The sequence below is a fragment of the Lissotriton helveticus genome, chromosome 1_1, assembly GCF_964261635.1.
Source record: "Lissotriton helveticus chromosome 1_1, aLisHel1.1, whole genome shotgun sequence".
In the NCBI taxonomy this organism is placed as follows: Eukaryota; Metazoa; Chordata; class Amphibia; order Caudata; family Salamandridae; genus Lissotriton; species Lissotriton helveticus.
The window spans coordinates 39,618,479-39,690,567 of record NC_136057.1 but is presented as its reverse complement, the minus strand read 5'-3'; the positions used below and the strand labels follow the sequence as shown (position 1 = coordinate 39,690,567).

The window sequence follows — 72,089 nt, the reverse complement described above, 5'->3', positions numbered from 1 at the left end:
GAGACTTTTGTCAGACTGACGATATGGTGAAGAGGAGCATGCAGTGGTAACCAGGTACCGGTGGACCCCAAAGTCAAGTAAGAGTATGTTATGACTTTTGTGTCAAAGTTGGACTACTGTTGAACCTGATGTTTTGTTTGAAGTGTTAGGAGGTTTATATGGTGATCATATTTGACATCTCCTGGTAAAGGAAGAATGTAGCATTGCTAAATCATGGGCCGCCCCATTATATTAGACTGAGCAGGGGGAAAATCTGTCACCCCCTGCTTATGTGAGAGAATGGAACAGTCTGGTGTGGGCCAGACTTGAAAGCAACAAAAAGCCCGGGGCTCCGGGCATAGTTTTCGGTTGAGACTACCACTGAACCGGTGATTCCGTGTCATTCGTTGAAAGCGTGTAGGGGCCCCAACCCCCGACACCACAAACTACAGCGGCAGGATCGTGATACCCCACACGTGTTTTGGCTGTGGTACAGGCCACCTGCCCGCCTCAAGGTATGTTGGGATGTTGTGGCGCCGTGAAATAACAATTCAGCTCGAAGCTTCTAACAGGGACACGGAAATGCGCTGATAGCCGAATCAGTCATAGGAGCGCCGGCAGCCCCCACTCATACAGCTGCCACATAAATGACTCGTATGGAGTCTCATAGGGTGGGGGCTGCAGGTGCCGGAAAAGAACAAATATGATGCCAGGCTAGGGTCAGAGTGGTGTGGCAATTGCCAGCATGGTCAGAGAGCAAGTGAGGAGAGAGTGCTCACAGCTGAGGGCTCAGCCCACCATCTTCCTTCCATCCCCCACCCTCAAAGCGGATTTTCTAGGGTTCTATATTACATAAGTTACACCTTTATCTTTTGTTCCTCAGGTTATTTCTCAATGTGTCCTGGTTGCATTTTTTATTATTTTAAGCTCAATCTGCCTTGGTTACTTGCAGTTCCACTTTGAACGAATATATGATGTTACAAAGGAAACAATTACAGAGCACGCTTTCACAACACGGTATTTACATCGCAACTACAATTACATTGCATGATTTTACAGCGCATGTCATTACAACGCATACCATTACAACACATAATACTTTTAGGGCAACAGTAGGGTAAGTGTTGGATAGTGTAGGGGTAAAAATTACTATTTCCAGCTACCCATACTCACCCTAAAACTAAAACATGTCTATTACTTACCTCATAATGTGTTGGAATTGTATGCCTTGTAATGGCATGCGTTGTAGTGACATGCGTTTTAATGGCATGTGTTATAATGGCATGCAATGTAAAGGCAGTCGCGTTGTAACAGCTGCGTTGTATTGACTGTATTGTAATGGATGCTTCCCCTTTGAGCAGTCCCAGTTTCCCTCGTGGATAGGCCTTGGTATCATTTAGAATTGAGGTTGGGTTTTTCTGAGTCACTCAAGATTCTTTATAAATGTATTCATTTTCCTTAATGTATACATTGGTGGCATGTACTACTGCAAAGCCCAGCTTTTCATGTGAGTTTGCTGCTCGAGTAATGGCTTATCACATTTTGGCCCCAAACCTGTGGCAGCTATATGGAAAGAACCCAGGATGTCACCTACTGTAGGTTCCTACTTTACACCCTGTCTGCTCATTGATAGAGCCACCCACATCCATGCTGCTCAGATCTCCATGGCTCATGGGTCTCCTGTCTACTGCTTTGGCTGAGAGTGAACGTTCCGTCAGTCATGATGTCCATCTGTCTATCCTGTGCTCCCACGCCCCTTAGGTTGTGTTCCCCTATATTCATCAGCTGATTTCCTTCTATAACTTCCTGCGCCATGTTTTCATAAAAACCCAGCTGCCTTACACTTCCAGGTCTTGTTAGGCAGTGTTCAAAGAGGTTCTCTGCCATGGTGCAACAGTGGTATAAAAGGAATCCATCATTTTCTCAACTTGATGCATCTCAACTTCATTAGATTCACACCATTCTCCTGTTTGGAACTTTCCAAGAGACATTGCAGTTGCATTTATTGGCAGCCCATAAAATATTTTCTTGATATCTGTTGCATTGTCTTTCTTCAATGAATCCAACTTCTTGTTTCTGTTCTCTCTGCTTTGTTGGGATTCTTTGCTTTAATTTATTTATAAGATCCCTGTTTAGCAGAAGGGAAAAAACAACATGTCTCTTTTTTGCATGGAAAGGGTCACTGCTCAGGTAGGCCATGTTCTCGACTAGTGTCTTAGGCAAGACTTGGCTTGATCAGGTCTTGGGACGCATAAGGATTGCTTCAGGTCTCCTCTAATTTTCCCAGAGCCTGTCTTGGACTGGATCCAGCATTTATGTTGATTATTTCAAGCTCCAGCTAGAAGAGAGTAGGGTTTCATTGTCGTTTGGTTCAAGTTTAATTTCAACTTTGGTTCCATTTTTAATCTCTATCATAACAGGGTTGATTAGACATTTTGTTCACCTAAACATACACATAAATAGAAATACCTTACTGCACTCTCATACAGTAAATGTCATGCCGCTGCAGTAATTCCTGATGCAGCTGCCCGCCATTTCACAGACAGTGTACCTTGGGTGGACAAGACACTTTTCTTTCTTTACATAGTATGTCGACGCATACCCCTTTACTATGTGCCTGGTGGCAGCTGACCCACAAGTACAGCCCTCCTTTGTAACATTTTTCTCTGTGGGGGCTTTCTTGCAGTCAACACATAATAGCCAAGGGACTGCCTGGCCTTCTTATCAGGGTTCCTTGGTGTGGTCATTAGGGAAGGTAATATCAGTCACAACCTGAGATGGACATTGCCTTGCAAGTTAAGGAAAGTTTTTCCCAAATTAATATGGAGTATATAGAACTTCCTATATCCTGATCTATAAAATGGGGTGACGCTTCAAGTTGTTGTTTATCGGGTTCCTGTTTCCTTGCTCCTGGGTTTCTTCCTTAACCTTGGCCTGCTTTCTTTTCCTATATTGCTCTGCACCCCAGTGATCTTCTACTCCAGACTTGCCTTTTTTGTATCATTGTTCAGGATGTACACTCCAGTTTTCATATGCTAGCGCTTAGATGCTTGAGAGAGAAGACTACGGCTGTAGTATACTAGTTTAGAAACCACTACCTTTATTATTATCCTATCTTGCTGCTCAGCCCTATCTGAGTGAATGGTAGAATGTTGAGTGAATGAGGTAATATAGAATGTGGTGTGTGGATGTATGACAGTTGGAAAAGAGGGCTGAGTGGCAAGAGAGCTACTCCTGGTGGGGCTTAGAAGAGGCTTAGAAGAAGCTTAGAAGAGACTTGAATGATATTTAAATGATTACATGATTTAACCTTGAAATCCATCAATAAACTATCATCTATCAATACTACTCGGCTACAGATCATCTTATTACATCTGGCGACGTTTGGACTTACCTACACGGCTTGCAACTTCAAGGATCATCAAGAAATCAAGATTTTAAACAACAAGTAAGGAAAAACAATTTATTTAAAACTATTTGAACTTTACTGGCACCCCTTAGTTAGCCCCACCAGTGACCTACCACCGGTCGCCCTCCAAATTGGATGTGCCAGTCCTTACAAGCATACAGCTTAAGTATGCCAGTCCCTGCCTATTTACAGTGCAGCGCTTCTTCATGCCGTTCCTTCTTGACATGGAGGACACCACCCGGTTTAAGCAGAAGAACGTCAAGGACTTTTACAGGTTTTACCCTGCCCTCTGTTTCTACTTTGCTGCCTTCCTACTACCCTCTGAGAATAGGAACGTGAGGAGGAAAACAAATACTGGGCAAGAATCAGTCATCACTGACTTGTTTAATAAGGTTTATACCACAGAAAAAGAAAACGCAATTTCATGGTCTATTACGAAGGAAATGCATGGTTTCTGCTGCTACCCCTTAGTTAACGATTTTATTATCAGAGAAGATATTTTTAAGTCTACCTTGAAGCTATTCTATCTTCCACCTACTTTAAAAAAAAAAAAAAAAACGGATCGAGGGGTGGACACGAAGGAGAAATTCCTAAATGTTAGCAGCAGAGTCGGATCAAAAGGAGCAAATATAACAGATCATTCGTCCACTTGCTGCCATCTACTGGTCATTATTTTATTAGCATCACAAAGTCATCACTACACGATCTTCATTTTCTACACGTCTCCGGTGTGGATATATTAATTGTAAAGTTTGCTATTACATAGTACAGGCAACGTTTGACAGCTGTGTGGAGGCGGTAAGATTAATCTAGATCAATCTGTTCATATGCGGTGAGTGTTTTTATTGTTTTACTTGGACACCTAAAGCTTTAATTAAGTTTTGAACGCCTTTTGACTATTTCCCTCATGACGGGAGTTGAACTGCCTCTTTCATTTTCAAACCTATGCACGAGCTGTTTGCTACACAATCACACCGACAGCACGATGCCTCACCTCCATTCCATTGTCATCGTCATTGGATCCTCGAGAGGATATGACGTCTTCTTGGATGGGGCTGTATGCGGTGCGACGTTGGAGTGTTTCTACGCCCCTTGAGCCACTCGGCATAACGTGGATAACGTGCAGTCATTTTAGTTTAGGGAGGTCCGGCATTCTACAGATCGGGTGCTCAGTAAGATTGGCATGTTTCAATTCAGCGATGCGCACGCTATTTGATTATCAAATACAGCGCGTTTTACTTCAGCGACGCGCACGCTAATCTATAATTAATTAAATGCTGCGCTCCTCATTTTAGTACCGAGCATGCTATTTAGATACTTATTACAACCAGGCACGTCAGAAATCAAATGTGCACACTATTATTTATGAACTGCTCGAGACTGATTACTTCGAATTTCTCTTCATCTAGTATATGGTGAGCAGCAACTTCAAGTAAGTTTTTCCACAGTTTATGAAAGAAATAAGTCTACCTATTTATGGTCTGTTCTTCATCAGACAACGGTGTCCACTTCATTTATTTTAGTTTGTTGTTTTATGAAAGACTGTATTTAGACTTTACCATCTATAGTTCAACATTTTAAGAGTCTACATAATTATATACTTACAATTCAAGTGTGGCATCTGAAAAGCAATTAGCATTCTAAAGTTAATTTGCTAATTTTGAAGGTTATTTTCACAAGTGTTAAATAGCATTCTAAAGGTAATTTGCTATTCTAGAACATTATTACGTGAATTTTAAAATATAGCATACTAAAGTTAATTTGCTATACTAGAAAGTTTATAAATATAGCATACTAAAGTTAATTTGCTATACTAGAAAGTTATAAATATAGCATACTAAAGTTAATTTACTATTCTAGAACATTATTACGTGAATTTTAAAAATAGCATACTGAAGTTAATTTGCTGTTTTGTATAGTAAGTTAAATACTATACACATGTATAATATTAATAGTTAAATGACACACCTTAACATATATGGTCATAACTGTCACAAAATTGACCATACAAATTTACATTAATTCTATTCTATACACGTGACTGTCATCTATTTAAATTATAGTTAAATGCTACGCATTAGCATATATAGAAATGACTGTCACAAATTTGTTCATACAAGTTTGTAATTATTTCTATCCTATGCACGTAACTACTATCTAATTATTTTATAGAAATTACATACATTGCATATGACTTTAATGTTTAAAACCTACATATTCCTATTTAGTGTACGTTGTGCACACGTCACTTTATAGAAATATAATTTAATTAAGCACTTTTTGGTGATTTACTCGTTCGCATATATTAATTGTTGATTTTCCGTTTCTTTCACTTTGCTGGTCTGGCCAACTGGCATGTTGTGTGGGTTACGAAAAATTAATTTCACTTACATCTTGTGAAATTCAATGCGAAAATATATATTATCAATCTATTCCTGTTTTATGTGTAAAGGGGAAGGGGTGGTCGTTATAGAAAATGTTATGTATTTATTCATAATTCCTATTCTACAATGTAAGATCCAATTTTAGAATGACCATTCTTATACTTTACGCTATTCTTTTGTTTATTCATTTATAAGAAGGAAGGTGATGTAGTATACTAGTTTAGAAACCACTACCTTTATTATTATCCTATCTTGCTGCTCAGCCCTATCTGAGTGAATGGTAGAATGTTGAGTGAATGAGGTAATATAGAATGTGGTGTGTGGATGTATGACAGTTGGAAAAGAGGGCTGAGTGGCAAGAGAGCTACTCCTGGTGGGGCTTAGAAGAGGCTTAGAAGAAGCTTAGAAGAGACTTGAATGATACTTAAATGATTACATGATTTAACCTTGAAATCCATCAATAAACTATCATCTATCAATACTACTCGGCTACAGATCATCTTATTACAACGGCACACTGACTAGAGGGGTGGGTCACGGGGAGGGACCGGTTTGGGGGAATGTTCTATATAAAAGGCGTCTTGTCGGAACTGTAGTGTTATCCTGACATGTCGGCTAATACCACATTGTTTTCTCCTTTGTACTGTACTAATCTCGAACTTGACTGCCAATAAAAATTGTTTTTACAAAAAAAAACAAAAAAACAGTACACTCCAGTTTTCATCTGTCTAGCCTATCTCCTGCTCACCACTAGGCGTCTTCTGGAGGCAAGTCACCTCAGCCTACCAGAACCTTTATGGATCGATTTGGAGGTTTTTACCTATAGTGCTTTTTTCTAGGAGTGGGCGAAATATTGCATTCCACAAGCAGAATTGGTAGAATTTTGGTGCCTCATTCCGCTAATCGCTGCATGACAGAATTTTTTGTTGTACGTGGTAAGTTGGTGAACTTGAGCAAGTTCTGGCGTCCCCTAGCGCGATTTCCATTTGCACTGATTTTTCAGCGCAAAATACGCTCCCAGCACTAAATCACAGTGCAAGGATTGAGGTGCCTTTTTTCACCTGTTAACAGAACTCTACAAAATCTCGCAGAGTTTTTATGTTACTCTGTGGAATTCTGCAGAGTCAATTTCCACGAGTTCCACTCATCCTTACTTTTGTCCTCCTTTGCGGCTCTTTTGGAAGGCACTCTCTGCTAAGTGCTTTTCTGTATCAGTGGCATTATGGCTACTGGGAAGGGTCACCCTAATCTCCGGCAGACTAAGTCTGTAAAGACTAGGTCGTTCAGGCTTGAGAAGTAGCGTAAGAAACAAAATCAGGCAACAAGACCGTGACAGTAAGAGTTTTACAATCATTGATAAGTCTACTATTGATTTTGAAAATGTAAACGCCACGATGAATGCAGAATAATATTCTAACCCTAATAAGAAATTAAAGCTTTTTTGCACTATACTGATAGCAGATGATCATAAAATGAGCAATAAAAATAATTTGCTTGGCTCAAACCAAGGGTTGCAAGTCAGTAACAAATGCTACAAAGTATCCTTTGCAGACATCCTACAATTATTGAGACCACTATGTACCAATTGATTGCCCAACTTCTTTGTTGATTCTTGTATTTGCAGTTTGATTCATATTTAATTCTTGTGAAGCAAGTGTTGGAGGTAATAGAACTATCCCAAGCACATTGCATCCTAGTGGAGGTACAACCAGCATATAGCAGAAGGGAAACTTACTGGAAAGACAGCATTGTGAGGAGATAAGCAGCTGGTGGGAGGCTACCTCCTTACAGAATTACCTTGAGGTGGAACAAAGGAAACAATAATGGTAGCCTCAACATCTTAGTTAACAGTAACCAATCTCTCGTAAGGAGAACCTACAGAAACTGAAAGGCAGATTTTAAGGCTGGGTCTTTTCTTTTGTCCAGACAGTCCCCTTGATTATGCGCAAGTATGCATTTATTTATTTATTTGTGTCTTTTATAAAGCGCGCAGCTACCCCAACGGGGTGTCCCGGCGCTAATGATCAGATAGCTGTGGATACAGAAGGCAGAATGCTAACAGAAAAGAAAAGTTTTGAGGGATCTGTATATATTTGCACATAAACTCAAATTTTATAACGTGAATGCCTTAAAAAAACAGATGTGGCTACCTCAGGTATCACTGGCAAAATTCGGGAGAAATCTAATCTCTCTGTTGAGGATATTGAAACACCACGCATGTTATATAACATAAATGGTTTGAGCGATGCTTCCACACCCAGGGAGACTTCTGATCCCTATTTGTAACAGACTTACCATGTTATTTTAGTAAAGATACAGGAGCTAGTAGTGAGACGGCTTTCAGACACGCATCGAAGCATATCCCACAGACACCAAAAGACCATATGGATGTTTTCTGCGAAGTAGTTGCTAGTGGTATACTCGAGCTCACAGATGGGGCCCCAGGGAGACATAACATAACTAGAGAACAGTGGAAGGCAGTTTTAGCCCTACAGTCAGACCAGAATCTGATAATTAAACCCTCCGACAAAGAAAGAAATCTAGTACTAATGGATAGAGTAAATTATGTCACAGGCAATTGAATAACACTGCATGCCATACCAGAGTTGATAAGGGATACTTGAAGGATTTGAAGCTCATATATTTTGACCTTAAATAGGGATGTTATGATAACCAACCTTTGAACGACAGTTCCTTAGAAATGAAACACCCATGAATCCAACAACTTACTTGCTCCCGAAGGTACATAAGAGTCTAATAGACCCTTCAGAACGTCCCATTGTTTCATCAAAAACCAGTCTTTTTGAAAATACATCTATCTATGTTGACAATTTTGTATTCGTCTTTGTGAGCAATTTGAATTCCTATTGTAGGGATACAAAAGATTGTGTACAAAAAGTACAGAATCTTTTTGGGGGGAAGGAGTGTTGGATGGTATGCTTAGATGTAGAGAGTCTCTATATGAGTAGCAGACAAACAGATAGTCTCAAAGCCTCCTAACATTTTTTGAGGGCAAGAAGCATTAACATGCTGGAACATACACATATGATTCTAAGAATGATAGAAATTTGCCTTTCTGAGAACATTTTCATGTTTGAGAAGGAATGGTTCAAACAAAAACAGGGGACTTCAATGGGCACCTCTTTCGCCCCCAGCTACGCCAATTTGGAGGAGGGCTGGTGGGAGGGGCAGGTGCTCTGGAGCAGTGATCTAACATACTAGATAGGAAAAGTAAGGATATGGCTAAGATATATTGATAAGGTGTTCTTTGTGTGGGACTGTTTTGAATGCTTTTGTAACAAGATTGAATAGAAATTATGTCAATCGAAAATGTAGCATGCAGTATAGGAAATGTACCATTGACTTCTTGGATTTTAGACTTACAATCATTGATGGGGTGCTGAATACTGACTTATTCAGAAAACAAACAGCAGTGAATTAAATTCTTCATGCAGCAAGCTGTCACCCTCCAAGCTACAGATGGAGCATCCCCAAGTGTGAGTACCTTCGGGCCAAAAGGAATTGTAGCTCTGAATAAGGGTATAAGAAAACTAAGGTTGAAAGGAGCAAGAGATTACGAGCTAGGAATTTTCCACATAGAGCTTTAAAACAAGCAAGTATCAAAGCAGATAATGAGAAGAGAGAGGATGCTTTCTTTCGAACACCTAGTTCTGAAAAGAAAAATGAAGTAGGGAAGGAACCAATATGGTTCATAACTAAGTACAGCAGCCAACAGGCAAATTAAGAGAAATCCTAAAAAATAGATGGGACATCCTCACACAAGATTGTGTTCTAAGAGAAAGAATAGGGAGAACCCCCACTGTGACGTGGAACTTATCATTAAAGGATATGCTAGTGCATAGTTACGCCTTCCCTGGTTAGAACAAGGGAAGGGTTTCCACCATTGTGGCCAGTTTAAAGCTTGTAAGCACAGTCACAATGTTAGAGAAGTTACTTTACAGAGACTAAACAAGACATGGCGTATCCCGAAGGAGATGAATTGTGGAACTGACTTTGTAGTATACATCACAGTTTGCCCATGTGGGAAGTGGTACATAGGCGTTACAACCTTCCTTGAAAAGAAGTGTATGCTAAAACATTGGAGGGCTATAAAGTTACAGCACAGTCAAACATCGCCAAAAGGCACACAATGGAGATTAGACATTAGTCAGGTACTTTGGCATAGATTCAGTTCTGAAACACCCTATAGTGGGAATCGCACATCTGCATTATGCAAACATGAGTCTTGTTTCATTTTCCAGGCTGGTTGCATTACTCCATTCAGGATGAATAATAATGAGGAGTTACATTCACATCTCTAGATAGAGGTCTCCCGTTCCACACATGATGGGTGTTTTATTTTTATTTTCGTGTGCAGTTTAGTTTTAACTAAGGTTGAAGGAATGTCTAACAATTACCATGACTGCTTATGATTGAAAGGGGAGAGATAGAAATGTTAGAATCATCACCCTCGAGTTGCATTTTGCTTTGGATTATCTTAATTTGTTTACCAGCAGTTTGAGATCTTAATGTGTGTATGTCTATCTTTTTACAGGTCCCCGTGGTGTGGAACATGCAGTAGTTCTGAGATTAGCCACATATAGCGGATGGCGGATTCAATCGCGCTTACCCTGCAGCATATCTGGAACACCTCCATTAGTACGGGAGAGTTCCCGGAGGGCTGGAAACATGCAACGCTTCTCCCCGTGAAAAAAAAGCCTAATGGGGACCCGGAGGACTTGAACAACCTCCGCCCAATTTCCTTACTGGCGGCGCCGGGTAAAATGATGGAGAAATTGATTCAGCGACAGCTAAATAGTTATATCGAGGCCAACAATATACTACATGAGTCCAAATCGGGGTTTAGACCAGGCTTTAGTACCGAGACAGCTTTGATTGAGGTGGCAGAGTCAGTGAGGTGGTCGATGGATTCAAAGGACTCGGCTATGCTGATGCTCCTGGATCTGTCGGCCGCTTTTGACACGGTCGACCATGGCAGACTATTACAACGGCTCGCAGCGATTGGGCTTCAGGATCAGGCTCTCGGGTGGCTACATTCTTACCTATCTAATAGATCGCAGAAGGTGGCACTGGGGGCGTGTTCCTCAAAGTCCAGCGGCCTGAGATGTGGCGTACCGCAGGGTCGGCACTAAGCCCTTTACTATTCAACATTTATTTGGCCCCGCTCTTCACTTTAATTGCCAACTGGGGGGTCACTGCAATATCTTATGCAGATGACACCCAGCTGGTTTTTCCCTACTCAGAAGTGTCAGAGGCAGCCTTTGCCAGCTTTAAGGGCTGTCTCGGTGACGTGGCAACATGGATGAACACGAATAAATTTAAATTAAATCCGAATAAAACAGAGGTGATCTTTTTCGGGAAAGGTACTCCTCCCGCGGCAGAACTATGGTGGCCCACGGAGATGGGGCCTGCTCCCCTACCTAGCCATTTAGCAAAAAATTTAGGGGTTAAATGGGATGATAGACTTTCCTTTTCTTCCCATACTCAGCAGGTGACGGGGTGCTGCCTTAGCAAACTGAGGAACGTGTGGAAAATTCTCATTACATCTAGGCTGGATTATGCGAATGGTCTATATTTGGGCGTCCCGAAACACTTGATCCAGCGCTTGCAAACCGCGCAGAATGCTGTGGCTAGGCTGCTAAAGCATATACCCTTTAAAGATCACGTTACCCCACACCTCCGCTCCTTGCACTGGCTGCCGGTGTCTAGTAGAATAAAATTTAAGGCTCTCACGCTGGCGTTTTGAGCTTTGCATGGAAACTGTCCACACTATTTAAGATCTCGGATGCCCAGATACTCCCAGGCCCGCTCTCTCCGTTCGAACTGCCGGGTCCTGTTGCTCGAACCTCGAGTGAGAAGGGCTCGACTGGGGGGTCGGACGTTCTCTGCAAATACGGCTCGGCTCTGGAACACTTTGCCTCCGGGCCTCCAGAGCGCCCCCTCGGAATCCAGTTTTAGAAAGCAGTTAAAAACATTGCTTTTCACACAGGAAAGTTAGATATTCTTTTCCCAGGGCTCTTAGATCTGCTATGTTCTCACAGCGCCGGGACACCTCCTAGTTGAGGTAGCTGTTCGCGCTATACAAAAATCTGTATTATTATTATTATTATTATTATTATATAGGCAGTTAATCAGAACAGGAGAAGAGAAATGCGTTGTCATGAATCTTTTCTTCTTTTAGATTAGATCAGCAATACGCGGGAGGGCCATTGGCTGCCTGTTAAATGTATTTTTGTTGAACTATGATCTACTAATGATTCACTGAAGTTTAGCATACATGCTGATGTGGTCTGTATGTAATTAGGGTACTATACCCTGGATTGACTTCAAGAAAATGTCGAATGGCCACCTCACGTGAAACAGATGATGTTATACGTATGAGCTTTCTAGTAATTGCAAGATATTGTAGAGGAATCAATACTGCTTTAGGTGATCCTCCATTACAGAGAAAGAACAACCATGGTTACACATACATGCACAATGATTTTCTATATGTATTGTTGATTCATGTATTTACATTTTGAAATATATATAATTCCTGTGAAGTAACAACAGGAATTTAGAGACTGATAATTTGTACATGTTGAAAGTTTGATAAGTCTTTTCACCATTTTCATTGTAGTCACGTCCTGTGTGACGCAGTGTTTTAAAATACACTGAGAGGGAAACTCGGTCATGTGACCAAGACCTTGTAGGTCGAAACACGTCTGTGTTCTGTTGAGGAATAAAATAGTGATTGCATCTGCATTCGGAGTGGCTCATTATTCTCACTGGGGATCTGGTAAGAGTTCCTCTTAAATATATATCTATATGCTGAAAAAAACACAAAGCTGAAATCAACGTTATAGTTAGTTTAAAATAAAAAATTTAAGCTAGCAAATCCACTGAAATTCACCAGTTATTTCAAGCGAATATAATTTCTGGCCTAAGGTAACTATAAACCCCGCCCCGCCATGAACAGTGTTGTTATCAGCGATGTCATTTCAGATGTGATTAGGGATATTATCAAGGCTGTCAGTGAATGTGTCATGAGTTGTGTAATATATGAGGGTACAAGCAGAAGATGGCGGACTCCCAAACATTTACATGGCGGACAGGCAACACCCCCACCACACACAACAAACTCTAATTTAACAATAGACAGGGTGTCATTTTAAGTAGGCAGACCTACTGGCTTTATCAAGGGGTCAGCACATCAGCATATGTAATGGGGACTTATTGGTTTTGTCAACACAGTCATTTACCAATAACTGTAATACAATGCAATCCTTGTATATAAATTGCAATGATTAATAATACTTTTTGTCTCATAATAAGGCATTTTTCTTCAAAACAACCATAAACATGTGTAAAGTCTTTCTTTAGCATTCTTCAAACCACAAGATGCAACCATAGAATTTACCACAAGGGTTCCCATACTCCAGCTGTGGAGCATACAGCTTCACCTCGGAGTCTTTGAAAGTAATGGAAAGCTCTCCTGGAGTCATGCATTTAATAATACTGATGTTTTTTTATTTTATTTCCTGGGAGGCTGATGTGCGCCCTGCCGTCACCCACAGCACTCTTATAAAATATTGGCCAGACTGGGGCGCCACCGAACAGTGCAAAAAAAAAAGCAAATTAGCCCTTGAAGGGCATTTTGGGGGGCTCCTGGCCAGGAGCAGTGAATAACAAATGGTTTCTACCCAGGACACTAATAGTTTACATGTAGTTGGGGGCTGAAGGAGGTGGTCCAAGGCTCCTGCCAGCTTCCCAGCAAGCACCTGTGTTGCAGGACCTTTTGTTAGAGCTATGGCAGGACGAGGAGCCCACTCCCACACTGCCATAGCTGGTTCTTTTTTTTGGTGGTAGGTGCCAAAGTGCCCATCTGGGGTACCCACAGCATTTTCCTTTGTTGGGAGCTGCGGGGGCAGGCCAATGACTAAACAGCCCCACCGGCTTCCCTTCCAGCATCAATGCCAGATACCAGTAGGAGGCAGCTTTGCTCATGCTCAGGTGGGAGCAGCTTTGGTTCCTGCTCCCACTGGGCAGGCACAAACCTATGTTCCTTGCCTGCAAGAGCATGGGTAGGGAGTTGAAGTTCTCCCGTCCTGTGCTCTTTCAGCTAGGAAACAGCAGCGTCCCAGGAGAAGGCGTTCTTCGGGACACTGCTGTCATCTGGCCCCAGTAATGGAGTCCCCAACACCACTGGATGGCTCTGTGTGGGGGGCCTCACACCCTCACTCCACAAAATAAAAAATGCTTCAGCCCCAGGGGTGGGGTCCTAGGAGCTGTTTAGTTTCAGTTTTCCATTCACTGGAAGATTGTTTAATCCATCTGAAGGATTTTAAAGTGTGTCAAGAAATGTTGAGTTGTCCTGGGACATTGGTCAGATTTCTGAGACCCTTTTTGGTTCACCAAAAGATGATTACCATTCAATTTGGTTGACTGGGAGATTGTTTAGTTGACTTTGAAGGTGTTCACTTGTTCTTGGAGGTCTTTGCGCTGATTACCAGGTTTTTGGGCTGACTGGGAGGATAGTCAGCTGAGTAGGGTACTTTGCAATAGATATGAATAAGTTTTGGGGTGATTGAGGTAGTTCAGTTAAACAAGAGCTTGTTAGTTGAGCGAGTGAACTTCGTTTTGCTGGTTGGTGGAATGGTTGACTGAGCCGCTCTACAGTTGACTGTGATGTTGTCAGCAGACTAGGACATTATTAGGCAGGATGAATCTTTGAATCGACAATCGCTTGCATGACCTGGAGTTCGCTCAGTTGACCAGCTAGCTCCTCACTTACCCTTGATTCTGTTCAATTGACACAAGAGCAAATCCAAAACAGCAAACTTGCTCTTTGCTAACTTTCTGGGAGCCAGGGTATCACAAGGTTAGGCCCAATGTCTCTGTTAGCCTTGGTAGGAGATCCGTACATTTTTACGGTTGTTACGGATGAGGAGATAAACACGCAATTTGTTGAAAATCGCGGGTTGGTGTCAGCATATGAACGAAACCAAAGTAGCCTAACAAAGTTCCATATGTCTAAAGACTCTGATTACACATAAGAACACACATAAAGTTACTGAAGCAGCTCAGAGGAAATCTATGTGCTTTTTTATCCTTTTGTTTTATTACTATAGAAAACAGTTCACATTAGAAAATAGCATTTGAGAAGCCCCACCCTCCCTCACCCCACAAAATCACATAAAAAGCTGGCAGAAAAAACACACCACATGTTGCACAAACAACAATCTAATAATATATATTATATACGTATCTAAATAAACTATCCGTACAAAAAATGTGTGTATGTCAGGCAAAGCCTTTCCTTTTTTCAGGGAATGTACCGAGATCTACAGTCAGTTGCTCTCCACACATTAGGCGAGGCAGCTCCCAAGCCCCAGTCCCTCCCTCCTGATTTCGCCACGGTCTGAAGGGATCAGGAGAATTGTCCTGGTTGGTAGCAGAGCAGCAGTGCAGGCAAGGAAGTGGAATGGAAAGCCGAAGCATCACACAGTGAATTGGTGAGAAATTGAGACTCAAACCCAAAGCTTCGATCCTTGCGTCCCACCTCGCTCTTTCGACTCCATGAGTTGGGATCACAGAGAAGCGCTTAGGCTCTGCGTTCTAGCACCCTCTCCCTCTCTTAACTCCCCACTTTATTATGTCCTTCACCAAAGAGTAAAGATGCATAGGACACCGGGGTCCCCACATTGATCCTCGAGTGCTGGGCCCTTGCCAGATTTGTATAATATCCGAATATCCGATTGGGATAAATTCATAATCAATCGATCTGAGTGGGAGTCATTTACTGATTGTCTTGAAAACTCTGGCATGGGCCCGCCCCCCCTCGTTGGCCAACACTGGACAACTATGAGCCATACTGGAATGGTGTGTCTTTGTAGCTGAAACACAAATACCAACATTGAATTAAACCATGATTGTCGAGCCAATCACATATCAGGGTTGTGTTGTGGGAAATATCTAATTCTTGTATGTGTTATTAACACAGTTACTCAATTAGGCCCTCAGACAACTTGGTGATGCTGCCGGTTTTGTGCTGTGGCTGTGTAACCCCATGTTTTTCATATGGCTGATCACTAGTCGTATTGTGAGTACCAACAAGAGAAGTGTGGATGTTGAAGAAGGGACCATGATCTAAGCATGAGGCGGGGTGGTGAGTGATGGAAATTACTTTTCGGCACATATAATTAGAGTGCGACTAATTACTGAAGGGTGTTGCAATGGAAAAGGAAACTAGATGAATCAGCTGTACCTTGGTGGTTGGCATGCATTTATCAGAACACATGGTGCGTTGTAATTTGCGCTGTACAAGCACCACTTATATTTAATTTAATAGACAATAATGTTACTCCATCTATAATAAGATTCTAGGCCACCATTAGGGTCCACATGGCTTCTGACTTGCCTCTTAGTTCATTAATGGCTTTGTGTTTGGGGGGAGAGCCATGATGTTCCAAAAAAGATCACTTTTAATAAATGTCTGTCTATGCAGTGAAATAATCCGATGTACCAAGGAGAAACGCTTTGGCATGTTATATCACGATTATATCATATGTTTACATGATGTTTGTTGCACGATATCCATGCCAAACATTTTCATGGCTCAGCTCATGCACGGCGGGCTCCTAAAGCCAAGCCGGATCCATGGCTCAGCTCTGGCTCCTAATAATTTGCCTGCACACCCTCCTCTATTTGCCAATCTGGCTTAGTACTTGGGCCTGTCAGTCACATGATAAAATGACTTGTAAAGGGTGAGGACTAGAAACATGGAGCCCCGCTCACTTGCATCAGTTTGGCAACTCAACCATCAAGGCTTCTTGTAGCTGGGGCAAAGAAGTGTGCGATGAAATGCATTTAAACTACGTGATCCCAGGGCAAGAACTCTATGCCATTGTGTTGTACCTGACCATAGTCATGGGTTCCCAGGGAGAACTACCAGGCCCAAATGGAACAGGCAGGGGCATAGATTCAGCTGGGATGTTTAGGTTGTGACACCCCTCTAACATATTCTTAATGTGTTGTTTGTGTCTGGGTGCCCTGCCTCGGTCTGCTATGCCTGTGTTGGTGTTTCTTGTTGTTCTCATTTCACTAGGAGGTTTTAACTTGTTAATATTTTGGATCTGGATTTTTTATATATATAGTGATCTGTTTACAAAAAAAGCAGTAAACTTGCATCTTTAGAGGTACTCCTTCAATGGGTGCAAATTTACAACTTTTTGGATTTCACAAACATTGGCAGGAGTAGGCTCAGAAAATTGCAGCGGTCTCACATTTCCAGACATACTACTGACAATCAAACACCCAAAAGGCGATGGGACGAATGCTTGTAAATAGTCTAACACTGGCAATCCCTTGGTGTAGCATTCCAACCCATTTTTGCCCACTGTGCCACAGATGCCCGCCTAATACAGATCAGTACTGACCATGTTCCTCATGGAAACAGTCCATCCCGAACCTTGGTCATCTCTACCCTGCAACCCACTGCAGTTTTAGTTTGGAAATTTGAAGTTCACATATCCCCTGAATCTCAGTGACTGAGCTATGCCCCTGCTGGGGAGAAAATAGAAAACATTATGACATACACCTCCAATTGAGAGGAGTAAACAGATCACACTGAGAGGCTCAGTATAAAAAAAATGGCAGCTGGCTATGAAGAATCACAGATCATAATGGGAGTAACAGAATCAACGTTTAGGTGACAAGAAGAAGGCAGCTTGAACACAGATCAGACTCGGGGAAGAGCAGTATGACCAGCTCATTTGTGCTCAGAGGGAACGCAGTACAGGCTGAGCAGGAGCGGGAAGCAGATAGCAGAAGAAGTCACATGATCCGGAACAGGAAGTCGAACAGATCAGACTGAAGGGAGGTTGGCACAGGAAAGAGAAACACAAATCTCTCCCCAAGAATCAGAATGGAAATCTGAGGAGAGATCTGCTTTCTCCCTAAGGCACCAGGGCCCACATGCATCATTGTGTCTTTTTGCATTTCTTAATTTGCGAAAAATAAGGAATCGCAAATTAAGAAATGCAAAATGATATGCATCAATATTTTCGGTATTCTTGTGGGATTCGGTAAAAATCGCATTTTTTACCGAATCCCAAAGAAATACCGATTTCTTAACTTAATTTTCGCAATTCCCATTGATTCCTATGGGCCAAAAGGCCCATAGGAGTCAATGGAAATTGCGAGTGGCACTTAGAAAATTTCATGGGTGCAGGGGGGGGTCCAAAGGACCCCCCCATGCACCCCTGAAATGTACTTTTCAGCATAAGTTACATACACACATGTCCTAAGGACATGTGTGTGTGTAACTTTACAGTTTAAAAAATGCATTTTTGTGCATTTTGAATCAATTTCGCAATTTACCACGAAGTTGAACTTCGTGGTAAATTGCACTTCCAATTTAAATAAACGCATATTTTTCTTTAATGATGCATAGCATTTAAGAAATCGCACAATTGCGATTTCTTAAATGCTAACGCAATTTTAGAAATCGTAAAAAAGATGCGACTTCTAAAATGGCATGATGCATCCCAACAAGCACTTTTGCATTCGCAAACGGCCGATTTTAAGGAATCGCACCGTCTGCGACTGCAAAAATGCTTGATGCATGTGGGCCCAGGAGTTTCCGGAGCTCATAACGTTGATCTTATTTACCAAACATCTGGCCAGTGCCTGTGATGGCGGGAGCGGCTCAGGCTCGCAGAGGGCTTACTTTGCAGGTTTCAGAGGGGCAGCTTTGGTTCCCATGTGGTCAGAAGGTAGCAGTTGGCTGGCACTTTGATCGTCTTCGAAATGCTGGCATTTAACGGGGGAGTGGGTGGACAAGGGCAAGCAGGCTGATAAAGGCATCTACGCAAACTTAGAGGTGATACTCTGGCATTCCAGGAAGACCAGCAGAATCCTTTACTTCCATCTGGCAATACCTGGACACAACTGGCAGTGTGGGTACAGAGTGGCAGAGAAAACCCTTGACCATAATGCTCTGAATTGTCTTCATAGCCCAGGAGTTTGGCACAGGAGTAGAACATCAGAGTCCCCTTTCCTCTTGATATTAGCAGGGCATTGTCCGCGTGTATAGAGTGGCAGAGTTTCCACAAAGTTGTAGTTTCTTTTACATCCAGAAAGAAGCAATATGGCATTGGCACTGAGGATGGTAGTGAGGATGGCACTGAGGCAGATTGCTGAACAGACTTGCAATAGGGCTATGCCTTGTCATGAAAGAGGAAACCTGCTTCTCAAAGTTCTAACCTCTGGTCACGAATGATATTCGGGTGCAAGAAAATTGGCACTGAAGCAAGGTGTGGCCGCTATTGCCACTGCTTGGGCACGTATAGCAATCAAAACTGTAGTTCAGCGAGTTTACAGCTCAACAAAGCTGGTTCTAATTTAAATTACATTCTGACCTCCCTCACCATACAAGCTTGGCACATGGGCAGACTGGCACTAAAGTAAACACTGTTTTCCTCCACATTTGCTAGAACATATGCAACAGTCTGAAGGCTGCATTTGGTGATGTCATTGTCCCCTACTAATATTGCTTAAGCATTCTTGACAACAAGAAGCATACTGTAGTTTTAGGACGTGCTTTGATTTCTCGTCATCGATGGAGCATGGTGTTGGGGAAGGCTGGCACTGACATATATGTCTCAGTCTCCCCCCTGCTGGTACTGCCTCTGGCAGCATCCACTGTGGCTTATCAAAGGCACTGCCTACATCTCCTCATCCTCAGTAGCCTTGCTCCAGCGGTGGCAGCAGTTGGCCGTGATGCCCAGGAGGAAGTTGGTGGCAACAGAGGCGATGGAGACCACAAAGCCAACGAAAGCGATGAAGAGGTAGTCATCGAGGGTCAGCGTCAGGTGGCATGCCTTAAAGCTCTCCTCAGTCAGTGAGAAGAGGAGGGTGCCCTCCACCTCAGGAGGGCCTTGGCACTCTGCATGCTGGGCATCTGAAAGAAAGAGGTGGAAGGGCATTAGATTCTACAATCTGAGACAGGATAGGAGCCCCACATCAATGCCACAATGCGATCCAACACTTCTACCCAAGCATAAACCTAGAACATAGCTTGCTACCCATCCACTAAAGTGCTTCTGTGCCTCATCAGAGTATGAAGCGCTATATAACATCAATAACAATAAAATTAAAATAATGCTTAATACTACCTGTAAAATTCTTGACTGATATCCGAAAGCGATAAGAGAAAAGTGAGACTCGTTTGATAGGAAGAGATTTGTATTTATGAACTTCCCGAAATGAGTCATGGGGGCTGTCAGATTGAAAGAGAATTGGAGGAGGGAATTAATACTCAATAACTGCCTGAAAAGATCTATATTTGTTAGAGCATTTCGCCGCACACTGGTACAGGGAGCTGCACTAAATTATTACCATTTGTGGGTTGGTTGACGAGAAATGAAACAGAGCAACTAACAGTAGATGTACAGAACACAGGGAAATATTACACATATTAAATATGGAGAGCATGGCAGCAGGCAGCAGGGCTATTAAAGGGCAAGAGACAGATTTCTGGGAGCAGTTGGTGGGCTTTGGGGTGAACTTGAACGCAAGCAGGAAGTGTATGGCCTGGAGTACGCTGACGAGGCTCTCTCATGGCTCCTGTGACGTCATGCGGAGTCGCATGCAGAGCCGACGTCCTTGTCGGCGTGGAGAGCTAGGAAAAAATTCTGTGGAATGCTGGCGCAGGGGATATTCATAAGGTGAGGAATCCACAGGCAGATGTATCCATCAGAAGCATTCTTACTTACTTATGCCTACTACCCCTTCTGGGTTATAGGCCATCAATTAGAACTCTCCATCCATCTCTGTCCTAGGCCTGTCTTACAATCTGTTTCCAGGTGTAACCTGTCTCCTTGCAGTCAGCCTCAAGGCCTCAGTGCCAGGTGTTTCTAGGCCTTCCTCTTTTCCTTTTCTTACGTACGCTGGAAGAGGTGTAATTCATGAGGTACAGTTGGCCTAAGTTTAAGATATATGTGAGTGAAGGCGTTAGTTAGAAGGCTGTTGCAATAACTGGTATTAGAACATTGGAATGTTGGGAGCTCCATTGAATACAATGGAGTGCTCCGGGCTTATAATGGCTGGTGTAAGCCCGGAGCTCCAACATTCCAATGTTTCTTTGTTCACAGCTCTGGCTGTGATCAAAGGCTTCAGGGAGCCTGAGGGGATTCCAATCCCCTCACGCTCCCGTAAGGCTTTGTTGTTTTTTTTTAGAACATTCTGCACTCTAGTGGCAGAATGTTCTAATAGCCTTCGTAGATGGGCTATACCGCTATTAAAGTCCCTCTCCCTTGTTAAAGGCCCTCGCCTTCGGCTCGGGGCCTTTAACGCTGGAGAGGGCCTTTAATAGCCGGTATAGCCCTCTACGGCGGGCTATAAGGCTATATTATGTTCTATAGATTTGTAGAGCGCACCTTCACCCAGGAGGGTATCCTGGTGCTGAGGATGTGTGAGTCTAGCCAAACCAGGTTACAATGAGGCTACTCGAAAAGCATTGTCTTCAGCTTCTTTCAGAATTCAAGAAGGCAGAAGTAGGCTCTTGGGTGTAGCTGCAGGTCATTCCACGCTTCAGGAGCAATGTAGAAGGCTTGACTGCTGGATCGGGTTTTCCATATACACGGGACGTGTGCAAGTAGGAGTCCGGACGAGCGGAGGTGTCTGGAAGGTTTGTGAAAGGAGATGCGATTGTTGAGGTATGCTGGACCAGTATGTAGCGCCTTGAAAGTGTCAGTGAGAAGTTTAAATTGTGCGTGTTTGTGTACGGGGAGCCGGTGGAGCTCATTAAGATGCGATGTGATGTGAGTCTCGGGTGGGAGGCTGAGAGTGATTATGGCCATCGAGTTCTGAATAGTCTGAAGCTTTCTGATGAGCTTTTTTGTTGATCTCAGCTTCCAGGGTGTTCCTGTAGTCAAGCTTGCTTGTGATGAGGGCATGTGTAATACTACTAGTGGCTGGACATTACATGTCATGATGACTCATTTACAGAGAGTGACCCCGGACACAAAAATGGAGTCTGAGATGCTGTATTGGAGTCATGAACAAAATACAATTGTCCCTAGAGGAATTATTTTTACCACCTTGTTATTCTGGAATTACGTCACAGACGTGATCGTTAATGAACAAGCAGGAACGGAATATATGAATTTAAGCAAAATACTCCAATGTATCAAAACATTGTATTTGTTTTTATTTATATCAAAGTTTTTTTCTTTTTTTCAATTTCTTTTCATATTTCTTGACAACTAACACAAAGCTGATAATTTAAATTCTTATTAGCAGCAGTGCAAAAACACCTTTTGCTCAGATAATGGATAATTCAGACACCATTACAGATGAAAATCAACCACATTATTCCATCTACTATATCATCTCACAAATGAAAGAATTAAGTAAAACGGTGCTAGATGTCGACGTTTCGGTAGCACTTTGATTCACTGAGTTTTACTTTATTTTGTTTTCTTTATGAGTGAACAAACGATACCTTGTTGTGCAGGAATAAATTTGATTTTTATGCTTTTAGATTAAATGTATCTTTGTGCAACTTCATCGTCCTGATGATGGTCCTACGGATCGACTAGACCAACGAGGGACCGAAACGAAATTGAAAAAAAGAAAACAAACTTTGATATAAATAAAAACAAATACAATGTTTTGATACATTGGAGTATTTTGCTTAAATTCATATATTCCGTTCCTGCTTGTTCATTAACGATCACGTCTGTGACGTAATTCCAGAATAACAAGGTGGTAAAAATAATTCCTTTAGGGACAATTGTATTTTGTTATTGAATATACCCAGTCCCTGGGGGATAATTGGGTGGCTCCATTGTATTTAGATTGTAAGGGCAGGCGGCTGTCTGCAAGGGCCCTTTTTCCTTAAAGTGGTTTGTTATATGTACAGGTATCGCTAGCTCACTTGTAGATTTATCTGTTAGATTGATTTGTTTTTTGTTTTGATTGACAAATATTATATATTTTTTTGTATAGACAAATATTATGTTGTAAAAGTGTATTACTTGAGTATACTATTGTGTCCTGATGTCTGAACAAGAGACCTTGACTTATACTGATGATTATATAGCCAAAATTGCTGGAGGTCCCTCTCTGTTAGGCCCCCAGACCAGTAACTCAGGTCTAAATACACAACAAAGTATACTGAGAAACATTCTGGAAAGGCTTCACAAAAAACTTATTAGGACAGAATTGCATGCGAAATTCTTGACCGATTACCTTAATAATAACATCATCCCTATTGGGCTTCAAGTAAGTAGTATTCCGGTTATCTTTGTGGAAGACGAAGACTATAAGGTCGGCTTTAGTTTTGTCTCTAACAAATGCTCTAGGAGTTAGATAGTCCTAAGCATAGAAACAGTGTTAAAACACATTGAGAAACTAAAACTAGAAATAGCTGAACGACGATCTTGAGATATATGCTGACAAATGGCAAGTGAAGATGGGAATAGAAAAAATCGATATGTCTAGATCTCTAGAAATGGCCAGTATGGTGTTATTTAATGGGTCTTTTAAAAGCCAGCACTTTATGGCCATTTTCGACTTATACTACACACCGTCGAAACTGGCACAATACAAAGCTAAGGGGGGCACTAGTTGTAATCGATGTTGCCTTTTAGCTGCCGATTCCATTCACATGTTTGTTCAATGCCCAAAACTGCATCAATTCATACAAGAAATACAAAGTTTTTTAGATAACATTCTAGAGTCTTTACCGGTATTATTACCAGAATTGGTGGTACTGGGAATCCAAACCGACCAAATTGGCATTAGAACAGTTGAAGAAGAAGGTTTTTTATTCATTGCCATGTCAGTGTATAGATACTGTATAACTTCCCGTTGGCTTGATGTGGATCCCCCAGCTTTCTACCACTGGCTGTCAAAGCTACTTAGTGTTTATCGGCTCGAAAGTGCGATATAAAGACTTAAGGGTCGGCGTAAGAGGATGTTTGGGGAAAAATTATGGTCACCCATTGGTAATTGGATATAACTGGCTTATTATGATTTAAAAAACTAACGGAAATTGTTTTTCTGGTTTCTTTTTCTTTCCTTATTCTGTATAATGCTGGCTGTACTTAATGAAATTTTCCTCTTTTTGTAACAGTATTTCAAAATTGTGTTCCATCTGCTTTTTATTATCATGAATTATCTATGTATGTGTACTTTACAACTGTCCACTGCCAAAGTAAATCAATAAAAAAAATAAAAAAAAGAGAAACTAAAACTAGAAATAGCTGAACTAGAGAAACAAGTTCGTGAATACCCTTAGCAACAGATACAGAAGATTTCCTAAAGAAATTAGATACAGTGATAACCGACTTCCAGAGGAATAACATCTTAAAGAAAACTGAGAAACTACAAAAAGACATTAAGAACTATCACAGGGAACGTACTTACCCATTTCTCAAAAAAGATTTTTTCCAACAGACCAACAGTCAATCGAATTGGGTGCCCAAGCACACCACTTTTTCTAAGACAGGTTCCTCCAGTTCTGAGGATAGCAATCACCGAGGTGGAAATCTAAATTACAGACCAACACGAGGACATAACCCTTCTGGTGCCTCATCTTCTTCTTCCCCTTTTATATCGAGGGGCCAACAACCTCAGAGGGGGCGGGCTCGGAACCCAGGAGAGGATGGTATCGCAACCAGTATACCACGGGATTCCGACAGACTCGCAACACTTATTACGAGTGGTAGACACCTTGCCTGAGATCATTTTGACGAATACTGGTAATTTGAATAAGGAGGTGGTTCCAATATTCACTTAATCTACATATGAATTGAGCAGAAAAGAAATTGAGGTATTTAGTCATGGACTATCTTTTGTCCCCACCAATAGAAATGATGCTTTCACCACAATGGTGGAAATGTATAAATTCTTCAGTACGCCTAAAACATTTCTTTTCTAAGGCACCATTGAATACCCTGAATACTAACATCACTGGACTTAAATGTCCAGCAACCTTCTTTCCAGCTACCAGTTTAATGCCCAAAGAAATCATTACGTTTGAAAATGTGGTCCTCACAGAAATAGAACAAATGTTTCAAGAGAGAAAATACATACAGTTCAATTTTTCGAAGGAAGAGCAAAGCACATTAAAATCCCTTTCCAACCGCAATGACTTAATCATCAAACCTGCGGATAAAGGGGGAGGGATAATTGTACAAAATAAGACTGACTATGACCAAGAAGCACTGAGACAACTAGGCAATCCTACACACTACAAAAAAATGTTGGCCGATCCCACCGCTAGAATTCGAAAGTCAATCCTAACATTAACAACCATAGGTTTGGAAGGGTTATGGCTAAGCAAGAAAGAATTTGATTATATGAATAAAAAGGACTACAGCATACCGGCTTTTTACACACTGCCGAAAATTCATAAGTGCAGCCAAAACCCCCCAGGAAGGCCCAAAGTGGCAGAATGTCAGTCAGTGCTACAACCACTAGCTGAATATGTGGATTATTTTTTGAAAGCGTTTGTCCCTAAGACTAGATCGTGTATACAAGACAGCAGAGATGTGATCTGTAAATTGGAAGGGAAGGAATACAATTCGAACGTGAATATTCTGGCTACAATGGACATTGAAAGCCTGTATTCAAATATCCCACAAGATCAAGCTTTAATGGTTATAGAAGAGGTTCTGGACCATCGGATTCGCCCACAACAGGTTCCAACCAATTTCATTCTAGACTGTGCACGTATAGCCCTTGAAGAGAACTACTTTTTGTTTAACACCGACTTCTATGGTCAAGTGAAGGGTGTGGCAATGGGCGCAATTTTTGCGCCCGATATAGCCAATCTTTTTGTGGCTGCATTCGAAGAAAAGGTGATTTATAACAACAACCCTTATATCTCCAATCTTAAACAATATCTAAGATACATAGATGACCTGTGTATTGTATGGGAGAGCTCACAAGTTGAACTTAACAATTTCCATCATTGGCTTAATGCGCAGAACCAACATCTACAATTTACACTAGAAGGCAACACAGATTCCATCAGTTTTTTAGATCTAACAATAAGAAATGATATGGGGCATCTGTCCATGAGTCTATACACAAAACCAACGGCCAGAAATACTTTGTTAAAGTATAATAGCCATCATCCGTGGAGTTTACGGGATAATCTCCTTTTCGGCCAATTTTTAAGGATAAGACGCAATAGCACCAAAAAGGAAGACTATTTTAGGGAGGCTAAGCTGCTGTCTACAAAATTGGTCATGAGGTCATATCCATATCGGCTGGTAAAGAAGGCTATGAAAAGGGCATGGTACTATGACAGACACGCATTGGTACACAAAGAGCAGAACATACATGAAGTGATTGAGGCTACACAACCCATAACATGTGTAACTACCTTTGGTACAGAGTCCAACGCTATCACCAAGATCATAAGAAACAACTGGCACCTTATTAAAAAGGTTGAACCATAATTAATTCTACCCCGGTTCGCCTTTAAAAGGGCAAGAAACCTTCGTGACCACTTGGTAAGGGCTTATAATGAACCAGTACCCATGACAATACAAAATATCTGGGGTCTTCCCCCAGTGGTAGGGCATTTCCCTTGTGGCAATTGTACTGCTTGCGCCACCAATGTCACTACTAAGGGTTGTAATCTTAATGGAAAAGAATTTGTGTTTCGCCATCATTCCAATTGTCTGACAAAAAATGTAATATACTGCATACAATGTCCGTGTTCCTTATCATACATTGGAAAATCAACCCAGGAAGTGAAAAAACGTATTGTACAGCACCAGTCGCGCATTCGTTGCAATGTGTTGAATGCGCCTCTGGTAGAACATTACCAACAGATGTCTCATATGCCTACAGAAATGCAATGGTTTGTTCTGGATGTTGTGAAAAACAATAGCAGGAACATTAATGTGGATCGTTTGCTGACTCAAAGAGAAAACAAATTAATATGGATTTGCAATACAGTGGAAAAGGGTTTAGACTTTTTAAAGCAGGGACCTTTTAATCAATCTAACAGCTGTACTGACATTCGTCTTTAACCTGGTTATCTATTTGACCTTTTTGATTTATTTTTACCCTTATAACAATAGGCTCAATCTAGATGGTGAGCATTCAACTGCATTATTATACTTCAACATGGCCACTCAATTCGTCTTTCCTTTAGCTGTTGTGTCTACAGTGGTAGCCTTTTGTAATAGTATCATCTAGAATCTAGGTCGTGATGGACAATTGAGTTCTATTTCAGTTCTATTTCAGTATTGTTCGTGATCCATGTTTTAGAAATCGCTTCATGAATACTTAACTTTTCCACATATGTCTATCCGCAATGAGAAAAGAAAAAAGATCGTAGATACTATAATTTACTCTATAGTTATTTTGCAGATTATAGGGTGACAAAGCAAGGAACTTTATTAAGACCGTTATTCTTATCTTAAGTATCCAGTACGCTACAAGATGGTCGCGACTAGAGTCAGCCTTATTACGTCATCTTCCACAAGTAGGTCCGACTCTTTAATCTAACCGAGAGGAATGGTTCCGCACTCGAACTCGGAGAGTTGAGGATCACGGATTCAGTGTCACGGATCTGGCAGTTTTCAAATAAGTAAGTCAGCAACGCTATGAGCGGTGGCGTTTAAATCGATGCTGGACTCTATGAGTCTATTAATCACTGATTTTAGTCTAAGACTCCGTTTATATTGCAGGTGTTGAGAGGCGGTCTTTGAAATGCGAAGTAAGTAATTAGACACGTGTGGTGGTGTCGCACGGGTTCTAACTTTGTGAATGGTTTGAATTTTGTAAATGGTCTGTGTGTAGATAAGGAGTTAGACTAAGGATTTCTTTCATCCTTATTTTTCAGATGGGAAACGACAATAGATTAAGACTTTGTGAGTATTTTCTTGTCCATTAAATAGCTCCTCTGTTAACATCATACAGAGGAGGTAAGGCTTCTAACCTAACCTTTAAATATGCTCTTTCCAGAACTTGGGCAGATTAACATTTCTCGATAAGAAGGACACCCCCTCAGTAATTCTCACACTTACGTGTAAGTGTCATGATGTTTTTAAGTGTCGCTGTTAGTGGAGTTTTGTCAGAGTGTGGACTTGAGTACACTGACGGATGGTGGCATGCCTTTGATGTGGCACTATTTGTGGTTTTTGGGTAGCACTTTGATTCACTGAGTTTTACTTTATTTTGCTTTCTTTATGAGTGAACAAACGATACCTTGTTGTGCAGGAATAAATTTGATTTTTATGCTTTTAGATTAAATGTATCTTTGTGCAACTTCATCGTCCTGATGATGGTCCTACGGATCGACTAGACCAACGAGGGACCGAAACCTCGACATCTAGCACCGTTTTGCTTAATTCTTTCATTTGTGAGATGATATAGTAGATGGAATAATGTGGTTGATTTTCATCTGTAATGGTGTCTGAATTATCCATTATCTGAGCAAAAGGTGTTTTTGCACTGCTGCTAATAAGAATTTAAATTATCAGCTTTGTGTTAGTTGCCAAGAAATATGAAAAGAAATTGAAAAAAAGAAAAAAACTTTGATATAAATAAAAACAAATACAATGTTTTGATACATTGGAGTATTTTGCTTAAATTCATATATTCCGTTCCTGCTTGTTCATTAACGATCACGTCTGTGACGTAATTCCAGAATAACAAGGTGGTAAAAATAATTCCTTTAGGGACAATAGGTATTTTGTTATTGAATATACCCAGTCCCTGGGGGATAATTGGGTGGCTCTATTGTATTTAGATTGTAAGGGCAGGCTACTGTCTGCAAGGGCCCTTTTTCATTAAAGTGGTTTGTTATATGTACAGGTATCGCTAGCTCACTTGTAGATTTATCTGTTAGATTGATTTGTTTTTTGTTTTGATTGACAAATATTATATATTTTTTTGTATTAACAAATATTATGTTGTAAAAGTGTATTACTTGAGTATACTATTGTGTCCTGATGTCTGAACAAGAGACCTTTACTTATACTGATGATTATATAGCCAAAATTGCTGGAGGTCCCTCTCTGTTAGGCCCCCAGACCAGTAACTAAGGTCTAAATACACAACAAAGTATACTGAGAAACATTCTGGAAAGGCTTCACAAAAAACTTATTAGGACAGAATTGCATGCGAAATTCTTGACCGATTACCTTAATAATAACATCATCCCTATTGGGCTTCAAGTAAGTAATATTCCGGTTATCTTTGTGGAAGACGAAGACTATAAGGTCGGCTTTAGTTTTGTCTCTAACAAATGCTCTAAGAGTTGGATAGTCCTAAGCATAGAAACAGTGTTAAAACACATTGAGAAACTAAAACTAGAAATAGCTGAACTAGAGAAACAAGTTCGTGAAGACCCTGTAGCAACAGATACATAAGATTTCTTAAAGAAATTAGATACAGTGATAACCGACTTCCAGAGGAATAACATCTTAAAGAAAACTGAGAAACTACAAAAAGACATTAAGAACTATCACAGGGAACGTACTTACCCATTTCTCAAAAAAGATTTTTTCCAACAGACCAACAGTCAATCGAATTGGGTGCCCAAGCACACCACTTTTTCTGAGACAGGTTCCTCCAGTTCTGAGGATAGCAATCACCGAGGTGGAAATCTAAATTACAGACCAACACGAGGACATAACCCTTCTGGTGCCTCATCTTCTTCTTCCCCTTTTTTATCGAGGGGCCAACAACCTCAGAGGGGGCGGGCTCGGAACCCAGGAGAGGCTGGTATCGCAACCAGTATACCCAGGGATTCCGACAGACTCGCAACAATTATTACGAGTGGTAGACACCTTGCCTGAGATCATTTTGATGAATACTGGTAATTTGAATATGGAGGTGGTTCCAATATTCACTTAATCAGCATATGAATTGAGCAGAAAAGAAATTGAGGTATTTAGTCATGGACTATCTTTTGTCCGCACCAATAGAAATGATGCTTTCACCACAGTGGTGGAAATGTATAAATTCTTCAGTACGCCTAAAACATTTCTTTTCTAAGGCACCATTGAATACCCTGAATACTAACATCACTGGACTTAAATGTCCATCAACCTTCTTTCCAGCTACCAGTTTAATGCCCAAAGAAATCATTACGTTTGAAAATGTGGTCCTCACAGAAATAGAACAAATGTTTCAAGAGAGAAAATACATACAGTTTAATTTTTCGAAGGAAGAGCAAAGCACATTAAAATCCCTTTCCAACCGCAATGACTTAATCATCAAACCTGCGGATAAAGGGGGAGGGATAATTGTACAAAATAAGACTGACTATGACCAAGAAGCACTGAGACAACTAGGCAATCCTACACACTACAAAAAACTGTTGGCCGATCCCACCGCTAGAATTCGAAAGTCAATCCTAACATTAACAACCATAGGTTTGGAAGGGTTATGGCTAAGCAAGAAAGAATTTGATTATATGAATAAAAAGGACTACAGCATACCGGCTTTTTACCCACTGCCGAAAATTCATAAGTGCAGCCAAAACCCCCCAGGAAGGCCCAAAGTGGCAGAATGTCAGTCAGTGTTACAACCACTAGCTGAACATGTGGATTATTTTTTGAAAGTGTTTGTCCCTAAGACTAGATCGTGTATACAAGACAGCAGAGATGTGATCTGTAAATTGGAAGGGAAGGAATACAATTCGAACGTGAATATTCTGGCTACAATGGACATTGAAAGCCTGTATTCAAATATCCCACAAGATCAAGCTTTAATGGTTATAGAAGAGGTTCTGGACCATCGGATTCGCCCACACCAAGTTCCAACCAATTTCATTCTAGACTGTGCACGTATAGCCCTTGAAGAGAACTACTTTTTGTTTCACACCGACTTCTATGGTCAAGTGAAGGGGGTGGCAATGGGCGCAATTTTTGCGCCCGATATAGCCAATCTTTTTGTGGCTGCATTCGAAGAAAAGGTGATTTATAACAACAACCCTTATATCTCCAATCTTAAACAATATCTAAGATACATAGATGACCTGTGTATTGTATGGGAGAGCTCACAAGTTGAACTTAACAATTTCCATCATTGGCTTAATGCGCAGAACCAACATCTACAATTTACACTAGAAAGCAACACAGATTCCATCAGTTTTTTAGATCTAACAATAAGAAATGATATGGGGCATCTGTCCATGAGTCTATACACAAAACCAACGGCCAGAAATACTTTGTTAAAGTATAATAGCCATCATCCGCGGAGTTTACGGATAATCTCCTTTTCGGCCAATTTTAAAGGATAAGACGCAATAGCACCAAAAAGGAAGACTATTTTAGGGAGGCTAAGCTGCTGTCTACAAAATTGGTCATGAGGTCATATCCATATCGGCTGGTAAAGAAGGCTATGAAAAGGGCATGGTACTATGACAGTCAGGCATTGGTACACAAAGAGCAGAACATACATGAAGTGATTGAGGCTACACAACCCATAACATGTGTAACTACCTTTGGTACAGAGTCCAACGCTATCACCAAGATCATAAGAAACAACTGGCACCTTATTAAAAAGGTTGAACCATAATTAAGTCTACCCCGGTTCGCCTTGAAAAGGGCAAGAAACCTTCGTGACCACTTGGTAAGGGCTTATAATGAACCAGTACCCATGACAATACAAAATATCTGGGGTCTTCCCCCAGTGGTAGGGCATTTCCCTTGTGGCAATTGTACTGCTTGCGCCACCACTGTCATTACTAAGGGTTGTAATCTTAATGGAAAAGAATTTGTGTTTCGCCATCATTCCAATTGTCTGACAAAAAATGTAATATACTGCATACAATGTCCGTGTTCCTTATCATACATTGGAAAAACAACCCAGGAAGTGAAAAAACGTATTGTACAGCACCAGTCGCGCATTCGTTGCAATGTGTTGAATGCGCCTCTGGTAGAACATTACCAACAGATGTCTCATATGCCTACAGAAATGCAATGGTTTGTTCTGGATGTTGTGAAAAACAATAGGAGGAACATTAATGTGGATCGTTTGCTGACTCAAAGAGAAAACAAATTAATATGGATTTGCAATACAGTGGAAAGGGTTTAGACTTTTTAAAGCAGGGACCTTTTAATCAATCTAACAGCTGTACTGACATTCGTCTTTAACCTGGTTATCTATTTGACCTTTTTGATTTATTTTTACCCTTATAACAAGAGGCTCAATCTAGATGGTGAGCATTCAACTGCATTATTATACTTCAACATGGCCACCCAATTCGTCTTTCCTTTAGCTGTTGTGTCTACGGTGGTAGCCTTTTGTAATAGTATCATCTAGAATCTAGGTCGTGATGGACAATTGAGTTCTATTTCAGTTCTATTTCAGTATTGTTCGTGATCCATGTTTTAGAAATCGCTTCATGAATACTTAACTTTTCCACATATGTCAATCCGCAATGAGAAAAGAAAAAAGATCGTAGATACTATAATTTACTCTATAGTTATTTTGCAGATTATAGGGTGACAAAGCAAGGAACTTTATTAAGACCGTTATTCTTATCTTAAGTATCCAGTACGCTACAAGATGGTCGCGACTAGAGTCAGCCTTATTACGTCATCTTCCACAAGTAGGTCCGACTCTTTAATCTAACCGAGAGGAATGGTTCCGCACTCGAACTCGGAGAGTTGAGGATCACGGATTCAGTGTCACGGATCTGGCAGTTTTCAAATAAGTAAGTCAGCAACGCTATGAGTGGTGGCGTTTAAATCGATGCTGGACTCTATGAGTCTATTAATCACTGATTTTAGTCTAAGACTCCGCTTATATTGCAGGTGTTGAGAGGCGGTCTTTGAAATGCAAAGTAAGTAATTAGACACGTGTGGTGGTGTCGCACGGGTTCTAACTTTGTGAATGGTTTGAATTTTGTAAATGGTCTGTGTGTAGATAAGGAGTTAGACTAAGGATTTCTTTCATCCTTATTTTTCAGATGGGAAACGACAATAGATTAAGACTTTGTGAGTATTTTCTTGTCCATTAAATAGCTCCTCTGTTAACATCATACAGAGGACGTAAGGCTTCTAACCTAACCTTTAAATATGCTCTTTACAGAACTTGGGCAGATTAACATTTCTCGATAAAAAGGACACCCCCTCAGTAATTCTCACACTTACGTGTAAGTGTCATGTTGTTTTTAAGTGTCGCTGTTAGTGGAGTTTTGTCAGAGTGTGGACTTGAGTACACTGACGGATGGTGGCATGCCTTTGATGTGGCACTATTTGTGGTTTTTGGTTAGCACTTTGATTCACTGAGTTTTACTTTATTTTGCTTTCTTTATGAGTGAACAAACGATACCTTGTTGTGCAGGAATAAATTTGATTTTTATGCTTTTAGATTAAATGTATCTTTGTGCAACTTCATCGTCCTGATGATGGTCCTACGGATCGACTAGAACAACGAGGGACCGAAACCTCGACATCTAGCACCGTTTTGCTTAATTCTTTCATTTGTGAGATGATATAGTAGATGGAATAATGTGGTTGATTTTCATCTGTAATGGTGTCTGAATTATCCATTATCTGAGCAAAAGGTGTTTTTGCACTGCTGCTAATAAGAATTTAAATTATCAGCTTTGTGTTAGTTGCCAAGAAATATGAAAAGAAATTGAAAAAAATAAAAAAAAACTTTGATTTAAATAAAAACAAATACAATGTTTTGATACATTGGAGTATTTTGCTTAAATTCATATATTCCGTTCCTGCTTGTTCATTAACGATCACGTCTGTGACGTAATTCCAGAATAACAAGGTGGTAAAAATAATTCCTTTAGGGACAATTGTATTTTGTTATTGAATATACCCAGTCCCTGGGGGATAATTGGGTGGCTCCATTGTATTTAGATTGTAAGGGCAGGCGGCTGTCTGCAAGGGCCCTTTTTCCTTAAAGTGGTTTGTTATATGTACAGGTATCGCTAGCTCACTTGTAGATTTATCTGTTAGATTGATTTGTTTTTTGTTTTGATTGACAAATATTATATATTTTTTTGTATTGACAAATATTATGTTGTAAAAGTGTATTACTTGAGTATACTATTGTGTCCTGATGTCTGAACAAGAGACCTTGACTTATACTGATGATTATATAGCCAACATTGCTGGAGGTACCTCTCTGTTAGGCCCCCAGACCAGTAACTCAGGTCTAAATACACAACAAAGTATACTGAGAAACAATCTGGAAAGGCTTCACAAAAAACTTATTAGGACAGAATTGCATGCGAAATTCTTGACCGATTGCCTTACTAATAACATCATCCCTATTGGGCTTCAAGTACGTAATATTCCGGTTATCTTTGTGGAAGACGAAGACTATAAGGTCGGCTATAGTTTTGTCTCTAACAAATGCTCTAGGAGTTGGATAGTCCTAAGCATAGAAACAGTGTTAAAACACATTGAGAAACTAAAACTAGAAATAGCTGAACTACAGAAACAAGTTCGTGAACACCCTGTAGCAACAGATACAGAAGATTTCTTAAAGAAATTAGATACAGTGACAACCGACTTCCAGAGGAATAACATCTTAAAGAAAACTGAGAAACTACAAAAAGACATTAAGAACTATCACAGGGAACGTACTTACCCATTTCTCAAAAAAGATTTTTTCCAACAGATCAACAGTCAATCGAATTGGGTGCCCAAGCACACCACTTTTTCTGAGACAGGTTCCTCCAGTTCTGAGGATAGCAATCACCGAGGTGGAAATCTAAATTACAGACCAACACGAGGACATAACCCTTCTGGTGCCTCATCTTCTTCTTCCCCTTTTTTATCGAGGGGCCAACAACCTCAGAGGGGGCGGGCTCGGAACCCAGGAGAGGCTGGTATCGCAACCAGTATACCCCGGGATTCCGACAGACTCGCAACAATTATTACGAGTGGTAGACACCTTGCCTGAGATCATTTTGATGAATACTGGTAATTTGAATATGGAGGTGGTTCCAATATTCAATTAATCTACATATGAATTGAGCAGAAAAGAAATTGAGGTATTTAGTCATGGACTATCTTTTGTCCCCACCAATAGAAATGATGCTTTCACCACAATGGTGGAAATGTATAAATTCTTCAGAACTGTACGTCTAAAACATTTCTTTTCTAAGGCACCATTGAATACCCTGAATACTAACATCACTGGACTTAAATGTCCATCAACCTTCTTTCCAGCTACCAGTTTAATGCCCAAAGAAATCATTACGTTTGAAAATGTGGTCCTCACAGAAATAGAACAAATGTTTCAAGAGAGAAAATACATGCAGTTCAATTTTTCGAAGGAAGAGCAAAGCACATTAAAATCCCTTTCCAACCGCAATGACTTAATCATCAAACCTGCGGATAAAGGGGGAGGGATAATTGTACAAAATAAGACTGACTATGACCAAGAAGCACTGAGACAACTAGGCAATCCTACACACTACAAAAAACTGTTGGCCGATCCCACCGCTAGAATTCGAAAGTCAATCCTAACATTAACAACCATAGGTTTGGAAGGGTTATGGCTAAGCAAGAAAGAATTTGATTATATGAATAAAAAGGACTACAGCATACCGGCTTTTTACACACTGCCGAAAATTCATAAGTGCAGCCAAGACCCCCCAGGAAGGCACAAAAGTGGCAGAATGTCAGTCAGTGTTACAATCACTAGCTGAATATGTGGATTATTTTTTGAAAGTGTTTGTCCCTAAGACTAGATCGTGTATACAAGACAGCAGAGATGTGATCTGTAAATTGGAAGGGAAGGAATACAATTTGAACGTGAATATTCTGGCTACAATGGACATTGAAAGCCTGTATTCAAATATCCCACAAGATCAAGCTTTAATGGTTATAGAAGAGGTTCTGGACCATCGGATTCGCCCACACCAAGTTCCAACCAATTTCATTCTAGACTGTGCACGTATAGCCCTTGAAGAGAACTACTTTTTGTTTCACACCGACTTCTATGGTCAAGTGAAGGGGGTGGCAATGGGCGCAATTTTTGCGCCCGATATAGCCAATCTTTTTGTGGCTGCATTCGAAGAAAAGGTTATTTATAACAACAACCCTTATATCTCCAATCTTAAACAATATCTAAGATACATAGATGACCTGTGTATTGTATGGGAGAGCTCACAAGTTGAACTTAACAATTTCCATCATTGGCTTAATGCGCAGAACCAACATCTACAATTTACACTAGAAAGCAACACAGATTCCATCAGTTTTTTAGATCTAACAATAAGAAATGATATGGGGCATCTGTCCATGAGTCTATACACAAAACCAACGGCCAGAAATACTTTGTTAAAGTATAATAGCCATCATCCGCGGAGTTTACGGGATAATCTCCTTTTCGGCAAATTTTAAAGGATAAGACGCAATAGCACCAAAAAGGAAGACTATTTTCGGGAGGCTAAGCTGCTGTCTACAAAATTGGTCATGAGGTCATATCCATATCGGCTGGTAAAGAAGGCTATGAAAAGGGCATGGTACTATGACAGACAGGCATTGGTACACAAAGAGCAGAACATACATGAAGTGATTGAGGCTACACAACCCATAACATGTGTAACTACCTTTGGTACAGAGTCCAACGCTATCACCAAGATCATAAGAAACAACTGGCACCTTATTAAAAAGGTTGAACCATAATTAAGTCTACCCCGGTTCGCCTTTAAAAGGGCAAGAAACCTTTGTGACCACTTGGTAAGGGCTTATAATGAACCAGTACCCATGACAATACAAAATATCTGGGGTCTTCCCCCAGTGGTAGGGCATTTCCCTAGTGGCAATTGTACTGCTTGCGCCACCACTGTCACTACTAAGGGTTGTAATCTTAATGGAAAAGAATTTGTGTTTCGCCATCATTCCAATTGTCTGACAAAAAATGTAATATACTGCATACAATGTCCGTGTTCCTTATCATACATTGGAAAAACAACCCAGGAAGTGAAAAAACGTATTGTACAGCACCAGTCGCGCATTTGTTGCAATGTGTTGAATGCGCCTCTGGTAGAACATTACCAACAGATGTCTCATATGCCTACAGAAATGCAATGGTTTGTTCTGGATGTTGTGAAAAACAATAGGAGGAACATTAATGTGGATCGTTTGCTGACTCAAAGAGAAAACAAATTAATATGGATTTGCAATACAGTGGAAAAGGGTTTAGACTTTTTAAAGCAGGGACCTTTCAATCAATCTAACAGCTGTACTGACATTCGTCTTTAACCTGGTTATCTATTTGACCTTTTTGATTTATTTTTACCCTTATAACAATAGGCTCAATCTAGATGGTGAGCATTCAACTGCATTATTATACTTCAACATGGCCACCCAATTCGTCTTTCCTTTAGCTGTTGTGTCTACGGTGGTAGCCTTTTGTAATAGTATCATCTAGAATCTAGGTCGTGATGGACAATTGAGTTCTATTTCAGTTCTATTTCAGTATTGTTCGTGATCCATCTTTTAGAAATCGCTTCATGAATACTTAACTTTTCCACATATGTCTATCCGCAATGAGAAAAGAAAAAAGATCGTAGATACTATAATTTACTCTATAGTTATTTTGCAGATTATAGGGTGACAAAGCAAGGAACTTTATTAAGACCGTTATTCTTATCTTAAGTATCCAGTACGCTACAAGATGGTCGCGACTAGAGTCAGCCTTATTACGTCATCTTCCACAAGTAGGTCCGACTCTTTAATCTAACCGAGAGGAATGGTTCCGCACTCGAACTCACAGAGTTGAGGATCACGGATTCAGTGTCACGGATCTGGCAGTTTTCAAATAAGTAAGTCAGCAACGCTATGAGTGGTGGCGTTTAAATCGATGCTGGACTCTATGAGTCTATTAATCACTGATTTTAGTCTAAGACTCCGCTTATATTGCAGGTGTTGAGAGGCGGTCTTTGAAATGCAAAGTAAGTAATTAGACACGTGTGGTGGTGTCGCACGGGTTCTATCTTTGTGAATGGTTTGAATTTTGTAAATGGTCTGTGTGTAGATAAGGAGTTAGACTAAGGATTTCTTTCATCCTTATTTTTCAGATGGGAAACGACAATAGATTAAGACTTTGTGAGTATTTTCTTGTCCATTACATAGCTCCTCTGTTAACATCATACAGAGGACGTAAGGCTTCTAACCTAACCTTTAAATATGCTCTTTCCAGAACTTGGGCAGATTAACATTTCTCGATAAGAAGGACACCCCCTCAGTAATTCTCACACTTACGTGTAAGTGTCATGTTGTTTTTAAGTGTCGCTGTTAGTGGAGTTTTGTCAGAGTGTGGACTTGACTACACTGACGGATGGTGGCATGCCTTTGATGTGGCACTATTTGTGGTTTTTGGTTAGCACTTTGATTCACTGAGTTTTACTTTATTTTGCTTTCTTTATGAGTGAACAAACGATACCTTGTTGTGCAGGAATACATTTGATTTTTATGCTTTTAGATTAAATGTATCTTTGTGCAACTTCATCGTCCTGATGATGGTCCTACAGATCGACTAGACCAACGAGGGACCGAAACCTCGACATCTAGCACCGTTTTGCTTAATTCTTTCATTTGTGAGATGATATAGTAGATGGAATAATGTGGTTGATTTTCATCTGTAATGGTGTCTGAATTATCCATTATCTGAGCAAAAGGTGTTTTTGCACTGCTGCTAATAAGAATTTAAATTATCAGCTTTGTGTTAGTTGCCAAGAAATATGAAAAGAAATTGAAAAAAATAAAAAAAAACTTTGATTTAAATAAAAACAAATACAATGTTTTGATACATTGGAGTATTTTGCTTAAATTCATATATTCCGTTCCTGCTTGTTCATTAACGATCACGTCTGTGACGTAATTCCAGAATAACAAGGTGGTAAAAATAATTCCTATAGGGACAATTGTATTTTGTTATTGAATATACCCAGTCCCTGGAGGATAATTGGGTGTCTCTATTGTATTTAGTAGTGGAGTCATGGACATTGCCCAACACTTTACAGCGCATCATGCTTCATCCACAAAAACACTCTCAGAGACGTGCAAGTGCTTGATCAAAGATGGCCGCCTCCCGGTGAGCTCAGCCCGTTTTTGGCCCATGTTCTATTTAAAAACTACGATTTCCTGTCAGAATATTGCTTATTTTTGGGTCGCTATGGTTTAGAGGCTCTTACCTGTCACTGTGTGGTTTTTGACCGACGGAAGTGGTGTTTTCCTTCTCCTGGTTCCAGCACCCTGCTCTTGCTTTGAGGTTCAGCCCAGCTTGTATGTCGGGGGGGAGTAACTTCTCAAGAGAAGAACTGGCTTTGGCCTAACCACTCCCACAGTTAATTTTAGCTGCTGCACCAGTTATTCTTCAGGCTTTCTACTCAAGAAATACTATACTTCTCATTAACTTTATTTTGCGCTACAATTTTAATTCTTTCCATAAGAAAATGGATATTAAAAATATGCATTCTCTTCCTAATAAAAGGAGACAGCAAGTTTCACCACTTCCTGTGAAGTCAAAATTGGTAGAGTCATCTGAACCTTCGTTATCATTAATTCTTGAAGAAATGCATGCGCTTCGCTCTAATACAGTCAATTGCTTCAGAAATTAAAAATGTGCGCAAAAACGTTGCTACCTTGTCAATCATTCAATAAAGATACAAGATAATAAATTTAAAATTGATACTTTTACTCCACTAGTGGCGAAGATATTACCTATGTCTGCGCTCCTTTTGGATATGGAAAATCGTAACAGACAATATAACCTGCACATTTTCAATTTACCGGAAGATGTAGAAGGTTCAAATTGCAGATTATGTTTAGAAACTCTGATTCCTGGCCTCCTAAACATTAAATTTCCAGAAAAATTTAAAATTGATATGCACACAGGATTCCTTTACATCGCAACCCTCATCACACTAAGCCTCGACAAATGATTTTTAAAGTTCTCCGTCACCACCATTTGGTCTTGATCAGAAAAGCAGCACGAGAAACTCCTGTACTGATGGTCAGTGGAAATAAAATATTTCTCCACCAAGACTTTGCTAAGGAGATGATTTCAATTTGCAAGGAGTTCCCTGCTCTTCGTCCTCAACTAAGAAGTCTTGGTTTCTAATAAAGTCTTTTTGACCCATGAACTATGCGCATTTGGAAAGATAATTCTTCTAAATCCTTTCATTGTCCTGAAGAACAAAGACTGTTCCTGGATCAACTTCACACATTCTATGGTCACTCAAGTCTCCGCCACTTAAATGGTACTGTTTGGCATACTCTGACAATCTCATTGTTTATTCACTTAAAGGGCTCCAAGGGTTCCGGTCATGTTTGAAAAGCATGTGTGCGTTTCATCCATGTTATTATTGTCCTTTGTTTGCCTTTGTCCATGTTTTGTTTTGTTTTCTCTTTTCCTATTCTCCCCCTTACACTTGTCACTGGAGCTACTATTTTTCACACTCTTTCTCTATTTTCTTTCTCCTCTTGACTTTTTCCTCTTTTCCTTTTATTTATGGCTCAGATTCATAATCTAGAGATACTCTCTTTAAATGTAAAGGGGTTACGCCATCCTGTTAAACGTACACATTTTTTTTAGACTATTTAGGAAATTGCAAAGCAGATATTTGTTTTATACAAGAAACTCACATTGATGATAAAATCTTAGGTTATATGAAAAAAATGGGTTGATAATATTGTCTCTTCTCCTCCAAATGGCAAAAAATGGTGTTGCTATCCTCTTTGCAAAAAGGCTGCATTGCCAAATTTTGAATACATTTTCTGATACTGATGGCAGATACGTTATTGCTAAAATTAAAATTCATGATTCAGTTGTCATTTTGATAAATGTGTATGGTCCAACTGCTGATGATCCTACTTTTTGGTCTACCATAACAACAGAAGTTCTTAAATTGGGTAAAGTTCCACTTATAGTTGGAGGAGATTTCAATATCATATCTGACCCCTTATTACGAAAGTTCGTCCTCCTAAAGCCTTTTTTGCTTTTAAGTCATTTCTTCAAACCACAAAGCTTGTTGATATTTGGCATTTACACTTTCCTACAGAGAAATTGTTTACTTTTTTTTCTAACCCACACAATTCTCACTCTAAGCTTGATTATCTTTTAATTTCCAGACAATTAATCAACTCTGTTCTAACCTCTATGATTGGAAATATTGATATATCAGATCATGCTTTAATCTCCTTTGTTTTGCAATTGAATTCCAATTTTATTTCACAATCTAGATGGCAAATGAATACTGGTATTGTTCTCAATGAACAAAATAAACCAAAGCTTTTAAATGCTATTCATGATTACTTCCTTCTCAATCCAGGAGGTTCTACTTCTATGGTGAACAGATGGAACACTTTTAAAGCTTATATTAGAGGAGTTTGTATTTCTATTATGGCCCATGAAAATAAATCATTTAATGCAAATATTAAGAATTTAGAAAAACAGATTGCAAAATATGAAAGACTTTTTATTACATCTAATGATCCCCAATATAGATTTAAATTACAAAAACGTTGATATGAATTTAATTCTTAGCAAACGAGCTGGAATTCAATTATCAAATTCTAAAAGCTAAATTTGGTTTTAATGCAAAAAGATCTGGTCGATTATTAGCTAATTATCTACGCATTAAAAAAGGTAAGGCACAAATAAACTCAATTCATAGATCTGATGGTAAAATTGCTTTATCCCAAAATGATATCGTTAATTGAATTTCTAGATTTTGATACTACATCATATAATAAACCTGTTTTTGATGATGCCTCTTTAATTGATTCTTTTTTAATTCAATGTGGATTACCCAAGATTTCCCAATATGATAAAATTAGTCTTGATTTGCCCATTACCAAAGATGACATTTTATCAGCCATAAAAGCTCTTAAAAAAACAAAAACCTCGACCAGATGGTATTCCCGCTGAGTTTTACAATGAATATCAACTACAGCTCATCCCTCATTTATTTCAGCTTTTCACTTTTTTTGGTTCTACGGGAACTACTACAGGTTCTTTTACTGAAGCATTAATTATTGTTTAGCCCAAACCTAATAAAGACCCTACTCTGGTGTCAAATTATCATCTGATTTCTTTAATAAACCAAGATTGTAAATTGTATGCCAAAATACTTGCTACTAGATTATCCTCTGTGCTAGATTCTGTTATACATCCAGATCAAGCTGGTTTTATGAAGAATAGATATTCAGCTAATAATACAAGAACTGTGCTACATGTGATTGAACAAAGAGCTACTTTATCTTTACCATCAGGAATTCTAGCTTTAGATGCTGAGAAAGCTTATGATAAAATTATTTTGTACTTTATTATCCTTTAATTTTGGTGACATATTAATCCGTATGATTTCTGCTTTATATTTCTCTCCTACTGCTCGTCTATTTATTAATGGCCACATTTCAAACCAATTTTCTCTTTTCAGAGGTACAAGACAAGTTTGTCCCCTTTCCCCACTTTTATATCTTCTTGGAATTTAACCCTTACTTACTTCCATAAGAAAATGTGACAAAATTACTGGAATCAATATCAAAGATGCTAATATTAAAACTTTAGTTTATGTTGATGATGTTCTTTTATTTATTAGTGATCCTGTGTCTTCTTTTCCCTCCCTAATGGACATTATTTCGTTTTATTCCACTGTTTCTAGATATAAATTAAATACCAATAAAACAGAATTCTTTCCTCTAAATATACACTGCACACCGGATATGTTACCTTTAAATTAAATTATTTGGCAAAAGGATAATTTTAAATATCTTGGTATTCTTTATCTTCATCTATGAAAACAACAATATCTATTAATTGTGACTCTATTTTTAAATTATTTTAAAGATAACATTTCTAAATGGTCTTTACTTCATCTTTCATGGTGGGGCAGAATGGACTCAATAAAAATGACTATCGCACCAAAAATCTTTTATACCCTTGCTATGATTCCTGCTCAATTTCCTTTAAAGTTTTATACAACTTTTGATAAACTTTTATCCAAATTTCTTTGGAATAGTAAATCAGTTCTTATCAGTTATAAGAAATTGAAATTACCCAAATGTAATGGAGGGTTTGGATTACCAGATTTTCTACTTCATCACAAAGCTTTTATATTAAAACAAAGTTCTTTGTGGTTTTATCATTCTCCTTTGAATAACCCTCCTAATTGGCTCCTTATCGAAAAATCCTTGATAGAACCTTTCCCTTTACCCTCTTTGCTAACTATGTCTAATAAATCTAATTTTTTTCCTAAATCTGTTATTATAAAGTCCACCAAACTTATTTTAAATGATTTGGATTTCATTTTTCAGTCACCCATTTCCACTACTGATGAAAGTTGCCTATTATTCTCAAAAATACTGTAAAATTCTGAGAAGAGCAACAACAGTTTTGGAACGCTACAAAACTAAGCTGGGTAGATGTAAACCAATTGTGCATCATGTAATTAGGGGCTTGTGTAATTTGTTTTCATGTAATTAAGCAAAATTTCTGCAAAATTAAACAAAATTACACATAATAACAGGAAATGCGCATCCACCACTTTGCGCTATATTTTAGTATGAAATGCGATCATGTCAATTTTTGACACAAGGACACATTTTGAAATAAAAAAACTGTGCACAAAAACAAAAGCACCATGAACAAGTCACTCACAGTATGTTTTACTGCGAATGGCACAATCGCTGTAAATCTTTCCAAGAATGGCTTATTTGCCTAATTACAAAAAGTGGCATAATAGCATAAATCTAGGAATTTTTCCTAACAGGCATAATGCAAAATTCCCGAAATTACACATATTAAACTGGCGTAATTGGAATTTCGTCCAGGCCTACTTGTAATTGCATGTGAGGTTAGAGAGCGCTTGGTGGTATGGGGTAATCGGCCTCAAACAGCCCCACGTGATGCAGCTGCTGTGAAACAAACATTGCTAGATGCAATAGAAGAGGTTTGCCTGTCCACAATTCATGCTACTCCAACAAGTTCCTCAAGCCTCTTAGAGTCTATATGTTGGGTTTGAATACAGGAAGAGAGGTGCTCACTTCCCAGTGAAGACCTTAATCTCAGTATACCTCTGGATTCTCTTCACTACCTCTCACGGGCTTCCCTGTTGATGCAGTCGGCATTTCAAATATAGGTGTTATGTTGTGTTAATTTAATTTAATTTAGTATAGTGCAAAAATCACCCCCGAAGGTGTATCTCGGTGCTGTTGGTAAACATAGTCTAGTCAGTACTCGAAGTTAAAATAGAACTGTCTTAAGTCGTTTCCTGAATTTGGCGTTATTTGTACAGGTGCGGATATGATAAGGCAACTTATTGTCAGTCGGATACCTGGTTGCCTGGTTACAGTTTGTGGTAGGTTTCAGTCAGGCAAGTGTAATGTAGCCTGCATTTGAGAACCGAAGCTGTAGCGACAGCGGATGAGTTGTCTGCAACACTGAAGTCTTACATCATTATTCAAGTGTAAATCGAGCCTGGCTGAAGACACTGCACTGGTGGAAGGGGTGAGATGAAGCAGCATAGGACTCCTGATGATGATCCTATATGGACACACCGTTGCTTAATAAGTGGAAATGGCTCAGATTGACTAGAGTACTAAAACTCTCCCCGTTTCAACATTGTGAGACCTCATGAGTGAAGCATAGTTTTGATCCTATGACCCAAAGTGCAAGGGGAAAAAATCATTACAACGCAGTCATTGCAACGCACTACCTTTACAATGCAGATGTTACAACGCAACTGCCTTTACATCGCATGCCATTACAACACATTGCATTACAATGCATGTCACTACAACTAATGCCATTACAACCCATGGCATTACAACGCTATAGCAAGGACTTGTGTGTGGCTCAAGGGGCCTCTATTAAAAGCATAGATGCTGCAGCCCGTTATAGAATGGACTTGTGTCTGGCTCAAGCGACTTCTATTAAATGCATAGGTGCTGCAGCCCGCTATAGCATAGACTTGTGTCTGACTCAAGGGACTTCTATTAAATGCATAGGTGTTGCAGCCCGCTATAGCATAGACTTGTGTCTGACTCAAGGGACTTCTATTAAATGCATAGGTGTTGAAGCCTGCTGTAGCACGGACTTGTGTCTGGCTCAAGGGACTTCTATTAAATGCATAGGTGCTGCAGCCCGCTATAGAATGGACTTGTGTCTGGCTCAAGCGACTTCTATTAAATGCATAGGTGTTGCAGCCCGCTATAGCATAGACTTGTGTCTGACTCAAGGGACTTCTATTAAATGCATAGGTGCTGCAGCCCGCTACAGCAAGTACTTGTGTCGGGCTCAAGGGGCCTCTATTAAAAGCATTGGTGCTGCAGCCCGCTATAGAATGGACTTGTGTCTGACTCAAGGGACTTCTATTTAATGCATAGGTGCTGCAGCCCGCTATAGCAAGGACTTGTGTCGGGCTCAAGGGGCCTCTATTAAATGCATAGGTGCTGCAGCCCGCTATAGAATGGACTTGTGTCTGGCTCAAGGGACTTCTATTAAATGCATAGGTGCTGCAGCCCGTTATAGCATGGACTCGTGTCTGACTCAAGGGATTTCTATTAAATGCATAGGTGCTGCAGCCCGTTATAGCATGGACTCGTGTCTGACTCAAGGGACTTCTAATAAATGCATAGGTGCTGCAGCCCGCTATAGCATGGACTTATGTCTGGCTCAAGGGACTTCTATTAAATGCATAGGTGCAGCAGCCCGCTATAGAATGGAATTGTGTCTGGCTCAAGGGACATCTATTAAATGCATAGGGGCTGCAGCCCGTTATAGCATGGACTTGTGTCTGACTCAAGGGGCTTCTATTAAATGCATAGGTGCTGCAGCCCGCTATAGAATGGACTTGTGCTGGCTCAAGGGGCTTCTATTAAATGCATAGGTGCTGCAGCCCGCTATAGAATAGACTTGTGTCTGGCTCAAGGGGCTTCTATTAAAAGCATAGGTGCTGCAGCCCGTTATAGCATGGACTTGTGTCTGGCTCAAGGGACATCTATTAAAAGCATAGGTGCTGCAGCCCGCTATAGCATAGACTTTTGTCTGACTCAAGGGACTTCTATTAAATGCATAGGTGCTGCAGCCCGCTATAGAATGGACTTGTGTGTGGCTCAAGGGACTTCTATTAAATGCATAGGTGTTGCAGCCTGCTGTAGCACGGACTTGTGTCTGACTCAAGGGGCCTCTATTGAATGCATAGGCGCTGCAGCCCTCTATAGCACGGACTTGTGTCTGACTCAAGGGGCCTCTATTTAATGCATAGGTGCTGCAGCCCGTTATAGAATGGACTTGTGTCTGGCTCAAGGGACATCTATTAAAAGCATAGGGGCTGCAGCCCGCTATAGCATAGACTTGTGTCTGACTCAAGGGACTTCTATTAAATGCATAGGTGCTGCAGCCCGCTATAGAATGGACTTGTGTGTGGCTCAAGGGACTTCTATTAAATGCATAGGTGTTGCAGCCTGCTGTAGCAAGGACTTGTGTCTGGCTCAAGGGACTTCTATTACATGCATAAGTGTTGCAGCCCGCTATAGAATGGGCTTGTGTCTGGCTCAAGGGACTTCTATTAAATGCATAGGTGCCGCAGCCCACTATAGCATGGACTTGTGTCTGTCTCAAGAGACTTCTATTAAATGCATAGGTGCTGCAGCCCGCTATAGAATGGACTTGTGTCTGGCTCAAGGGACTTCTATTAAATGCATAAGTGTTGCAGCCCGCTATAGAATGGACTTGTGTCTGGCTCAAGGGACTTCTATTAAATGCATAGGTGCTGCAGCCCACTATAGCATGGACTTGTGTCCGACTCAATGGGGCCTCTAATATATGCAAAGGTACTGCAGCCCGCTATAGAATGGACTTGTGTCTGGCTCAAGGGACTTCTATTAAATGCATAGGTGCTGCAGCCCACTATAGCATGGACTTGTGTCCGACTCAATGGGGCCTCTATTATATGCAAAGGTGCTGCAGCCCGCTATAGAATGGACTTGTGTCTGGCTCAAGGGACTTCTATTAAAAGCATAGGTGCTGCAGCCCGCTATAGCATGGGCTTGTGTCTGGCTCAAGGGGCTTCTATTAAATACATAGGTGCTGCAGCCCGCTATAGAATGGACTTGTGTCTGTCTCAAGAGACTTCTATTAAATGCATAGGTGCTGGAGCCCGCTATAGCATGGACTTGTGTCTGGCTCTTGGGACTTCTATTAAATGCATAGGTGCTGCAGCCCACTATAGCATGGACTTGTGTCCGACTCAATGGGGCCTCTATTATATGCAAAGGTGCTGCAGCCCGCTATAGAATGGACTTGTGTCTGGCTCAAGGGACTTCTATTAAATGCATAGGTGCTGCAGCCCGCTATAGCATGGGCTTGTGTCTGGCTCAAGGGGCTTCTATTAAATACATAGGTGCTGCAGCCCGCTATAGAATGGACTTGTGTCTGTCTCAAGAGACTTCTATTACATGCATAGGTGCTGGAGCCCGCTATAGCATGGACTTGTGTCTGGCTCTTGGGACTTCTATTAAATGCATAGGTGCTGCAGCCCGCTATAGCATGGACTTGTGTCTGGCTCTTGGGACTTCTATTAAATGCATAGGTGCTGCAGCCCGCTATAGCAAGGACTTGTGTCTGGCTCAAGGGACTTCTATTAAATACATAGGTGCTGCAGCCCGCTATAGCAAGGACTTGTGTCTGGCTCAAGGGACTTCTATTAAATGCATAGGTGCTGCAGCCCGCTATAGCAAGGACTTGTGTCTGACTCAAGGGGCTTCTATTAAATGCATAGGTGCAGCAGCCCGCTATAGCATGGACTTGTGTCTGGCTCAAGGGGCCTCTATTAAATGCATAGGTGCTGCAGCCCGCTGTAGCAGGGACTTCTGTGTGGCTCAAGGGACTTCTATTAAATGCATAGGTGCTGCAGCCCGCTATAGAATGGACTTGTGTCTGGCTCTTAGGACTTCTATTAAATGCATAGGTGCTGCAGCCCGCTATAGCATGGACTTGTGTCTGACTCAAGGGCCTCTATTAAATGCATAGGTGCTGCAGCCCGCTATAGCACGGACTTGTGTCTGGCTCTTGGGACTTCTATTAAATGCATAGGTGCTGCAGCCCGCTATAGCATGGACTTGTGTCTGACTCAAGGAACGTCTATTAAATGCATAGGTGCTGCAGCCCGCTACAGCATGGACTTGTGTCTGGCTCTTGGGACTTCTATTAAATGCATAGGTGCTGCAGCCCGCTATAGCATGGACTTGTGTCTGGCTCAAGCGACTTCTATTAAATGCATAGGTGTTGCAGCCCGCTATAGCATAGACTTGTGTCTGACTCAAGGGACTTCTATTAAATGCATAGGTGTTGCAGCCCGCTATAGCATAGACTTGTGTCTGACTCAAGGGACTTCTATTAAATGCATAGGTGCTGCAGCCCGCTACAGCAAGGACTTGTGTCGGGCTCAAGGGGCCTCTATTAAAAGCATTGGTGCTGCAGCCCGCTATAGAATGGACTTGTGTCTGACTCAAGGGACTTCTATTTAATGCATAGGTGCTGCAGCCCGCTATAGCAAGGACTTGTGTCGGGCTCAAGGGGCCTCTATTAAATGCATAGGTGCTGCAGCCCGCTATAGAATGGACTTGTGTCTGGCTCAAGGGACTTCTATTAAATGCATAGGTGCTGCAGCCCGTTATAGCATGGACTCGTGTCTGACTCAAGGGATTTCTATTAAATGCATAGGTGCTGCAGCCCGTTATAGCATGGACTCGTGTCTGACTCAAGGGACTTCTAATAAATGCATAGGTGCTGCAGCCCGCTATAGCATGGACTTATGTCTGGCTCAAGGGACTTCTATTAAATGCATAGGTGCAGCAGCCCGCTATAGAATGGAATTGTGTCTGGCTCAAGGGACATCTATTAAATGCATAGGGGCTGCAGCCCGTTATAGCATGGACTTGTGTCTGACTCAAGGGGCTTCTATTAAATGCATAGGTGCTTCAGCCCGCTATAGAATGGACTTGTGCTGGCTCAAGGGGCTTCTATTAAATGCATAGGTGCTGCAGCCCGCTATAGAATGGACTTGTGTCTGGCTCAAGGGGCTTCTATTAAAAGCATAGGTGCTGCAGCCCGTTATAGCATGGACTCGTGTCTGACTCAAGGGATTTCTATTAAATGCATAGGTGCTGCAGCCCGCTATAGCATGGACTTGTGTCTGGCTCAAGGTACTTCTATTGAATGCATAGGTGCTGCAGCCTGCTGTAGCACGGACTCGTGTCTGACTCAAGGGATTTCTATTAAATGCATAGGTGCTGCAGCCCGTTATAGCATGGACTCGTGTCTGACTCAAGGGATTTCTACTAAAAAAGCATAGGTGCTGCAGCTTGCTGTAGCACGGACTTGTGTCTGACTCAAGGGGCCTCTATTGAATGCATAGGCGCTGCAGCCCTCTATAGCACGGACTTGTGTCTGACTCAAGGGGCCTCTATTTAATGCATAGGTGCTGCAGCCCGTTATAGAATGGACTTGTGTCTGGCTCAAGGGACATCTATTAAAAGCATAGGTGCTGCAGCCCGCTATAGCATAGACTTGTGTCTGACTCAAGGGACTTCTATTAAATGCATAGGTGCTGCAGCCCGCTCTAGAATGGACTTGTGTGTGGCTCAAGGGACTTCTATTAAATGCATAGGTGTTGCAGCCTGCTGTAGCACGGACTTGTGTCTGACTCAAGGGGCCTCTATTGAATGCATAGGCGCTGCAGCCCTCTATAGCACGGACTTGTGTCTGACTCAAGGGGCCTCTATTTAATGCATAGGTGCTGCAGCCCGTTATAGAATGGACTTGTGTCTGGCTCAAGGGACATCTATTAAAAGCATAGGGGCTGCAGCCCGCTATAGCATAGACTTGTATCTGACTCAAGGGACTTCTATTAAATGCATAGGTGCTGCAGCTCACTATAGAATGGACTTGTGTCGGGCTCAAGGGGCCTCTATTAAAAGCATAGGTGCTGCAGCCCGCTACAGCATAGACTTGTGTCTGACTCAAGGGACTTCTATTAAATGCATAGGTGCTGCAGCCTGCTATAGAATGGACTTGTGTGTGGCTCAAGGGACTTCTATTAAATGCATAGGTGTTGCAGCCTGCTGTAGCACGGACTTGTGTCTGGCTCAATGGACTTCTATTAAATGCTTAAGTGTTGCAGCCCGCTATAGAATGGGCTTGTGTCTGGCTCAAGGGACTTCTATTAAATGCATAGGTGCCGCAGCCCACTATAGCATGGACTTGTGTCTGTCTCAAGAGACTTCTATTAAATGCATAGGTGCTGCAGCCCGCTATAGAATGGACTTGTGTCTGGCTCAAGGGACTTCTATTAAATGCATAAGTGTTGCAGCCCGCTATAGAATGGACTTGTGTCTGGCTCAAGGGACTTCTATTAAATGCATAGGTGTTGCAGCCCGCTATAGCATAGACTTGTGTCTGACTCAAGGGACTTCTATTAAATGCATAGGTGCTGCAGCCCGCTACAGCAAGGACTTGTGTCGGGCTCAAGGGGCCTCTATTAAAAGCATTGGTGCTGCAGCCCGCTATAAAATGGACTTGTGTCTGACTCAAGGGACTTCTATTTAATGCATAGGTGCTGCAGCCCACTATAGCATGGACTTGTGTCCGACTCAATGGGGCCTCTATTATATGCAAAGGTACTGCAGCCCGCTATAGAATGGACTTGTGTCTGGCTCAAGGGACTTCTATTAAATGCATAGGTGCTGCAGCCCACTATAGCATGGACTTGTGTCCGACTCAATGGGGCCTCTATTATATGCAAAGGTGCTGCAGCCCGCTATAGAATGGACTTGTGTCTGGCTCAAGGGACTTCTATTAAAAGCATAGGTGCTGCAGCCCGCTATAGCATGGGCTTGTGTCTGGCTCAAGGGGCTTCTATTAAATACATAGGTGCTGCAGCCCGCTATAGAATGGACTTGTGTCTGTCTCAAGAGACTTCTATTAAATGCATAGGTGCTGGAGCCCGCTATAGCATGGACTTGTGTCTGGCTCTTGGGACTTCTATTAAATGCATAGGTGCTGCAGCCCACTATAGCATGGACTTGTGTCCGACTCAATGGGGCCTCTATTATATGCAAAGGTGCTGCAGCCCGCTATAGAATGGACTTGTGTCTGGCTCAAGGGACTTCTATTAAATGCATAGGTGCTGCAGCCCGCTATAGCATGGGCTTGTTTCTGGCTCAAGGGGCTTCTATTAAATACATAGGTGCTGCGGCCCGCTATAGAATGGACTTGTGTCTGTCTCAAGAGACTTCTATTAAATGCATAGGTGCTGGAGCCCGCTATAGCATGGACTTGTGTCTGGCTCTTGGGACTTCTATTAAATGCATAGGTGCTGCAGCCCGCTATAGCATGGACTTGTGTCTGGCTCTTGGGACTTCTATTAAATGCATAGGTGCTGCAGCCCGCTATAGCAAGGACTTGTGTCTGGCTCAAGGGACTTCTATTAAATACATAGGTGCTGCAGCCCGCTATAGCAAGGACTTGTGTCTGGCTCAAGGGACTTCTATTAAATGCATAGGTGCTGAAGCCCGCTATAGCAAGGACTTGTGTCTGACTCAAGGGGCTTCTATTAAATGCATAGGTGCAGCAGCCCGCTATAGCATGGACTTGTGTCTGGCTCAAGGGGCCTCTATTAAATGCATAGGTGCTGCAGCCCGCTGTAGCAGGGACTTCTGTGTGGCTCAAGGGACTTCTATTAAATGCATAGGTGCTGCAGCCCGCTATAGAATGGACTTGTGTCTGGCTCTTGGGACTTCTATTAAATGCATAGGTGCTGCAGCCCGCTATAGCATGGACTTGTGTCTGACTCAAGGGCCTCTATTAAATGCATAGGTGCTGCAGCCCGCTATAGCACGGACTTGTGTCTGGCTCTTGGGACTTCTATTAAATGCATAGGTGCTGCAGCCCGCTATAGCATGGACTTGTGTCTGACTCAAGGAACGTCTATTAAATGCATAGGTGCTGCAGCCCGCTACAGCATGGACTTGTGTCTGGCTCTTGGGACTTCTATTAAACGCATAGGTGCTGCAGCCCGCTATAGCATGGACTTGTGTCTGACTCAAGGGACGTCTATTAAATGCATAGGTGCTGCAGCCTGCTATAGCATGGACTTGTGTCTGGCTCTTGGGACTTCTATTAAATGCATAGGTGCTGCAGCCCGCTATAGCATGGACTTGTGTCTGGCTCTTGGGACTTCTATTAAATGCATAGGTGCTGCAGCCCGCTATAGCATGGACTTGTGTCTGGCTCTTGGGACTTCTATTAAATGCATAGGTGCTGCAGCCCGCTATAGCATGGACTTGTGTCTGGCTCAAGGGACGTCTATTAAATGTATAGGTGCTGCAGCCCGCTATAGCATGGACTTGTGTCTGACTCAAGGGCCTCTATTAAATGCATAGGTGCTGCAGCCCGCTATAGCACGGACTTGTGTCTGGCTCTTGGGACTTCTATTAAATGCATAGGTGCTGCAGCCCGCTATAGCATGGACTTGTGTCTGACTCAAGGAACGTCTATTAAATGCATAGGTGCTGCAGCCCGCTACAGCATGGACTTGTGCCTGGCTCTTGGGACTTCTATTAAACGCATAGGTGCTGCAGCCCGCTATAGCATGGACTTGTGTCTGACTCAAGGGACGTCTATTAAATGCATAGGTGCTGCAGCCCGCTATAGCATGGACTTGTGTCTGGCTCTTGGGACTTCTATTAAATGCATAGGTGCTGCAGCCCGCTATAGCATGGACTTGTGTCTGGCTCTTGGGACTTCTATTAAATGCATAGGTGCTGCAGCCCGCTATAGCATGGACTTGTGTCTGACTCAAGGGACGTCTATTAAATGCATAGGTGCTGCAGCCCGCTATAGCATGGACTTGTGTCTGGCTCAAGGGACGTCTATTAAATGTATAGGTGCTGCAGCCCGCTATAGCATGGACTTGTGTCTGTCTCAAGAGACTTCTATTAAATGCATAGGTGCTGGAGCCCGCTATAGCATGGACTTGTGTCTGGCTCTTGGGACTTCTATTAAATGCATAGGTGCTGCAGCCCGCTATAGCATGGACTTGTGTCTGTCTCAAGAGACTTCTATTAAATGCATAGGTGCTGGAGCCCGCTATAGCATGGACTTGTGTCTGGCTCTTGGGACTTCTATTAAATGCATAGGTGCTGCAGCCCGCTATAGCATGGACTTGTGTCTGGCTCTTGGGACTTCTATTAAATGCATAGGTGCTGCAGCCCGCTATAGCAAGGACTTGGGTCTGACTCAAGGGACTTCTATTAAATACATAGGTGCTGCAGCCCGCTATAGCAAGGACTTGTGTCTGGCTCAAGGGACTTCTATTTAATGCATAGGTGCTGCAGCCCACTATAGCATGGACTTGTGTCCGACTCAATGGGGCCTCTATTATATGCAAAGGTACTGCAGCCCGCTATAGAATGGACTTGTGTCTGGCTCAAGGGACTTCTATTAAATGCATAGGTGCTGCAGCCCACTATAGCATGGACTTGTGTCCGACTCAATGGGGCCTCTATTATATGCAAAGGTGCTGCAGCCCGCTATAGAATGGACTTGTGTCTGGCTCAAGGGACTTCTATTAAAAGCATAGGTGCTGCAGCCCGCTATAGCATGGGCTTGTGTCTGGCTCAAGGGGCTTCTATTAAATACATAGGTGCTGCAGCCCGCTATAGAATGGACTTGTGTCTGTCTCAAGAGACTTCTATTAAATGCATAGGTGCTGGAGCCCGCTATAGCATGGACTTGTGTCTGGCTCTTGGGACTTCTATTAAATGCATAGGTGCTGCAGCCCACTATAGCATGGACTTGTGTCCGACTCAATGGGGCCTCTATTATATGCAAAGGTGCTGCAGCCCGCTATAGAATGGACTTGTGTCTGGCTCAAGGGACTTCTATTAAATGCATAGGTGCTGCAGCCCGCTATAGCATGGGCTTGTGTCTGGCTCAAGGGGCTTCTATTAAATACATAGGTGCTGCGGCCCGCTATAGAATGGACTTGTGTCTGTCTCAAGAGACTTCTATTAAATGCATAGGTGCTGGAGCCCGCTATAGCATGGACTTGTGTCTGGCTCTTGGGACTTCTATTAAATGCATAGGTGCTGCAGCCCGCTATAGCATGGACTTGTGTCTGGCTCTTGGGACTTCTATTAAATGCATAGGTGCTGCAGCCCGCTATAGCAAGGACTTGTGTCTGGCTCAAGGGACTTCTATTAAATACATAGGTGCTGCAGCCCGCTATAGCAAGGACTTGTGTCTGGCTCAAGGGACTTCTATTAAATGCATAGGTGCTGCAGCCCGCTATAGCAAGGACTTGTGTCTGACTCAAGGGGCTTCTATTAAATGCATAGGTGCAGCAGCCCGCTATAGCATGGACTTGTGTCTGGCTCAAGGGGCCTCTATTAAATGCATAGGTGCTGCAGCCCGCTGTAGCAGGGACTTCTGTGTGGCTCAAGGGACTTCTATTAAATGCATAGGTGCTGCAGCCCGCTATAGAATGGACTTGTGTCTGGCTCTTGGGACTTCTATTAAATGCATAGGTGCTGCAGCCCGCTATAGCATGGACTTGTGTCTGACTCAAGGGCCTCTATTAAATGCATAGGTGCTGCAGCCCGCTATAGCACGGACTTGTGTCTGGCTCTTGGGACTTCTATTAAATGCATAGGTGCTGCAGCCCGCTATAGCATGGACTTGTGTCTGACTCAAGGAACGTCTATTAAATGCATAGGTGCTGCAGCCCGCTACAGCATGGACTTGTGTCTGGCTCTTGGGACTTCTATTAAACGCATAGGTGCTGCAGCCCGCTATAGCATGGACTTGTGTCTGACTCAAGGGACGTCTATTAAATGCATAGGTGCTGCAGCCCGCTATAGCATGGACTTGTGTCTGGCTCTTGGGACTTCTATTAAATGCATAGGTGCTGCAGCCCGCTATAGCATGGACTTGTGTCTGGCTCTTGGGACTTCTATTAAATGCATAGGTGCTGCAGCCCGCTATAGCATGGACTTGTGTCTGGCTCTTGGGACTTCTATTAAATGCATAGGTGCTGCAGCCCGCTATAGCAAGGACTTGTGTCTGGCTCAAGGGACGTCTATTAAATGTATAGGTGCTGCAGCCCGCTATAGCATGGACTTGTGTCTGTCTCAAGAGACTTCTATTAAATGCATAGGTGCTGGAGCCCGCTATAGCATGGACTTGTGTCTGGCTCTTGGGACTTCTATTAAATGCATAGGTGCTGCAGCCCGCTATAGCATGGACTTGTGTCTGTCTCAAGAGACTTCTATTAAATGCATAGGTGCTGGAGCCCGCTATAGCATGGACTTGTGTCTGGCTCTTGGGACTTCTATTAAATGCATAGGTGCTGCAGCCCGCTATAGCATGGACTTGTGTCTGGCTCTTGGGACTTCTATTAAATGCATAGGTGCTGCAGCCCGCTATAGCAAGGACTTGGGTCTGACTCAAGGGACTTCTATTAAATACATAGGTGCTGCAGCCCGCTATAGCAAGGACTTGTGTCTGGCTCAAGGGACTTCTATTAAATGCATAGGTGCTGCAGCCCGCTACAGCATGGACTTGTGTCTGGCTCTTGGGACTTCTATTAAATGCATAGGTGCTGCAGCCCGCTATAGCATGGACTTGTGTCTGACTCAAGGGACTTCTATTAAATGCATAGGTGCTGCAGCCCGCTACAGCATGGACTTGTGTCTGGCTCTTGGGACGTCTATTAAATGCATAGGTGCTGCAGCCCGCTATAGCATGGGCTTGTGTCTGACTCAAGGGCCTCTATTAAATGCATAGGTGCTGCAGTCCGCTATAGCATGGACTTGTGTCTGGCTCTTGGGACTTCTATTAAATGCATAGGTGCTGCAGCCCGTTATAGCATGGACTCGTGTCTGACTCAAGGGATTTCTATTAAATGCATAGGTGCTGCAGCCCGCTATAGCATGGACTTGTGTCTGACTCAAGGGGCCTCTATTAAATGCATAGGTGCTGCAGCCCGCTATAGCATGGACTTGTGTCTGACTCAAGGGCCTCTATTAAATGCATAGGTGCTGCAGCCCGCTATAGCATGGACTTGTGTCTGGCTCAAGGGCCTCTATTAAATGCATAGGTGCTGCAGCCCGCTATAGCAAGGACTTGTGTCTGGCTCAAGGGGCCTCTATTAAATGCATAGGTGCAGCAGCCCGCTATAGCATGGACTTGTGTCTGGCTCAAGGGGCCTCTATTAAATGCATAGGTGCTGCAGCCTGCTATAGCATGGACTTGTGTCTGGCTCAAGGGACTTCTATTAAATGCATAGGTGCTGCAGACCGCTATAGCAAGGACTTGTGTCTGACTCAAGGGGCTTCTATTAAATGCATAGGTGCAGCAGCCCGCTATAGCATGGACTTGTGTCTGGCTCAAGGGGCCTCTATTAAATGCATAGGTGCTGCAGCCCGCTGTAGCAGGGACTTCTGTGTGGCTCAAGGGACTTCTATTAAATGTATAGGTGATGCAGCCGGCTATAGCATGGACTTCTGTGTGGCTCAAGGGACTTCTATTAAATACATAGGTGCTGCAGCTCGCTATAGCACGGACTTGTGTCTGGCTCTTGGGACTTCTATTAAATGCATAGGTGCAGCAGCCCGCTATAGAATGGGCTTGTGTCTGACTCAAGGGACTTCTATTAAATGCATAGATGCTGCAGCCCGCTATAGCATGGACTTGTGTCTTACTCAAGGGACTTCTATTAAATGCATAGGTGCTGCAGCCCGCTTTAGCATGGACTTATGTCTGACTCAAGGGACTTCTATTAAATGCATAGGTGCTGCAGCCCGTAATAGCATGGACTTGTGTCTGACTCAAGGGCCTCTATTAAATGCATAGGTGCTGCAGCCCGCTATAGCATGGACTTGTGTGTGGCTCGAGGGACTTCTATTAAATGCATAGGTGCTGCAGCCCGTTATAGCATGGACTTGTGTCTGGCTCAAGGGACATCTATTAAATGCATAGGTGCTGCAGCCCGCTATAGCATGGACTTGTGTGTGGCTCGAGGGACTTCTATTAAATGCATAGGTGCTGCAGCCCGTTATAGCATGGACTTGTGTCTGGCTCAAGGGACTTCTATTAAATACATAGGTGCTGCAGCCCGCTATAGCAAGGACTTGTGTCTGGCTCAAGGGACTTCTATTAAATGCATAGGTGCTGCAGCCCGCTATAGCAAGGACTTGTGTCTGACTCAAGGGGCTTCTATTAAATGCATAGGTGCAGCAGCCCGCTATAGCATGGACTTGTGTCTGGCTCAAGGGGCCTCTATTAAATGCATAGGTGCTGCAGCCCGCTGTAGCAGGGACTTCTGTGTGGCTCAAGGGACTTCTATTAAATGCATAGGTGCTGCAGCCCGCTATAGAATGGACTTGTGTCTGGCTCTTGGGACTTCTATTAAATGCATAGGTGCTGCAGCCCGCTATAGCATGGACTTGTGTCTGACTCAAGGGCCTCTATTAAATGCATAGGTGCTGCAGCCCGCTATAGCACGGACTTGTGTCTGGCTCTTGGGACTTCTATTAAATGCATAGGTGCTGCAGCCCGCTATAGCATGGACTTGTGTCTGACTCAAGGAACGTCTATTAAATGCATAGGTGCTGCAGCCCGCTACAGCATGGACTTGTGTCTGGCTCTTGGGACTTCTATTAAACGCATAGGTGCTGCAGCCCGCTATAGCATGGACTTGTGTCTGACTCAAGGGACGTCTATTAAATGCATAGGTGCTGCAGCCCGCTATAGCATGGACTTGTGTCTGGCTCTTGGGACTTCTATTAAATGCATAGGTGCTGCAGCCCGCTATAGCATGGACTTGTGTCTGGCTCTTGGGACTTCTATTAAATGCATAGGTGCTGCAGCCCGCTATAGCATGGACTTGTGTCTGGCTCTTGGGACTTCTATTAAATGCATAGGTGCTGCAGCCCGCTATAGCATGGACTTGTGTCTGGCTCAAGGGACGTCTATTAAATGTATAGGTGCTGCAGCCCGCTATAGCATGGACTTGTGTCTGACTCAAGGGCCTCTATTAAATGCATAGGTGCTGCAGCCCGCTATAGCACGGACTTGTGTCTGGCTCTTGGGACTTCTATTAAATGCATAGGTGCTGCAGCCCGCTATAGCATGGACTTGTGTCTGACTCAAGGAACGTCTATTAAATGCATAGGTGCTGCAGCCCGCTACAGCATGGACTTGTGTCTGGCTCTTGGGACTTCTATTAAACGCATAGGTGCTGCAGCCCGCTATAGCATGGACTTGTGTCTGACTCAAGGGACGTCTATTAAATGCATAGGTGCTGCAGCCCGCTATAGCATGGACTTGTGTCTGGCTCTTGGGACTTCTATTAAATGCATAGGTGCTGCAGCCCGCTATAGCATGGACTTGTGTCTGGCTCTTGGGACTTCTATTAAATGCATAGGTGCTGCAGCCCGCTATAGCATGGACTTGTGTCTGACTCAAGGGACGTCTATTAAATGCATAGGTGCTGCAGCCCGCTATAGCATGGACTTGTGTCTGGCTCAAGGGACGTCTATTAAATGTATAGGTGCTGCAGCCCGCTATAGCATGGACTTGTGTCTGTCTCAAGAGACTTCTATTAAATGCATAGGTGCTGGAGCCCGCTATAGCATGGACTTGTGTCTGGCTCTTGGGACTTCTATTAAATGCATAGGTGCTGCAGCCCGCTATAGCATGGACTTGTGTCTGTCTCAAGAGACTTCTATTAAATGCATAGGTGCTGGAGCCCGCTATAGCATGGACTTGTGTCTGGCTCTTGGGACTTCTATTAAATGCATAGGTGCTGCAGCCCGCTATAGCATGGACTTGTGTCTGGCTCTTGGGACTTCTATTAAATGCATAGGTGCTGCAGCCCGCTATAGCAAGGACTTGGGTCTGACTCAAGGGACTTCTATTAAATACATAGGTGCTGCAGCCCGCTATAGCAAGGACTTGTGTCTGGCTCAAGGGACTTCTATTTAATGCATAGGTGCTGCAGCCCACTATAGCATGGACTTGTGTCCGACTCAATGGGGCCTCTATTATATGCAAAGGTACTGCAGCCCGCTATAGAATGGACTTGTGTCTGGCTCAAGGGACTTCTATTAAATGCATAGGTGCTGCAGCCCACTATAGCATGGACTTGTGTCCGACTCAATGGGGCCTCTATTATATGCAAAGGTGCTGCAGCCCGCTATAGAATGGACTTGTGTCTGGCTCAAGGGACTTCTATTAAAAGCATAGGTGCTGCAGCCCGCTATAGCATGGGCTTGTGTCTGGCTCAAGGGGCTTCTATTAAATACATAGGTGCTGCAGCCCGCTATAGAATGGACTTGTGTCTGTCTCAAGAGACTTCTATTAAATGCATAGGTGCTGGAGCCCGCTATAGCATGGACTTGTGTCTGGCTCTTGGGACTTCTATTAAATGCATAGGTGCTGCAGCCCACTATAGCATGGACTTGTGTCCGACTCAATGGGGCCTCTATTATATGCAAAGGTGCTGCAGCCCGCTATAGAATGGACTTGTGTCTGGCTCAAGGGACTTCTATTAAATGCATAGGTGCTGCAGCCCGCTATAGCATGGGCTTGTGTCTGGCTCAAGGGGCTTCTATTAAATACATAGGTGCTGTGGCCCGCTATAGAATGGACTTGTGTCTGTCTCAAGAGACTTCTATTAAATGCATAGGTGCTGGAGCCCGCTATAGCATGGACTTGTGTCTGGCTCTTGGGACTTCTATTAAATGCATAGGTGCTGCAGCCCGCTATAGCATGGACTTGTGTCTGGCTCTTGGGACTTCTATTAAATGCATAGGTGCTGCAGCCCGCTATAGCAAGGACTTGTGTCTGGCTCAAGGGACTTCTATTAAATACATAGGTGCTGCAGCCCGCTATAGCAAGGACTTGTGTCTGGCTCAAGGGACTTCTATTAAATGCATAGGTGCTGCAGCCCGCTATAGCAAGGACTTGTGTCTGACTCAAGGGGCTTCTATTAAATGCATAGGTGCAGCAGCCCGCTATAGCATGGACTTGTGTCTGGCTCAAGGGGCCTCTATTAAATGCATAGGTGCTGCAGCCCGCTGTAGCAGGGACTTCTGTGTGGCTCAAGGGACTTCTATTAAATGCATAGGTGCTGCAGCCCGCTATAGAATGGACTTGTGTCTGGCTCTTGGGACTTCTATTAAATGCATAGGTGCTGCAGCCCGCTATAGCATGGACTTGTGTCTGACTCAAGGGCCTCTATTAAATGCATAGGTGCTGCAGCCCGCTATAGCACGGACTTGTGTCTGGCTCTTGGGACTTCTATTAAATGCATAGGTGCTGCAGCCCGCTATAGCATGGACTTGTGTCTGACTCAAGGAACGTCTATTAAATGCATAGGTGCTGCAGCCCGCTACAGCATGGACTTGTGTCTGGCTCTTGGGACTTCTATTAAACGCATAGGTGCTGCAGCCCGCTATAGCATGGACTTGTGTCTGACTCAAGGGACGTCTATTAAATGCATAGGTGCTGCAGCCCGCTATAGCATGGACTTGTGTCTGGCTCTTGGGACTTCTATTAAATGCATAGGTGCTGCAGCCCGCTATAGCATGGACTTGTGTCTGGCTCTTGGGACTTCTATTAAATGCATAGGTGCTGCAGCCCGCTATAGCATGGACTTGTGTCTGGCTCTTGGGACTTCTATTAAATGCATAGGTGCTGCAGCCCGCTATAGCAAGGACTTGTGTCTGGCTCAAGGGACGTCTATTAAATGTATAGGTGCTGCAGCCCGCTATAGCATGGACTTGTGTCTGTCTCAAGAGACTTCTATTAAATGCATAGGTGCTGGAGCCCGCTATAGCATGGACTTGTGTCTGGCTCTTGGGACTTCTATTAAATGCATAGGTGCTGCAGCCCGCTATAGCATGGACTTGTGTCTGTCTCAAGAGACTTCTATTAAATGCATAGGTGCTGGAGCCCGCTATAGCATGGACTTGTGTCTGGCTCTTGGGACTTCTATTAAATGCATAGGTGCTGCAGCCCGCTATAGCATGGACTTGTGTCTGGCTCTTGGGACTTCTATTAAATGCATAGGTGCTGCAGCCCGCTATAGCAAGGACTTGGGTCTGACTCAAGGGACTTCTATTAAATACATAGGTGCTGCAGCCCGCTATAGCAAGGACTTGTGTCTGGCTCAAGGGACTTCTATTAAATGCATAGGTGCTGCAGCCCGCTACAGCATGGACTTGTGTCTGGCTCTTGGGACTTCTATTAAATGCATAGGTGCTGCAGCCCGCTATAGCATGGACTTGTGTCTGACTCAAGGGACTTCTATTAAATGCATAGGTGCTGCAGCCCGCTACAGCATGGACTTGTGTCTGGCTCTTGGGACGTCTATTAAATGCATAGGTGCTGCAGCCCGCTATAGCATGGGCTTGTGTCTGACTCAAGGGCCTCTATTAAATGCATAGGTGCTGCAGTCCGCTATAGCATGGACTTGTGTCTGGCTCTTGGGACTTCTATTAAATGCATAGGTGCTGCAGCCCGTTATAGCATGGACTCGTGTCTGACTCAAGGGATTTCTATTAAATGCATAGGTGCTGCAGCCCGCTATAGCATGGACTTGTGTCTGACTCAAGGGGCCTCTATTAAATGCATAGGTGCTGCAGCCCGCTATAGCATGGACTTGTGTCTGACTCAAGGGCCTCTATTAAATGCATAGGTGCTGCAGCCCGCTATAGCATGGACTTGTGTCTGGCTCAAGGGCCTCTATTAAATGCATAGGTGCTGCAGCCCGCTATAGCAAGGACTTGTGTCTGGCTCAAGGGGCCTCTATTAAATGCATAGGTGCAGCAGCCCGCTATAGCATGGACTTGTGTCTGGCTCAAGGGGCCTCTATTAAATGCATAGGTGCTGCAGCCTGCTATAGCATGGACTTGTGTCTGGCTCAAGGGACTTCTATTAAATGCATAGGTGCTGCAGCCCGCTATAGCAAGGACTTGTGTCTGACTCAAGGGGCTTCTATTAAATGCATAGGTGCAGCAGCCCGCTATAGCATGGACTTGTGTCTGGCTCAAGGGGCCTCTATTAAATGCATAGGTGCTGCAGCCCGCTGTAGCAGGGACTTCTGTGTGGCTCAAGGGACTTCTATTAAATGTATAGGTGATGCAGCCGGCTATAGCATGGACTTCTGTGTGGCTCAAGGGACTTCTATTAAATACATAGGTGCTGCAGCTCGCTATAGCACGGACTTGTGTCTGGCTCTTGGGACTTCTATTAAATGCATAGGTGCAGCAGCCCGCTATAGAATGGGCTTGTGTCTGACTCAAGGGACTTCTATTAAATGCATAGATGCTGCAGCCCGCTATAGCATGGACTTGTGTCTTACTCAAGGGACTTCTATTAAATGCATAGGTGCTGCAGCCCGCTTTAGCATGGACTTATGTCTGACTCAAGGGACTTCTATTAAATGCATAGGTGCTGCAGCCCGTAATAGCATGGACTTGTGTCTGACTCAAGGGCCTCTATTAAATGCATAGGTGCTGCAGCCCGCTATAGCATGGACTTGTGTGTGGCTCGAGGGACTTCTATTAAATGCATAGGTGCTGCAGCCCGTTATAGCATGGACTTGTGTCTGACTCAAGGGACGTCTATTAAATGCATAGGTGCTGCAGCCCGCTATAGAATGGACTTGTGTGTGGCTCGAGGGACTTCTATTAAATGCATAGGTGCTGCAGCCCGTTATAGCATGGACTTGTGTCTGACTCAAGGGACGTCTATTAAATGCATAGGTGCTGCAGCCTGCTATAGAATGGACTTGTGTGTGGCTCGAGGGACTTCTATTAAATGCATAGGTGCTGCAGCCCGTTATAGCATGGACTTGTGTCTGGCTCAAGGGACATCTATTAAAAGCATAGGTGTTGCAGCCCGCTATAGAATGGACTTGTGTGTGGCTCGAGGGACTTCTATTAAATGCATAGGTGCTGCAGCCCGCTATAGCATGGACTTGTGTCTGACTCAAGGGACTTCTATTAAATGCATAGGTGCTGCAGCCCGCTATAGCATGGGCTTGTGTCTGTCTCAAGAGACTTCTATTAAATGCATAGGTGCTGCAGCCCGCTATAGCATGGACTTGTGTCTGGCTCTTGGGACTTCTATTAAATGCATAGGTGCTGCAGCCCGTTATAGCATGGACTCGTGTCTGACTCAAGGGATTTCTATTAAATGCATAGGTGCTGCAGCCCGCTATAGTATGGACGTGTGTCTGACTCAAGGGGCCTCTATTAAATGCATAGGTGCAGCAGCCCGCTACAGCATGGACTTGTGTCTGGCTCAAGGGGCCTCTATTAAATGCATAGGTGCTGCAGCCCGCTATAGAATGGACATGTGTCTGGCTCTTGGGACTTCTATTAAATGCATAGGTGCTGCAGCCCGCTATAGCATGGACTTGTGTCTGACTCAAGGGCCTCTATTAAATGCATAGGTGCTGCAGCCCACTATAGCAAGGACTTGTGTCTGGCTCAAGGGGCCTCTATTAAATGCATAGGTGCTGCAGCCCGCTACAGCATGGACTTGTGTCTGGCTCAAGGGGCCTCTATTAAATGCATAGGTGCAGCAGCCCGCTATAGCATGGACTTGTGTCTGGCTCAAGGGGCCTCTATTAAATGCATAGGTGCTGCAGCCTGCTATAGCATGGACTTGTGTCTGGCTCAAGGGACTTCTATTAAATGCATAGGTGCTGCATCCCGCTATAGCAAGGACTTGTGTCTGACTCAAGGGGCTTCTAATAAATGCATAGGTGCAGCAGCCCGCTATAGCATGGACTTGTGTCTGGCTCAAGGGCCTCTATTAAATGCATAGGTGCAGCAGCCCGCTATAGCATGGACTTGTGTCTGGCTCAAGGGGCCTCTATTAAATGCATAGGTGCTGCAGCCCGCTGTAGCAGGGACTTCTGTGTGGCTCAAGGGACTTCTATTAAATGTATAGGTGCTGCAGCCGGCTATAGCATGGACTTCTGTGTGGCTCAAGGGACTTCTATTAAATGCATAGGTGCTGCAGCTCGCTATAGAATGGACTTGTGTCGGGCTCAAGGGGCCTCTATTAAATGCATAGGTGCCGCAGCCCGCTATAGCATGGACTTGTGTCTGACTCAAGGGACTTCTATTAAATGCATAGGTGCTGCAGCCCGCTATAGCACGGACTTGTGTCTGACTCAAGGGACTTCTTGGACATCGTCCTGAACGGCCGCTCCCCTCGCTTCCTGATTCCAGCCCAGTGCAGCGCCCACAGCCCACAGCTGAATCTCGTTAGCCTTGTGACTCGCCTGCAGAGTTTGGTATCGTTGCTCCGGCATAATCATAGCGCTCTGTACATTAATCTTAGGCAGCGCTTTAATATCACTGTACCGGCATAATCATAGCGCTCTGTGCATTAATCTTAGGCAGCGCTTTAATATCACTGTACTGCATATTTTAGAAGCGATCTGGACTGCAGCTTGTTTAAACTTGTAAGCGCTCTCACCGGGATTCACTGAGTGAGCACGCTGGTAGTTCTGTGCTTTCAACATTATCAGGCTTTGCATTGCGCCCTCCCGTTTTCACTTTCTAGCTACCCCACCATCTTGTTGTTGTGCTTTTCCCCTGGCCCGCCTCCACGTCCCCGCCTCCCAGCTGACCCTCCCACGCTCCGCCCCCTCCACCACCTATGTTAGTCAGATGGTTCCACGCGCAGCGTCCACGCGCTACGGCCACGCCGAAAGTGCGCCAAAGGTAAGCCAAGCCCAGCGCCCGTCCCCCTGCTCTATGCCGCCCCCAACCCCCTAGAGTAACTTATGATGCCGCTACTCTCCTCGCCCTCAACGCCGGACGCACTCCACTTTGCTATGAAGCCACCCCAGGACGTACCCACGGCCCATTCTCCTGCCTCTCCTATAAGTTCAACTGCGTCAGGACCCTCACCAAACACTCCTCCTCCACACACAGCTCCGAACCCAACGACTTGAAATGCATCCTACTTAACACCCGCTCGGTCCACAGACACGCAACCGAACTCTGGGACCTAATCAACACTGTGTCACCTGATATCGCCTTCCTCACTGAAACTTGGATGAACGCATCTTCTGCCCCCGACATCGCCATAGCCATACCGGACACTTACAAGATCATTCGAAAAGACCGCACCATTAAAAAAACTGGAGGAGGCATCGCCATCGTCCATAGAAACACCATCAAAATTACAACCAGCTCCGACGACAATCTCGCAACCGCCGAACACCTCCACTTTCAGATCCACACCGACCCCAGGACCACCCTCAGAGGAACCCTCATCTACAAGCCCCCAGGCACCCGATCTCAATTCAGCGACGACATCACTGACTTCGTCAGCCCGCACGCCCTCGCCTCCGAGAACTACATTCTTCTAGGAGACCTCAACTACCACCTCGACAACATTCTCGACAACAACACCACCACCCTCCTGGACAACATGTCCAATCTCGGACTCAAACAACTTGTTGACACCCCCACTCACATAGCCGGACACACGCTCGACCCTATCTTCACCTCCAGCAAGCACATCTCCTTCGATCACACTACAGCTCTCCACTGGACGGATCACAGCTGTGTTCACTTCAGCTACAAAACAACCCTGACCCACAACCATCCACAACCCATTCCACGAAGAAATTGGAACAAAATCACCACCGACCAACTCCTCGCATCCCTCAGCCAAAACACTCCCACCCTAACAACGGACCCAGACCAAGCAGCCACAAACCTCAGGCAATGGATTACCCACAGTGTAGATGAACTAGCACCCCTGAAAAAATACCAGTTGAAATCATTCAGCAAAAAGGCTCCCTGGTTCAATGATGACCTTAAAAAATCCAAGAAGACTTGCCGCACCCTGGAGAAGAATTGGAGAAAAGAACCAACCTCAGACAACATGGCCTCCCTCAAGACAGCCACCCGCAAACACCACCAACTGATTCGATCCGCCAAGAAATCAGCATTTAAGGACCGTCTCGACAACAATTCTCATAACAGCAAGGAACTCTTCAATATCGTCAAAGAATTCACCAACCCTCCCGCAACATCCAACGACATCACCAACTCCCAAGACCTCTGCGATGCGCTATCCTCCTTCTTCTACAACAAAATTGCCGACATCCACAACAGCTTCAAGAATACTCCCAATGACCAACTCACCCCACCCCCTTCTGATCCCACCCCTCCAACTAACTACCTTAACTCCTGGAACCCAATCACCATTGAAGACACCATTCGCCTCATGAACTCAATCCACTCTGGCTCACCTTCTGACCCCTGTCCCCACTACATCTTCAACAAAGCTGACTCCATCATCGCTCCCCAACTCCGCGAGGTCATCAACTGCTCCTTCAACTCAGCCTCCTTTCCAGAAATATGGAAACACGCCGAACTCAGCGCCCTTCTGAAAAAAACAACAGCGGACCCCTCAGAACTGAAAAACTACCGACCCATCCCCCTCCTCCCTTTCCCGGCCAAAGTCATCGAGAAAGCCGTCAATAGCCAACTCGCAGCCTTCCTTGAATCCAACAACTCCCTGGATCCCTCACAGAACGGCTTTCGAACCAAACACAGCACCGAGACCGCCCTCATTGCGGCGACCGACGACATCCGGGCACTCCTGGACAACGGTGAAACAGTAGCCCTCATTCTTCTCGACCTCTCCGCCGCCTTCGACACTGTATGTCACAGCACCCTCATACAACGCCTCAACAACATCGGCATACAAGGAAAAGCCCTGGACTGGATCATCTCGTTCCTAGCAGGGAGAACACAGAAAGTCCGACTTCCCCCTTTCTACTCAGAGCCCACCGAAGTCATCTGCGGCGTACCTCAAGGCTCCTCACTCAGTCCCACCCTCTTCAACGTCTACATGAGTCCCCTCGCCCCCATCGCACATCGACACAACCTCAACATCATCTCCTACGCCGACGACACCCAGCTGATACTTTCCCTCACCAAAGACCCCAACACCGCCAAGGACAACCTTCACGAAGGCATGAAAGAAGTAGCCGAATGGATGAAACAGAGCCGCCTAAAACTCAACTCAGACAAAAATGAGGTGCTCATCCTCGGATCCTCCCCCTCAGCGTGGGACGACTCTTGGTGGCCTTCCGCTTTGGGATCAGCGCCCACTCCTACTGACCATGCACGTAACCTTGGCTTCATTCTAGACTCCTCTCTCTCAATGTCCAGACAAGTCAACGCAGTATCGTCCTCCTGCTTCAACGTCCTTCGCATTCTCAAAAAAATCTTCCGCTGGATCCCCCTCGAAACAAGAAAGACTGTCACCCACGCACTGGTCACGAGTCGACTGGACTATGGCAACACTCTCTACGCCGGAATTACAACAAAATTGCAGAAAAAGCTCCAGCCCATCCAAAACGCATCAGCGAGACTCATATTAGACATCCCGCGCCAAGAGCACATCACCGGACACTTAAAAAACCTCCATTGGCTTCCCGTCAACAAAAGAATTACTTTCCGCCTTCTCACCCACGCACACAAGGCCCTTTATAATCTAGGACCAGAATGCCTCAACTCCCGACTGTCCTTCTACTATCCCACCCGCCAACTAAGATCATCCAGTCAAGCCCTCGCCGCAGTCCCGCGCATCCGAAAAACCACCATGGGCGGCAGATCCTTCTCCTTCCTGGCTGCCAAGACCTGGAACTCACTCCCCACCCACCTCCGCCTTACTCAGAATCACATCTCCTTCAGGAAAGAATTGAAAACTTGGCTTTTCGATAAACAATAAACCCCTCCCCCTAGCGCCTTGAGACCCTCTGGGTGAGTAGTGCGCTTTATAAATTCCTGAACTTGAACTTGAACTATTAAATGCATAGGTGCTGCAGCCCGCTATAGCATGGACTTGTGTTTGACTCAAGGGACTTCTATTAAATGCATAGGTGCTGCAGCCCGCTATAGCACGGACTTGTGTCTGGCTCAAGGGACTTCTATTAAATGCATAGGTGCTGTAGACCGCTATAGCATGGACTTGTGTCTGGCTCAAGGGGCCTCGACTAAAGGCACAGGTCCTGCAGCTCCCAAAAAGAGGGACTTATCTTTAGGGAGGGCAGGGGGGCCGGAAGTCCATTACAAGATTGGCAAGTATGCTGATGTGTAAGGCTATTTTTGGCACATGACTGCTACCTTGAAGTGTGTGAAACTTACAAGATCAGAGGTGACCTGCAAAGTACTTTTGACAGCAAACTAACACACAGACATTGACAGACAGACAAATGGACATTTTGGCACACAGCAAAGTGACAAATGTGCAGATATGTAAGTGATGCACTTTGAAAGACAAACTAACTCGTGCACACAAAGTTTGATATAGACACACAGAGTGATGGCAAAGCATACAAACACCCTGTAAAAATCAAACCAGAACATACAGAGCAATGCTAACACACGCGCATTGATAGCCAGACACGCATACAGGCCCTATTAACATACACACAGGTAGAAGCTATCATTAGTGCAGTAGGTGCAGTGGCAGCTACTGCACTAGTGATAGCTTGTGATAGGATTGTGAGGGGCCCAATGTACCCCAATGCAGCTATAGTTTGCTACCTAACATGAGGCTGTGGAGACGTGTCCTTTACATGTATTAGAGCCCTGGTGCATTCTTGCTAAGCAGCGGTGCACACATACATGACAAGCACACACAGATATCCACACAGCTATAGTAAGATAACCGTGCATACATATGGACACAATGACATAAACAGACATACAGGGTGTGCCTGGTTGTGACACAAGTACACTGGTTTTAATGCATTCCTTACCTGCCACACACCTCCGGATGTTATCCCGCAACCACTTCAACAGCGGCTCCATAGTGCAGCCGCACATCCAGGGGTTCCCACCTAGCTGCAGGATCACCAGCCCGGACAGATCTTCAAGAGCATCCAACCCCAGGAAGGACAGGCTCCCGAAGCTCAGGTCCAGATGTCGGAGCTGAGACAGACCTTGGAAGGCCAGCGGGTGGACCCTCCTCAGCCCAGGGTTATGGCTGAGGTTCACCCGTACCAGGCTGTAGGCCATCTGGAAGATCCCAGCAGGCAGGTGGCTGAAGTTGTTGTGGCTGAGGTCCAAGTGGGCCAGCCGGCGGGCGTTGACGAACAGGCCTTCAGGAAGTTCCGAGAGGGAGTTGTTCCGCAAGTCCAGGATCTGCAGCTCGACATGGCACGACAAGTAGCCGCGAGGGATGTTAGCGATGCGGTTGTGGGCGAGGCTTAGGTTGTGTGTGTCCAGAAGAAGGTCAGGGGGGACGGAGAAGAGGCGCTGGTTGCTGCAGTCCACTGAGCGGTCCTGGCAAACACAAAGGACTGGGCAGCCCTGAACCACCGGACGGAGGACCAAGACCAGAAGCAGGGACATGAGGGGCTTCATGATCATAACGATGGAGAGAGAAAGGCTGGAGAGTGCTGGGAAACGTGAATGACCTCTTGAAGGCTTGAGATACTTCACGAAGACTTGTTGTTTCCAGATGCTCTAACCTTCTACATTAGTAGCGTCAACTAACAGGACATATTTCCACATTGCTGGATTGAACAGCAAGAAGACTTCCTTCATCTCTTCGCTCGCTGCTCTCTTTGTGTGCTCAAGTCCAGGTACACAGGAGGTTCCGGCTCCAGAACCGAGAACCTAACGACCATTAGAAAATCCAACTCAGCATCCATGTGGTCCGGTCAGATAAATGCTGAACCATTAAACCTAACACTGACACACAGGTTCCTCTATAGGGCATAGATTATCTCCATAACAATCCCTTAGCCTTCAGTCCCTGTTCTTCAGTTTCTCCAAATCCCATTATTCACATTCTTGCTCTTCTACATTCAAATGATTTGTGAGTAAAATGTAAAACAAATCTTTTAGTAACTGTTCAAATTCAAGAACATTGAGGGCAATGGTGGTCTACTGGGTGCTAATGTGAACAGCACCATGGTGCACCCAAATGAGTGTGCTCTTTGTCAAGGCAAATTAATTATAAGTAAAAAAAAATGTTGAATCCAAAAATATGCTAACGACCCTTCCTTAGCACTACTGTGAATCAAGGCGGTTAGAAAAAGAGGAGTTATTGGGTATTTTATTGGGGTCTTGTATTTTAAAGTTGAGCAGTTGTTACAGTAAAAAGTGGTCTGAGTGATTTTGCGTTGCTCCCAAACTCAATGTCAGAATAAAGTTTTTATGTCCAAGACTTTCCATTGATGAAAGTTGAATCTAAGTTAAAAAGATAATAGTACAATTGCATCCAAAATGGCTGCCGGATATTGGGTCCTTAGCTCATGATGCTTGTGTAGTATCATCAGATTCCTGCAGAGAGTCTTTTAGTCACTGTCTCTGGACACTAAAGGTTTAATGTCCTTTCCTAAAAGTGTTGCCTCTTTGGTTCTCCAGAACAAAACCAAGACATTATAGCCTCAAAGAGTCAATGGAGATTAGAATGAGGACGTGTTTGACAAAGAAAAGTGTTCCTACTAATGAACTTTACAGTATATTTTTGGACCCTATAGAGAGAAGCTGGCACTTGCTGGATTAAACGTGTAGGAGGGGTGAATTTGTTCGCAGTGGTCACATTCAAAAAGATCAGTGGTCTTTCCTTAAAGGACAAATTTCTCTGGAGGTTAACCTTATGTTCGAAAGGGTCTTTGGATATGAGCTTGGAGAGGAAGCCATGGTCATACGTCCAGGACACTGCACCACAATTTGGAAAATATAGTTTAGTTCTTGGAGGGCATTGGGTTGAGAATCCCCTCTGAAGTTCAACACCAAGATCTTTTTCCAGAAATAATTTGCCACTTTTCCCTGTCACAATGTTTCATCCAGTGCCACTCTTTCGGGTCTAGGTGTTCATCGTCATTCGTTATCACCAGATGCGAAGGCTCGCCACACCCAGACCCACGATTCTAAAGGGGAACAAGAGATAAAAAACAAAGGTTATCCATTAAACATCTCTGAGAATCCTATTCACTTTGTAAGAAAATGCTACGAAGGCGAGCAGTGATCCAGAGACCATTTTTGTTTTATGTTTTACTTCGGGTGTCGTGGTACCTCCCGCTTCTACCTGGAATTCTCCTCCTGTCAATATTAGAATTAAACCCATAGTTCTTTCCTACAGAAACTCTTAAATAACCCCCTAAACGTGTTATTCACATACAGAATATGTTTCTGCTTTTTGTAATGTTATTCTCAAGGGTATGCAGACTTTATGCCATGTTTAATATGCCGACGATCATTTCACCCCTTTTCTTCTGCATCGCTTAATTAAATGGCAATCACCACAGGACAAACATTGGTGTTAAAAGTGTGTCTGTGTTCGTCTCGCGGCAAAATGTCCTCAAATCATTCTGAGGCTCCGTATCAATCATACTGTGTTTTTCATAATTAGAGTTTTAATATTTGTGCAATATTTAATGGAATTTCACATTGAGGTATATGTCAAGAGCCCTACAACAAATAGGTGTAAGAAGGCTGCATAACAATTTTAAATAAATATTTTAGTATAAAAATGTTATAATGAATGTAGAAAATGAAGAAGGCCTACAAGTATCAATGAAAGCACCAGCAGATAGATCTGTTCAGAGGAGAGGATGTAGCCTTACGGCTAGAGCGGTCAACCTCAGAGCTGGGGAACCGGCTTCGAGTCTCGGCAACAACGCTCAACATCCTGTGATTCTGGGCAAATCACTTAGGGTTAGATGTAGGTGGGCTAATACCGGTCGGTAACGGCCGAAAATCGGTAAATTTGCCGTTACCGACCGGTATTTAGCACTTTGCGATGTAGGAGGCTGGATTTAAGGATTGTGTAATTTACCGATTCCTTAAATTAAGGAATCGGTATAATACCGATTCCTTTATTTAAGGAATCGGTAAATTACCGAATCCTTAAATCCTATGTAGGGAGCACTCAAGTGAGTGCATTTTTGGTTTAAGGATTCGTTGTTTACCACCAACTACAAGTTGATGGTAAATACCAAATACCTTTTAAAAAGCAATTTTGTGCTTTTTTTAAAGTGCCATGTGGCAGACATACATGCCTTTAGGGCATGTATGTGCGCCACATGTGCACACATGCATCATTCAGAATATGCTCCCCCTATTACCGATTCAGTATTTACTGAATTGGTAATAGTGAATGGCTTCCCATTCATTCCTATGGGCATTCAGGCCCATAGGAATGAATGGGAAGGTATTCCTTATTACCGATTCGGTATTACCGATTCGGTAATAAGGAATCTTACCGAA

The 72,089-nt window shown here is 43.2% G+C and overlaps 1 protein-coding gene across 1 annotated transcript; it reads right to left on the bottom strand.

The window, feature by feature from the left end:
- Nucleotides 1-19,200: 19,200 nt before the first annotated feature.
- On the bottom strand, nucleotides 19,201-69,308 carry LRRC55 (leucine rich repeat containing 55). Its single transcript, XM_078650742.1, has 2 exons — nucleotides 68,627-69,308; nucleotides 19,201-19,738 (listed from the first exon to the last, which is right to left on the bottom strand). Exons 1-2 carry the CDS (start codon nucleotides 69,237-69,239, stop codon nucleotides 19,503-19,505), a joined length of 849 nt encoding a protein of 282 aa, XP_078506868.1. The 5' UTR covers nucleotides 69,240-69,308; the 3' UTR covers nucleotides 19,201-19,502.
- Nucleotides 69,309-72,089: the final 2,781 nt, after the last annotated feature.

Excerpts from the sequence above, each read along its gene's own strand:
- LRRC55 (XM_078650742.1), bottom strand. The coding sequence starts at position 69,239 with ATGATCATGAAGCCCCTCATGTCCCTGCTTCTGGTCTTGGTCCTCCGT. Across the intron at positions 19,739-68,626 it reads CATCCGGAGGTGTGTGGCAG|ATGCCCAGCATGCAGAGTGC; the intron begins GTAAGGAATGCA and ends TCTTTCTTTCAG.